Genomic DNA, 69921 nt, shown 5'->3' on the forward strand with positions numbered 1-69921 from the left:
GTAGTGAGACACTGGGTAGTCAGACACTGCTAGTGAGACACTGGGTGGTGAGACACTGGGTAGTGAGACACTGCTAGTGAGACACTGCTAGTGAGACACTGGGTAGTGAGACACTGGGTAGTGAGACACTGGGTAGTGAGACACTGCTAGTGAGACACTGGGTAGTGAGACACTGATAGTGAGACACTGGGTAGTGAGACACTGGGTGGTGAGACACTGGGTGGTGAGACACTGGGTAGTGAGACACTGGTAGTGAGACACTTGTAGTGAGACACTGGTAGCGAGACACTGGGTAGTGAGACACTGCTAGTGAGACACTGGTAGCGAGACACTGGGTAGTGAGACACTGGGTAGTGAGACACTGGGTAGTGAGACACTGCTAGTGAGACACTGGGTAGTGAGACACTGGGTAGTGAGACACTACTAGTGAGACACTGGGTAGTGAGACACTGGTGGTGAGACACTGGGTAGTGAGACGCTGGGTGGTGAGACACTGGGTAGTGAGACACTGGGTAGTGAGACACTGCTAGTGAGACACTGGGTAGTGAGACACTGGGTAGTGAGACACTGGGTAGTGAGACACTGCTAGTGAGACACTGGGTAGTGAGACACTGGGTAGCGAGACACTGGGTAGTGAGACACTGGTAGTGAGACACTGGGTAGTGAGACACTGCTAGTGAGACACTGGGTAGTGAGACACTGGGTAGTGAGACACTGGGTGGTGAGACACTGGGTAGTGAGACACTGGGTAGTGAGACACTGGGTAGTGAGACACTGCTAGTGAGACACTGGGTAGTCAGACACTGGTAGTGAGACACTGGGTAGTGAGACACTGGGTAGTGAGACACTGAGACACTGGGTAGTGAGACACTGGGTAGTGAGACACTGGGTAGTGAGACACTGAGACACTGGGTAGTGAGACACTGGGTAGTGAGACACTGCTAGTGAGACACTGGGTAGTGAGACACTGGGTAGTGAGACACTGGGTGGTGAGACACTGGGTAGTGAGACACTGGGTAGTGAGACACTGGGTAGTGAGACACTGGGTAGTGAGACACTGAGACACTGGGTAGTGAGACACTGGGTAGTGAGACACTGGTAGTGAGACACTGGGTAGTGAGACACTGGGTAGCGAGACACTGGGTAGTGAGACACTGGTAGTGAGACACTGGGTAGTGAGACACTGGGTAGTGAGACACTGCTAGTGAGACACTGGGTAGTGAGACACTGGGTAGCGAGACACTGGGTAGTGAGACACTTGGTAGTGAGACACTGGGTAGTGAGACAGTGGGTAGTGAGACACTGGGTAGTGAGACACTGGGTAGTGAGACACTGGGTAGTGAGACAGTGGGTAGTGAGACACTGCTAGTGAGACACTGGTAGTGAGACACTGGGTAGTGAGACACTGGGTAGCGAGACACTGGGTAGTGAGACACTTGGTAGTGAGACACTGGGTAGTGAGACACTGGGTAGTGAGACACTGGGTAGTGAGACACTGGGTAGTGAGACACTGGGTAGTGAGACAGTGGGTAGTGAGACACTGCTAGTGAGACACTGGTAGTGAGACACTGGGTAGTGAGACACTGGTAGTGAGACACTGGTAGTGAGACACTGGGTAGTGAGACACTGGTAGTGAGACACTGAGACACTGGGTAGTGAGACACTGGGTAGTGAGACACTGCTAGTGTGACACTGGGTAGTGAGACACTGGGTAGTGAGACACTGGGTAGTGAGACACTGGTAGTGAGACACTGGGTAGTGAGACACTGGGTAGTGAGACACTGGGTGGTGAGACACTGGGTAGTGAGACACTGGGTAGTGAGACATTGGGTAGTGAGACACTGGGTAGTGAGACACTGCTAGTGAGACACTGCTAGTGTGACACTGGGTAGTGAGACACTGGGTAGTGAGACACTGGGTAGTGAGACACTGGGTAGTGAGACACTGGGTAGCGAGACACTGGGTAGTGAGACACTTGGTAGTGAGACACTGGGGTAGTGAGACACAGGGTAGTGAGACACTGCTAGTGAGACACAGATAGTGAGACACTGGGTAGTGAGACACTGGGTAGTGAGACACTGGGTAGTGAGACACTGGGTTGTGAGACACTGGGTAGTGAGACACTGGGTAGTGAGACACTGGGTAGTGAGACACTGGGTAATGAGACACTGGGTAGTGAGACACTGGGTTGTGAGACACTGGGTAGTGAGACACTGGGTAGTGAGACACTGGTAGTGAGACACTGGTAGTGAGACACTGGGTAGTGAGACACTGCTAGTGAGACACTGGGTGGTGAGACACTGGTAGTGAGACACTGGTAGTGAGACACTGGGTAGTGAGACACTGGGTAGTGAGACACTGCTAGTGAGACACTGGGTAGTGAGACACTGGGTAGTGAGACACTGCTAGTGAGACACTGGGTAGTGAGACACTGGTAGTGAGACACTGGGTGGTGAGACACTGCTAAGTGAGACACTGGGTAGTGAGACACTGCTAGTGAGACACTGGGTAGTGAGACACTGATAGTGAGACACTGGGTAGTGAGACACTGGGTGGTGAGACACTGGGTGGTGAGACACTGGGTAGTGAGACACTGGTAGTGAGACACTTGTAGTGAGACACTGGTAGCGAGACACTGGGTAGTGAGACACTGCTAGTGAGACACTGGTAGCGAGACACTGGGTAGTGAGACACTGGGTAGTGAGACACTGGGTAATGAGACACTGCTAGTGAGACACTGGGTAGTGAGACACTGCTAGTGAGACACTGGGTAGTGAGACACTGGGTAGTGAGACACTGCTAGTGAGACACTGGGTAGTGAGACACTGGTGGTGAGACACTGGGTAGTGAGACGCTGGGTGGTGAGACACTGGGTAGTGAGACACTGGGTAGTGAGACACTGCTAGTGAGACACTGGGTAGTGAGACACTGGGTAGTGAGACACTGGGTAGTGAGACACTGGGTAGTGAGACACTGCTTGTGAGACACTGGGTAGTGAGACACTGGGTAGCGAGACACTGGGTAGTGAGACACTGGTAGTGAGACACTGGGTAGTGAGACACTGCTAGTGAGACACTGGGTAGTGAGACACTGGGTAGTGAGACACTGGGTGGTGAGACACTGGGTAGTGAGACACTGGGTAGTGAGACACTGGGTAGTGAGACACTGCTAGTGAGACACTGGGTAGTGAGACACTGCTAGTGAGACACTGGGTAGTGAGACACTGGCTAGTGAGACACTGGGTGGTGAGACACTGGGCAGTGTGACACTGGGTAGTGAGACACTGGGTAGTCAGACACTGCTAGTGAGACACTGGGTGGTGAGACACTGGGTAGTGAGACACTGCTAGTGAGACACTGCTAGTGAGACACTGGGTAGTGAGACACTGGGTAGTGAGACACTGCTAGTGAGACACTGGTAGTGAGACACTGGTAGTGAGACACTGCTAGTGAGACACTGGGTAGTGAGACACTGCTAGTGAGACACTGCTAGTGAGACACTGGGTAGTGAGACACTGGGTAGTGAGACACTGGGTAGTGAGACACTGGTGGTGAGACACTGGGTAGTGAGACACTAGTAGTGAGACACTGGGTAGCGAGACACTGGGTAGTGAGACACTGGTAGTGAGACACTGGGTAGTGAGACACTGGGTAGTGAGACACTGGTAGTGAGACACTGAGACACTGGGTGGTGAGACACTGGGTAGTGAGACAGTGGGCAGTGAGACACTGGGTGGTGAGACACTGGGTAGTGAGACACTGGGTAGTGTGACACTGGGTGGTGAGACACTGGGTAGTGAGACACTGGGTAGTGTGACACTGGGTAGTGAGACACTGGGTAGTGAGACACTGCTAGTGAGACACTGGGTAGTGAGAAACTGGGTAGTGAGACACTGGGTAGTGAGACACTGGGTAGTGAGACACTGGGTAGTGAGACACTGGTAGTGACACACTGGGTAGTGAGACACTGGGTAGTGAGACACTGCTAGTGAGACACGTGGTGAGACACTGGGTAGTGAGACACTGGGTAGTGAGACACTGGGTAGTGAGACACTGCTAGTGAGACACTGTGTAGTGAGACACTGGGTAGTGAGACACTGCTAGTGAGACACTGGGTAGTGAGACACTGGGTAGTGAGACACTGGTAGCGAGACACTGGGTAGTGAGACACTGGTAGTGAGACACTGGGTAGTGAGACACTGCTAGTGAGACACTGGTAGTGAGACACTGGGTAGTGAGACACTGGTGGTGAGACACTGGTGGTGAGACACTGCTAGTGAGACACTGCTAGTGAGACACTGCTAGTGAGACACTGGGTAGTGAGACACTGGGTAGTGAGACACTGCTAGTGAGACACTGGGTAGTGAGACACTGGGTAGTGAGACACTGGGTAGAGAGACACTGGTAGTGAGACACTGGGTAGTGAGACACTGCTAGTGAGACACTGGGTAGTGAGACACTGGGTAGTGAGACACTGAGTAGTGAGACACTGCTAGTGAGACACTGCTAGTGAGACACTGGGTAGTGAGACAATGGGTAGTGAGACACTGCTAGTGAGACACTGCTAGTGAGACACTGGGTAGTGAGACACTGGGTAGTGAGACACTGGTAGTGAGACACTGGGTAGTGAGACACTGGGTAGTGAGACACTGGGTAGTTAGACAGTGGGTAGTGAGACACTGGGTAGTGAGACACTGGGTAGAGAGACACTGGGTAGTGAGACACTGGGTAGTGAGACACTGCTAGTGAGACACTGCTAGTGAGACACTGCTAGTGAGACACTGGGTAGTGAGACACTGGGTAGTGAGACACTGGGTAGAGAGACACTGGGTAGTGAGACACTGGGTAGTGAGACACTGCTAGTGAGACACTGGGTAGTGAGACACTGGGTAGTGAGACACTGGGTAGTGAGACACTGCTAGTGAGACACTGCTAGTGAGACACTGGATAGTGAGACACTGGTAGTGAGACACTGCTAGTGAGACACTGGGTAGTGAGACACTGCTAGTGAGACACTGGATAGTGAGACACTGGGTAGTGAGACACTGGGTGGTGAGACACTGGTAGTGAGACACTGGGTAGTGAGACACTGGGTAGTGAGACACTGGTAGTGAGACACTGGGTAGTGAGACACTGGGTAGTGAGACACTGCTAGTGAGACACTGGGTAGTGAGACACTGGGTAGTGAGACACTGGGTAGCGAGACACTGGGTAGTGAGACACTGGTAGTGAGACACTGGGTAGTGAGACACTGCTAGTGAGACACTGGGTAGTGAGACACTGGGTAGTGAGACACTGGGTGGTGAGACACTGGGTAGTGAGACACTGGGTAGTGAGACACTGGGTAGTGAGACACTGCTAGTGAGACACTGGGTAGTGAGACACTGCTAGTGAGACACTGGGTAGTGAGACACTGGGTGGTGAGACACTGGGCAGTGTGACACTGGGTAGTGAGACACTGGGTAGTCAGACACTGCTAGTGAGACACTGGGTGGTGAGACACTGGGTAGTGAGACACTGCTAGTGAGACACTGCTAGTGAGACACTGGGTAGTGAGACACTGGGTAGTGAGACACTGCTAGTGAGACACTGGTAGTGAGACACTGGTAGTGAGACACTGCTAGTGAGACACTGGGTAGTGAGACACTGCTAGTGAGACACTGCTAGTGAGACACTGGGTAGTGAGACACTGGGTAGTGAGACACTGGGTAGTGAGACACTGGTGGTGAGACACTGGGTAGTGAGACACTAGTAGTGAGACACTGGGTAGCGAGACACTGGGTAGTGAGACACTGGTAGTGAGACACTGGGTAGTGAGACACTGGGTAGTGAGACACTGGTAGTGAGACACTGGGTAGTGAGACACTGAGACACTGGGTGGTGAGACACTGGGTAGTGAGACAGTGGGCAGTGAGACACTGGGTGGTGAGACACTGGGTAGTGAGACACTGGGTAGTGTGACACTGGGTGGTGAGACACTGGGTAGTGAGACACTGGGTAGTGAGACACTGCTAGTGAGACACTGGGTAGTGAGAAACTGGGTAGTGAGACACTGCTAGTGAGACACTGGGTAGTGAGACACTGGGTAGTGAGACACTGGTAGTGACACACTGGGTAGTGAGACACTGGGTAGTGAGACACTGCTAGTGAGACACGTGGTGAGACACTGGGTAGTGAGACACTGGGTAGTGAGACACTGGGTAGTGAGACACTGCTAGTGAGACACTGTGTAGTGAGACACTGGGTAGTGAGACACTGCTAGTGAGACACTGGGTAGTGAGACACTGGGTAGTGAGACACTGGTAGCGAGACACTGGGTAGTGATACACTGGTAGTGAGACACTGGGTAGTGAGACACTGCTAGTGAGACACTGGTAGTGAGACACTGGGTAGTGAGACACTGGTGGTGAGACACTGGTGGTGAGACACTGCTAGTGAGACACTGCTAGTGAGACACTGGGTAGTGAGACACTGAGTAGTGAGACACTGCTAGTGAGACACTGCTAGTGAGACACTGGGTAGTGAGACAATGGGTAGTGAGACACTGGGTAGTGAGACACTGGGTAGTGAGACACTGGGTAGTGAGACACTGGGTAGTTAGACAGTGGGTAGTGAGACACTGGGTAGTGAGACACTGGGTAGAGAGACACTGGGTAGTGAGACACTGGGTAGTGAGACACTGCTAGTGAGACACTGCTAGTGAGACACTGCTAGTGAGACACTGGATAGTGAGACACTGGGTAGTGAGACACTGGGTAGTGAGACACTGGGTAGAGAGACACTGGGTAGTGAGACACTGGGTAGTGAGACACTGCTAGTGAGACACTGGGTAGTGAGACACTGCTAGTGAGACACTGGGTAGTGAGACACTGGGTAGTGAGACACTGCTAGTGAGACACTGCTAGTGAGACACTGGATAGTGAGACACTGGTAGTGAGACACTGCTAGTGAGACACTGGGTAGTGAGACACTGCTAGTGAGACACTGGATAGTGAGACACTGGGTAGTGAGACACTGGGTGGTGAGACACTGGTAGTGAGACACTGGGTAGTGAGACACTGGGTAGTGAGACACTGGTAGTGAGACACTGGGTAGTGAGACACTGGGTAGTGAGACACTGCTAGTGAGACACTGGGTAGTGAGACACTGGGTAGTGAGACACTGGGTAGTGAGACACTGGTAGTGAGACACTGGTAGTGAGACACTGCTAGTGAGACACTGGGTAGTGAGACACTGCTAGTGAGACACTGGGTGGTGAGACACTGGGTAGTGAGACACTGGGTAGTGAGACACTGGGTAGTGAGACACTGAGACACTGCTAGTGAGACACTGGGTAGTGAGACACTGGTGGTGAGACACTGGTAGTGAGACACTGCTAGTGAGACACTGGGTAGTGAGACACTGGGTGGTGAGACACTGCTAGTGAGACACTGCTAGTGAGACACTGGTGGTGAGACACAGGGTAGTGAGACACTGGGTGGTGAGAAACTGGGTAGTGAGACACTGGTAGTGAGACACTGGGTAGTGAGACACTGGGTAGTGAGACACTGCTAGTGAGACACTGGGTAGTCAGACTGGTAGTGAGACACTGGGTAGTGAGACACTGGTAGTGAGACACTGGGTAGTGAGACACTGGTGGTGAGACACTGGGTAGTGAGACACTGCTAGTGAGACACTGGGCAGTGAGACACTGAGCAGTGAGACACTGGGTAGTGAGACACTGGGTAGTGAGACACTGGGTGGTGAGACACTGCTAGTGAGACACTGCTAGTGAGACACTGGGTAGTGAGACACTGGGTGGTGAGACACTGCTAGTGAGACACTGGGTAGTGAGACACTGCTAGTGAGACACTGGGTAGTGAGACACTGCTAGTGAGACACTGGGTAGTGAGACACTGGTAGTGAGACACTGGTTAGTGAGACACTGCTAGTGAGACACTGGGTAGTGAGACACTGGGTAGTGAGACACTGGTTAGTGAGACACTGCTAGTGAGACACTGCTAGTGAGACACTGGGTAGTGAGACACTGCTAGTGAGACACTGCTAGTGAGACACTGGGACATGAGACACTGGGTAGTGAGACACTGGGTAGTGAGACACTGCTAGTGAGACACTGCTAGTGAGACACTGAGACACTGGGTAGTGAGACACTGGGTAGTGAGACACTGGTGGTGAGACACTGAGACACTGGGTAGTGAGACACTGGGTAGTGAGACACTGGGTAGTGAGACACTGCTAGTGAGACACTGCTAGTGAGACACTGGTAGTGAGACACTGCTAGTGAGACACTGGGTAGTGAGACACTTCTAGTGAGACACTGGGTAGTGAGACACTGGGTAGTGAGATACTGGGTAGTGAGACACTGGGTAGTGAGACACTGCTAGTGAGACACTGGTAGTGAGACACTGCTAGTGAGACACTGGGTAGTGTGACACTGCTAGTGAGACACTGGGTAGCGAGACACTGGGTAGTGAGACACTGGGTAGTGAGACACTGGGTAGTGAGACACTGCTAGTGAGACACTGGGTAGTGTGACACTGGGTAGTGAGACACTGGTAGTGAGACACTGGGTAGTGAGACACTGGGTGGTGAGACACTGGGTGGTGAGACACTGCTAGTGAGACACTGGGTAGTGTGACACTGGGTAGTGAGGCACTGCTAGTGAGACACTGGGTAGTGAGACATTGCTAGTGAGACACTGGGTAGTGTGACACTGGGTAGAGAGACACTGGGTAGTGAGACACTGCTAGTGAGACACTGGGTAGTGTGACACTGGGTAGTGAGACATTGCTAGTGAGACACTGGGTAGTGTGACACTGGGTAGTGAGACACTGGGTAGTGAGACACTGGGTAGTGAGACATTGCTAGTGAGACACTGGGTAGTGTGACACTGGGTAGTGAGACACTGGGTAGTGAGACACTGGGTAGTGAGACACTGCTAGTGAGACACTGGGTAGTGAGACACTGGGTAGTGAGACACTGGGTGGTCAGACACTGGTAGTGAGACACTGGGTAGTGAGACACTGGTAGTGAGACACTGGGTAGTGAGACACTGGGTAGTGAGACACTGGGTAGTGAGACACTGGGTAGTGAGACATTGGTGGTGAGTCACTGGTGGTGAGACACTGATAGACACTGCTAGTGAGACACTGGGTAGTGAGACACTGGGTCGTCAGACACTGGGTAGTGAGACACTGCTAGTGTGACACTGGGTAGTGAGACACTGGGTAGTCAGACACTGGTAGTGAGACACTGGTAGTGAGACACTGCTAGTGAGACACTGGGTAGTGAGACACTGGGTAGTCAGACACTGGTAGTGAGACACTGGGTAGTGAGACACTGGGTAGTCAGACACTGGTAGTGAGACACTGGGTAGTGAGACACTGGTGGTGAGTCACTTGTGGTGAGACACTGATAGTCAGACACTGGTAGTGAGACACTGGGAAGTCAGACACTGGGTAGTGAGACACTGGGTAGTGAGACACTGCTAGTGAGACACTGGGTCGTCAGACACTGCTAGTGAGACACTGGGTAGTCAGACACTGGTAGTGAGACACTGCTAGTGAGACACTGATAGTGTGGACCAATCAGTTTCAAAGACAGTGCTTCATCGTCATCATAATAAGCTACCAGGATGGCACGGCGTTCTTTGTTGGAATGTTCACCACAGGCACCGCGTGTGTGGCTAATGCAGCAATTTGATTCCTGCTTGCGAAATTTTCCACTTTGGGGTTTTAACATCCTGACAAAAAACTCTTTTATACCTGCCAGAAAGGGATCATCATAAAAGATGGCAGCTCAACGATGTGGCTGATGTCACGTGGTGACCCACAGAGATACACAGAGACACGTAGAGATGCATAGAGACCCACACAGAGACCCATAGACACCCAGAGACCCACAGAGATACACAGAGACACCTAGAGATGCATAGAGACCCACACAGAGACCCACAGAGACACACAGAGATACACATACACAGAGACACCTAGAGATGCATAGAGACCCACAGAGACCCATAGAGACGCACAGAGACACACAGAGATACACAGAGACACCTAGAGATGCATAGAGACCCACAGAGACCCATAGACACCCAGAGACCCACAGAGACCTACAGAGATAAACAAATACATAGAGACACCTAGAGATGCATAGAGACCCACACAGAGACCCATAAACACCCAGATACCCACAGAGATACACAGAGACACCTAGAGATGCATAGAGACCCACAGAGACCCATAGACACCCAGAGACTCACAGAGATACACAGAGATACACAGAGATACATAGAGACACCTAGAGACCCACAGAGACCCATAGACATCCAGAGATCCGCAGAGACCCACAGAGATACACAGAGACACCTAGAGATACATAGAGACCCACAGAGACCCATAGACATCCAGAGACCTGCAGAGACCCACAGAGATACACAAAGATACACAGATACACCTAGAGATGCATAGAGACACAGAGACCCATAGACACACAGATACCCACAGAGATACACAGAGACACCTACAGATGCATAGAGACCCACAGAGACCCATTGAGACCCAGAGATCCACAGAGATGCACAGAGACACCTAGACATGCATAGAGACCCATTGAGACCCACAGAGATACCTAGAGACCCATAGATACACAGAGACCCACAGATACACCTTGAGATGCATAGAGATACACAGAGACCCATAAACACCCAGAGACCCACAGAGATACACAGAGACACCTCGAGATTCAAAAAGACCCACAGAGATACATAGAAACCCACAGAGATACATAGAGACCCACAAAGATACATAGAGACCCACAGAGACCCACAGAGATACATAGAGACCCACAGAGATACATAGAGACCCATAGACCCACACAGATATACATAGAGATACATAGAGATACATTGAGACCCACAGAGATACATAGAGACCCACAGAGATACATAGAGACCCACAGAGACACACAGAGATACATAGAGATACATAGAGACCCACAGAGATACATAGAGACCCACAGAGATACACAGAGACCCATAGAGATACATATAGACCCACAGAGATACATAGAGACCCACAGAGATACGTAGAGACCCACAGAGATACATAGAGACCCACAGAGATACATAGAGACCCACAGAGATACATAGAGACCCACAGAGACACACATACATAGAGATACATAGAGACCCACAGAGATACATAGAGACCCACAGAGACACACACATACATAGAGATACATAGAGACCCACAGAGATACATAGAGACCCACAGAGATACACAGAGATCCATAGAGACGCAGCTGGGCAGTTGGAGGCAGTCGCCCTCCAACAACAACGGAGGGCAGAGGAGCGACGCTCACAACAACGAGCGGAGCGCCGGGTGACTAAAACGCAGCGAGTTGGCACAGTAGGGGGCACAGGTGGTGCATCTACCGGTCATCTCTGTCAACCCATGGCACCTGCTGGGTCTGTCCCGTGACCTCCTCCTCGTGCACCTAGCCTGGCACAGCAGTACAACCCATGGCACCAGCTGGGTCTGTCACGTGACCTCCTCGTGCACCTAGCCTGGCACAGCAGTACAACCCATGGCACCAGCTGGGTCTGTCACGTGACCTCCTCCTGCACCTAGCCTGGCACAGGCGCCGTGCTGACGTCACCGTCACTGAGTGTCGTGCCTCCTACCGGACGTCTTTCGTGGTGAGCTTCACAGCTCAACGGAATCAACATTCTCATTCCGATTGTGAAATACACACTCCGAAGCTTATTCTTATCGAGTGTATAGAATACAACAGCGTTTTCCTATCGGTGCTACAATATACAAAACGATCTTCCGCATTCCAACATAGACTACAAAATCCAACGCCGATTCCTATCGAGTCTATGAAGTCAAATGATTGGGCCTATACGCTCTATGAAATCCAACGCCTATTATCTTGTTTATGAAATCAAACGCACATTCCTATCCGGTTTATGTTATTCGAATGTCTATTCTTATACAGTGTATGTATTTACAACGCTGTTGCCCATCCGGCTTATGAAATCTACCGGCTATCCCTATCCGGCCTATGAAATCACACGCTCGTTCTTAATAGATTTACGCAATTAAATGCCGCCTCACCCGCCCATACCTGTCCGCGATGGGAAATACAATGTGGGGGTTGTGCCCGCCGTCGCCGCGCATGCGCAGTTTGTAGATCCGCCTAGGCCGCCCTAATCGAGGCCTCTGAAACCGCGGGGTGAGTCGATAAGTCCTCGCTGAGGGGGGCCCCTCGCTCGCTTAGGGGGGCCCCTCGCTCGCTTAGGGGGGCCCCTCGCTCGCTTAGGGGGGCCCCTCGCTCGCTTAGGGGGGCCCCTCGCTCGCTTAGGGGGGCCCCTCGCTCGCTTAGGGGGGCCCCTCGCTCGCTTAGGGGGGCCCCTCGCTCGCTTAGGGGGGCCCCTCGCTCGCTTAGGGGGGCCCCTCGCTCGCTTAGGGGGGCCCCTCGCTCGCTTAGGGGGGCCCCTCGCTCGCTTAGGGGGGCCCCTCGCTCGCTTAGGGGGGCCCCTCGCTCGCTTAGGGGGGCCCCTCGCTCGCTTAGGGGGGCCCCTCGCTCGCTTAGGGGGGCCCCTCGCTCGCTTAGGGGGGCCCCTCGCTCGCTTAGGGGGGCCCCTCGCTCGCTTAGGGGGGCCCCTCGCTCGCTTGGGGGGGCCCCTCGCTCGCTTGGGGGGGCCCCTCGCTCGCTTGGGGGGGCCCCTCGCTCGCTTGGGGGGGCCCCTCGCTCGCTTGGGGGGGCCCCTCGCTCGCTTGGGGGGGCCCCTCGCTCGCTTGGGGGGGCCCCTCGCTCGCTTGGGGGGGCCCCTCGCTCGCTTGGGGGGGCCCCTCGCTCGCTTGGGGGGGCCCCTCGCTCGCTTGGGGGGGCCCCTCGCTCGCTTGGGGGGGCCCCTCGCTCGCTTGGGGGGGCCCCTCGCTCGCTTGGGGGGGCCCCTCGCTCGCTTGGGGGGGCCCCTCGCTCGCTTGGGGGGGCCCCTCGCTCGCTTGGGGGGGCCCCTCGCTCGCTTGGGGGGGCCCCTCGCTCGCTTGGGGGGGCCCCTCGCTCGCTTGGGGGGGGCCCTCGCTCGCTTGGGGGGGGCCCTCGCTCGCTTGGGGGGGGCCCTCGCTCGCTTGGGGGGGGCCCCTCGCTCGCTTGGGGGGGGCCCCTCGCTCGCTTGGGGGGGGCCCTCGCTCGCTTGGGGGGGGCCCCTCGCTCGCTTGGGGGGGGGCCCTCGCTCGCTTGGGGGGGGGGCCCTCGCTCGCTTGGGGGGGGCCCCTCGCTCGCTTGGGGGGGCCCCTCGCTCGCTTGGGGGGGGCCCTCGCTCGCTTGGGGGGGGCCCTCGCTCGCTTGGGGAGGCCCCTCGCTCGCTTGGGGGGGCCCCTCGCTCGCTTGGGGGGGGGCCCTCGCTCGCTTGGGGGGGGCCCCTCGCTCGCTTGGGGGGGGCCCCTCGCTCGCTTGGGGGGGGCCCCTCGCTCGCTTGGGGGGGGCCCCTCGCTCGCTTGGGGGGGGGCCCTCGCTCGCTTGGGGGGGGGCCCTCGCTCGCTTGGGGGGGGCCCCTCGCTCGCTTGGGGGGGGGGCCCTCGCTCGCTTGGGGGGGGGCCCTCGCTCGCTTGGGGGGGGCCCTCGCTCGCTTAGGGGGGGGCCCTCGCTCGCTTGGGGGGGCCCCCTCGCTCGCTGTTTACTCTCCCGTGTGTTTATTAATGTTGTAGTTGTTTACTCTCCCGTGTGTTTATTAATGTTGTTGTTTATTTGTTTGCCTGTGGGATGTCCGCGAGGCAGGCCCCCCCACCCCCCCCCCTCCGTCACCACCGCCGGCAACGCGCACCCGCCATGCTGATCACGGTGTTTTCCGTCGGAGCGGACCTAGGGGAGGCGACGTTCACGCTGGACGTTGGCGGCGACCTGCAGCTTGATGACTTCAAGGCGCTGTGCGAGGCCGAGAGCGGAATCCCCAGCAGTCGCATGCAGGTGTTGGCCGGAGGGGGGTGGGTCAGGGTCTATCCACTGCTGTGTGGGGGTCTCTGTGTGTGTGGTGGGACTCGTGTGGTGAGTCTGTGGGTCTCTGTGTGGTGGGTCTCTGTGTGTGTGAGTCTGTGGGTCTCTGTGTGGTGGGTCTCTGTGTGTGTGAGTCTGTGTGTCTCTGTGTGTGGTGAGTCTGTGTTGTGAGTCTGTGGAGCTCTGTGTGTGGTGAGTCTGTGGGTGTCTGTGTGGTGAGTCTGTGTGGTGAGTCTGTGTGGTGAGTCTGTGTGTCTCTGTGTGTGGTGAGTCTGTGTTGTGAGTCTGTGGATCTCTGTGTGTGGTGTGTCTGTGGGTGTCTGTGTGGTGAGTCTGTGGGTCTCTGTGTGGTGAGTCTGTGGGTCTCTGTGTGGTGAGTCTGTGGGTGTCTGTGTGGTGAGTCTGTGGGTGTCTGTGTGGTGAGTCTGTGTGTCTCTGTGTGGTGAGTCTGTGGGTGTCTGTGTGGTGAGTCTGTGGGTGTCTGTGTGAGTGAGTCTGTGGGTCTCTGTGTGGTGAGTCTGTGTGTCTCTGTGTGGTGAGTCTGTGGGTCGTCTCTGTGTGGTGAGTCTGTGGGTCTCTGAGTGGTGAGTCTGTGGGTCTCTGTGTGGTGAGTCTGTGGGTCTCTGTGTGGTGAGTCTGTGGGTCTCTGTGTGGTGAGTCTGTGGGTCTCTGTGTGGTGAGTCTGTGGGTCTCTGTGTGGTGAGTCTGTGGGTCTCTGTGTGTGGTGAGTCTGTGTGTCTCTGTGTGGTGAGTCTGTGGGTCTCTGTGTGGTGAGTCTGTGTGGTGAGTCTGTGGGTCTCTGTGTGGTGAGTCTGTGGGTCTCTGTGTGGTGAGTCTGTGGGTCTCTGTGTGGTGGGTCTGTGAGTCTCTGTGTGGTGAGTCTGTGTGGTGAGTCTGTGGGTGTCTGTGTGGTGAGTCTGTGGGTCTCTGTGTGGTGTCTGTGTGGTGAGTCTGTGTGGTGAGTCTGTGGGTCTCTGTGTGGTGAGTCTGTGAGTCTCTGTGTGGTGAGTCTGTGGGTCTCTGTGTGGTGAGTCTATGGGTCTCTGCGTGGTGATGAGTCTGTGGGTCTCTGTGTGGTGAGTTTGTGTGGTAAGTCTGTGTGGTGAGTCTGTGGGTCTCTGTGTGTGGTGAGTCTGTGGGTCTCTGTGTGGTGGGTCTGTGAGTCTCTGTGTGGTGAGTCTGTGTGGTGAGTCTGTGGGTGTCTGTGTGGTGAGTCTGTGGGTCTCTGTGTGGTGTCTGTGTGGTGAGTCTGTGTGGTGAGTCTGTGGGTCTCTGTGTGGTGAGTCTGTGAGTCTCTGTGTGGTGAGTCTGTGGGTCTCTGTGTGGTGAGTCTATGGGTCTCTGCGTGGTGATGAGTCTGTGGGTCTCTGTGTGGTGAGTTTGTGTGGTAAGTCTGTGTGGTGAGTCTGTGGGTCTCTGTGTGTGGTGAGTCTGTGGGTCTCTGTGTGGTGAGTCTGTGTGGTGAGTCTGTGGGTGTCTGTGTGGTGAGTCTGTGGGTCTCTGTGTGGTGTCTGTGTGGTGAGTCTGTGTGGTGAGTCTGTGGGTCTCTGTGTGGTGAGTCTGTGAGTCTCTGTGTGGTGAGTCTGTGGGTCTCTGTGTGGTGAGTCTGTGGGTGTCTGTGTGGTGAGTCTGTGGGTCTCTGTGTGGTGAGTCTGTGGGTCGTCTCTGTGTGGTGAGTCTGTGGGTCTCTGTGTGGTGAGTCTGTGGGTCTCTGTGTGGTGAGTCTGTGGGTGAATGTGTGGTGAGTCTGTGGGTCTCTGTGTGGTGAGTCTGTGGGTCTCTGTGTGGTGAGTCTGTGGGTCTCTGTGTAGTGAGTCTGTGGGTGTCTGTGTGGTGAGTCTGTGTGGTGAGTCTGTGGGTGTCTGTGTGGTGAGTCTATGGATCTCTGTGTGTGGTGAGTCTGTTTGTCTCTGTGTGTGGTGAGTCTGTGGGTGTCTGTGTGGTGAGTCTGTGGGTCTCTGTGTGTGGTGAGTCTGTGGGTCTCTGTGTGGTGCGTCTGTGGGTCTCTGTGTGGTGAGTCTGTGGGTCTCTGTGTGGTGAGTCTGTGGGTCTCTGTGTGTGGTGAATCTGTGTGTCTCTGTGTGGGGGTCTCTGTGTGTGGTGAGTCTGTGGGTCTCTGTGTGGTGAGTCTGTGGGTCTCTGTGTGGTGAGTCTGTGGGTCTCTATGTGGTGAGTCTGTGGGTCTCTGTGTGGTGAGTCTGTGGGTGAGTCTGTGGGTCTCTGTGTGGTGAGTCTGTGGGTCTCTATGTGGTGAGTCTGTGGGTCTCTGTGTGGTGGGTCTGTGGGTCTCTGTGTGTGTGGTGGGTCTGTGTGGTGAGTCTGTGGGTGTCTGTGTGGTGAGTCTGTGGGTGTCTGTGTGGTGAATCTGTGGGTCTCTGTGTGGTGAGTCTGTGGGTCTCTGTGTGGTGAGTCTGTGGGTCTCTGTGTGGTGAGTCTGTGGGTCTCTGTGTGGTGAGTCTGTGGGTCTCTGTGTGGTGAGTCTATGGGTCTCTGTGTGGTGAGTCTGTGTGGTGAGTCTGTGTGGTGAGTCTGTGTGGTGAGTCTGTGGGTCTCTGTGTGGTGAGTGTGTGGGTCTCTGTGTGGTGAGTCTGTGTGGTGAGTCTGTGGCTGTCTGTGTGGTGAGTCTGTGGCTGTCTGTGTGGTGAGTCTGTGGGTCTCTGTGTGGTGGGTCTCTGTGTGGTGAGTCTGTGGGTCTCTGTGGTGAGTCTGTGGGTCTCTGTGTGGTGAGTCTGTGGGTCTCTATGTGGTGAGTCTGTGGGTCTCTGTGTGGTGGGTCTCTGTGTGGTCAGTCTGTGGGTCTCTGTGTGGTGAGTCTGTGGGTCTCTATGTGGTGAGTCTGTGGGTCTCTGTGTGGTGGGTCTCTGTGTGGTCAGTCTGTGGGTCTCTGTGTGGTGAGTCTGTGGATCTCTGTGTGGTGAGTCTGTGGGTCTCTGTGTGGTGAGTCTGTGGGTCTCTGTGTGGTGAGTCTGTGGGTCTCTGTGTGGTGAGTCTGTGGGTCTCTGTGTGGTGAGTCTGTGGGTCTCTGTGTGGTGAGTCTATGGGTCTCTGTGTGGTGAGTCTGTGGGTCTCTGTGTGGTGAGTCTGTGGGTCTCTGTGTGGTGAGTCTGTGGGTGTCTGTGTGGTGGGTCTGTGGGTCTCTGCGTGGTGAGTCTGTGGGTCTCTGTGTGGTGAGTCTATGGGTCTCTGTGTGGTGAGTTTGTGGGTCTCTGTGTGGTGAGTCTGTGGGTCTCTGTGTGGTGAGTCTGTGGGTCTCTGTGTGGTGAGTCTATGGGTCTCTGTGTGGTGAGTCTGTGTGTCTCTGTGTGGTGAGTCTGTGGGTCTCTGTGTGGTGGGTCTCTGTGTGGTGAGTCTGTGGGTCTCTATGTGTGGTGAGTCTGTGGGTCTCTGTGTGTGGTGAGTCTGTGGGTCTCTGTGTCGTGAGTCTGTGGGTCTCTGTGTGTGGTGAGTCTGTGGGTCTCTGTGTGGTGAGTCTGTGGGTCTCTGTGTGGTGAGTCTGTGGGTCTCTATGTGGTGAGTCTGTGGGTGTCTGTGCGGTGAGTCTGTGGGTCTCTGTGTGGTGAGTCTGTGGGTCTCCGTGTGGTGAGTCTGTGGGTCTCCGTGTGGTGGGTCTCTGTGTGGTGAGTCTGTGGGTCTCTGTGTGGTGAGTCTGTGGGTCTCTGTGTGGTGAGTCTGTGGGTGTCTGTGTGGTGAGTCTGTGGCTGTCTGTGTGGTGAGTCTGTGGGTCTCTGTGTGGTGAGTCTGTGGGTCTCTGTGTGGTGAGTCTGTGGGTCTCTGTGTGGTGAGTCTGTGGGTGTCTGTGTGTGGTGAGTCTGTGGGTCTCTGTGTGTGATGAGTCTGTGGGTCTCTGTGATGAGTCTGTGTGTCTCTGTGTATGTGGTGAGTCTGTGTGTCTCTGTGCGTGTGATGAGTCTGTGTGTCTCTGTGTGTGTGTCTGTGTGTTGTGGGGAGCGATAGTGTAGCGGTTAGCGCTACGCTGTCGCTATGAACCCGGCGACCCGGGTTCGATTCCCGCTCACGGCCAACACCAGTCACGATTACCTGCACCGGTCCCGGGCCTCCCCTAGGTCGACTCGGCCTCAAATGAGTACCTGGTGCGGTGTGTAAGTAAACGTCGTCACTGGGGAGACAAAGGCGGCCGGGCGTGGTGGTGCTGGCCACCCACCCCCTCTGTGTGTGCCACAGTGCCGGTAGCCTTCACAGGGTGCCGCTCGCTAGCAGCACTTGCCCCTACGGTCTGTTACAGGCTGTACGGGGGGATCTTTGTCTTTGTCTTTGTCTAGTATATAACCAAATATGCTTGTGCCCGGCCCCCCCTATCCTCTCATTTCTCTTCCTCCCCCCACTCCCCCCCCCCCACTTTCCCCCCCCACTCCCCCCCCCCACTTCCCCCCACTTCCCCCCACCCTCCACCCCCCACCACTCCCACCCCCCAGGTGCTGCTGGGTGAGAGGGACCTCTCCACCGCCCCTGACGCTGGCTCCACCACCCTCGGCGTCTGCGGCCTCCGTGACGGTGACATCATCGTGCTGAGGGAGGGGGCCGGGGCGGGGGCGGGGGCGGGGGCGGGGGCGGGGGCCCCCGCCCCCAAGGGCCCCTCCCCTCGCGCCGCAGGGGCGGCGCCGGCCGGCGCCTCCGGAAGCGGTAAGCAGCAGCGGCGGGGCCGTGCCAGGCTGGGTACACGCTGTCTGCCCGTGTCTCTCCACCCCTCCCCCTCTCTCCCCCTCTCTCCCCGTCTCTCACCCCCCCCCCCCCCCACGTGTCTCCCCCCTCTCCCTCCCCCTCTCCACCCCCTCCTCCTTCCCCCCTCCCCTCTCTCCCCCCCCCCGTGTCTCACCCCTCCCCTCTCCTCCACCCCCCCTCTCCCCCTCTCCCCCCCCTCCTCCTCCCCCCCCCTCCCCCCCGTGTCTCACCCCACCCCCTCACCCCCTCCACCCTCACCCCCTCCACCCCCCCTCTCCCCCCTCCACACCCTCCTCCTCTACCCCCTCCTCCCCCCCCCCATGTCTCACCCCTCCCTCCCCCCTCCCCCCCTCCCCCCCCTCCACCCCTCCCCCTCCCCCCCCATGTCTCACCCCACACCCTCACCCCCTCCACCCTCACCCCCTCCACCCCCTCCTCCTCCACCCCCTCCCCCCCCACACCGCATCTCACCCCTCCCCTTTCTCCCCCCCCCCCCCGTGTCTCCTCCCACCCCCTCCTCCCCCTCCTCTCCCCCCCACACCGCATCTGACCCCTCCCCCCTCTCTCCCTCTCCCCCCGCCCCCGTATCTCACCCCTCCCCCCCCCCCCCTCTCCCCCCCACAGGCCTCCCTCTCATCGACTTTGGCAGCATTGTGATCCCCTCCCACGGTGCCCCCCACCCCCACCCCCACCCCCACCCCCACCCCACCACCGTCACCGCACCCCCCACCGCCGCCGCCGCCTCGTCCGGCTCCTCGCCGGCGTCCACCTCGTCGCGACGTCGTCCCCACTCGTCCACCAACCCCGCCGCCGCCTCCTCCTCATCCTCCTCCTCCTCCTCCTCATCCTCCTCCTCCTCCTCGCCACCGCACCGTTCGTCCGGCCCCGCGCAGCCGGCGGCGGGCGGCGGAGGCGGTGGAGGCGGCGGAGGCGGTGGAGGCGGTGGAGGCGGAGGCGGTGGAGGCGGAGGCGGTGGAGGCGGAGGCGGTGGTGGAGGCGGAGGCGGTGGTTCGGTGCATCCGCTGGAGAGTGACCCACGGGCTCTGCGGGAGATGCTCCTGAGCAGCCCCCACGACCTAGCGCTGCTCAAGGAGAGGAATCCGCCACTAGCGGACGCCCTGCTCAGCGGGGAGCTGGGTGAGTGGGTGGGTGGGTGGGTCGGTGGGTGGGTGGGTGGGTGGGTGAGTGGGTGTGTGGGTGAGTGGGTGGGTGAGTGGATGGGTGAGTGGGTGGGTCGGTGGGTGGGTGAGTGGGTGGGTGGGTGGGTGAGTGAGTGGGTGAGTGAGTGTGGAGTTAGTGGGTGAGTGGGTGAGTGGGTGGGTGGGTGGGTGAGTGGGTGAGTGGGTGGGTGGGTGAGTGGGTGGGTGGGTGGGTGAGTGTGGAGTTAGTGGGTGAGTGGGTGAGTGGGTGGGTGGGTGGGTGAGTGGGTGAGTGGGTGGGTGGGTGGGTGAGTGAGTGGGTGGGTGAGTGGGTGAGTGGATGGGTGAGTGAGTGGTTGAGTGAGTGAATGAGCGAGTGAGTGTGCGAGTGAGCGGGTGTGACGTGTTGGTGAGTGGGTGTGACGTGTTGGTGAGCGAGTGTGACGTGTTGGTGAGCGAGTGTGACGTGTTGGTGAGCGGGTGTGACGTGTTGGTGAGCGAGTGTGACGTGTTGGTGAGCGAGTGTGACGTGTTGGTGAGCGAGTGTGACGTGTTGGTGAGCGAGTGTGACGTGTTGGTGAGCGAGTGTGACGTGTTGGTGAGCGAGTGTGACGTGTTGGTGAGCGGGTGTGACGTGTTGGTGAGCGAGTGTGACGTGTTGGTGAGCGAGTGTGACGTGTTGGTGAGCGAGTGTGACGTGTTGGTGAGCGAGTGTGACGTGTTGGTGAGCGAGTGTGACGTGTTGGTGAGCGGGTGTGACGTGTTGGTGAGCGAGTGTGACGTGTTGGTGAGCGGGTGTGACGTGTTGGTGAGCGAGTGTGACGTGTTGGTGAGCGAGTGTGACGTGTTGGTGAGCGAGTGTGACGTGTTGGTGAGCGAGTGTGACGTGTTGGTGAGCGAGTGTGACGTGTTGGTGAGCGAGTGTGACGTGTTGGTGAGCGAGTGTGACGTGTTGGTGAGCGAGTGTGACGTGTTGGTGAGCGAGTGTGACGTGTTGGTGAGCGAGTGTGACGTGTTGGTGAGCGGGTGTGACGTGTTGGTGAGCGAGTGTGACGTGTTGGTGAGCGGGTGTGACGTGTTGGTGAGCGAGTGTGACGTGTTGGTGAGCGAGTGTGACGTGTTGGTGAGCGAGTGTGACGTGTTGGTGAGCGAGTGTGACGTGTTGGTGAGCGAGTGTGACGTGTTGGTGAGCGAGTGTGACGTGTTGGTGAGCGAGTGTGACGTGTTGGTGAGCGAGTGTGACGTGGTGGTGGCCATCATCGGCGCGGCTGCCCCGGGGACCCCCTCGGTGCCATCTCGCGCCGGGCGACCCACGGCTCGGGGACGACCGCTCGCCGGTCTCGGCGTGCACCCAGCCTGGCGCGGGCGGCGTCGTCGGCGTCGGCGTCGGCGTCGTCGGCGTTGACGCGGCGGTGACGCCGGCGGTTGTGGCGGTGTTTGTGCCGGTGGCAGAGCGGTTTGCCGCCGTGCTGCGGGAGCAGCGTGAGGAGCGCGGCCGCAGGGAGAGGGAGCGGATCCTGCTGCTCAACTCGGACCCCTTCGACATCGACGCCCAGGCTCGCATCGCCGAGGACATCCGGTGCGACGCGCCGCACGACGCACGCCGCACACTGTACACCACACACTGTACACTGTACACCACACGCTGCACACTGTACGCTGTACACTGCGCGATGCACACTGTACATTGTACACTGTACACTACATGCTGCACACTGCACTATGCACACTGTACGCTGAACACTGTACACTACACACTGCACACTACACACTGAACACTACACACTACACACTGTACACTACACACTGAACACTACACACTGAACACTACACACTACACACTGTACACTACACACTGAACACTACACACTGTACACTACACACTGAACACTGTACACTACACACTGTACACCACACACTGTACACTGTACACTACACACTGAACACTACACACTGAACACTACACACTGTACACTACACACTGAACACTACACACTGTACACTACACACTGTACACTACACACTGAACACTACACACTGAACACTACACACTGTACACTACACACTGTACACTACACACTGAACACTACACACTACACACTGCACACTACACACTGTACATTACACACTGAACACTACACACTGTACACTACACACTGCACACTACACACTGAACACTACACACTGCACACTACACACTGAACACTACACACTGTACACCACACACTGAACACTACACACTGTACACTACACACCGTACACTACACACCGAACACTACACACTGTACACTACACACTGAACACTACACACTGTACACTACACACTGAACACTACACACTGTACACTACACACTACACACTGAACACTACACACTGTACACTACACACTGAACACTACACACTGTACACTGAACACTACACACTGAACACTACACACTGAACACTACACACTGTACACTGTACACTACACACTGAACACTACACACTACACACTGAACACTACACACTGAACACGAAACACTGTACACTGAACACTACACACTGAACACTACACACTACACACTGAACACTACACACTGAACACGAAACACTGTACACTGAACACTACACACTGAACACTACACACTGTACACTACACACTGTACACTACACACTGAACACTACACACTGTACACTACACACTGTACACTACACACTGAACACTACACACTGTACACTACACACTGAACACTACACACTGTACACTACACACTACACACTGAACACTACACACTGAACACTACACACTGTACACTACACACTGAACACTACACACTGTACACTACACACTGTACACTACACACTGAACACTACACACTACACACTGAACACTACACACTGAACACTACACACTGTACACTACACACTGAACACTACACACTGAACACTACACACTGAACACTACACACTACACACTGTACACTACACACTGTACACTACACACTGAACACTACACACTACACACTGTACACTACACACTGAACACTACACACTGTACACTACACACTGAACACTACACACTGTACACTACACACTGTACACTACACACTGAACACTACACACTGAACACTACACACTGTACACTACACACTGAACACTACACACTGCACACTACACACTGAACACTGCACACTACACACTGCACACTACACACTGCACACTGTACACTACACAACACTACACACTGCACACTACACAACACTACACACTGCACACTACACAACACTACACACTGCACAACACTACACACTACACAACACTACACACTGAACACTACACACTGTACGCTGCACACTGCACACTGCACGATGCATATGCCTCGCATACTGTACGCACACCGCACTGTACACACCTCGCCACCCACTGTACACCGCCCATTGCTCACCGTGCATGCCGCATCCACACTGTACACCGCCAACTGTACACGCCGTGTACTGTGCGCACACTGTACACACCGCACCCACACTGTACACAACACACATACGGCACACACTGTACACACCGTACCCACACTGTACACAGCGCACGGCGCACACTGTACACCGTGCACTGCACACCATGCACTGTACACAACACTGCACACTGCACACGCCACGTATACTGTACTGCATACAGTGCACAAACGTACAGTATACGGTGTACAGTGTACTATCTACATCACCAAGGGCATCCGGTAACCTCCCGCTGTGCACACTGTACATGCCGGGCACACTGTACATGCCGGACACACTATACCACGTACAGCAGCTACAGCTACAATGGTGCTGACGGTGGTGATGATGATGGTGGTGATCGTGGTGATGGTGATGGTGACGGTGGTCATGGTGGTGGTGATAATGGTGGTGGTGACGGTGGTGATGGTGGTCGTGGTGGTGATGGTGATGACAGTGGTGGTGGTGACGGTGGTCGTGGTGGTGGTGATGATGGTGGTGGTGACGGTGGTGATGGTGGTCGTGGTGGTGATCGTGATGATAGTGGTAGTGGTGACGGTGGTTGTGGTGGTGGTGATAATGGTGGTGGTGATGGTGGTCGTGGTGGTGATGGTGATGATAGTGGTGGTGGTGGTGACGGTGGTCGTGGTGGTGGTGATAATGGTGGTGGTGATGGTGGTCGTGGTAGTGATGGTGATGACAGTGGTGGTGGTGACGGTGGTCGTGGTGGTGGTGATAATGGTGGTGGTGACGGTGGTGATGGTGGTCGTGGTGGTGATGATGGTGGTGGTGGTGGTGATGGTGATGGTGGTGATGGTGGTGGTGATGGTAGTGGTGATGGTGATGGTGGTGGTGATGGTGTGGTGATGGTGGTGATGGTTGTTGTTGACGATGGTGATTGTTGTTGATGGTGGTGGTGGTTGTTGTTGATGGTGGTGGTGGTGGTGGTGATGATGGTGGTGGTTGTTGTTGTTGACGATGGTGGTGGTTGTTGTTGATGACGACGGTGGTGGTGGTGGTTGTTGTTGACGATGGTGGTGATGATGGTAGTGGTTGTTGTTGTTGATGACGACGGTGGTGGTGGTTGTTGTTGTTGACGATGGTGGTGGTTGTTGTTGTTGTTGATGACGATGGTGGTGGTGGTTGTTGTTGACGGTGATGGTGGTGGTTGTTGTTGATGATGGTGGTGGTGGTTGTTGTTGATGATGGTGGTGGTGGTTGTTGTTGACGATGGTGGTGATGATGGTAGTGGTGGTTGTTGTTGTTGTTGTTGATGACGACGATGGTGGTGGTGGTTGTTGTTGACGGTGATGGTGGTGGTTGTTGTTGATGATGGTGGTGGTGGTTGTTGTTGTTGACAGTGGTGGTTGTTGTTGTTGTTGATGACGATGGTGGTGGTGGTTGCAGGCAGCAGAACGTGGAGGAGAACATGTCCATCGCCATGGAGGAGTCCCCGGAGAGCTTTGGCCAGGTGGTGATGCTCTACATCAACTGCATCGTCAACGGGCACCCCGTCAAGGCCTTCGTTGACTCGGGCAGGTGGCACAGCGGGCACAGAGGGCGTAGCGGCGGGCACAGAGGGCACCTACCAGACTAAACTATTTTTATTTCACCAGCTAATGCCCCATTGAAGCTACCGTGTGTCTCTTTGTCACAAGCGGCCTGGCCAACACAAACTAAACTATTAAACTATAAAACTATTTTTATTTCACCAGCTAATGCCCCATTGAAGCTACTGTGTATCTCTTTGTCACAAGCGGCCTGGCCAACACAAACTAAACTATTAAACTATAAAACTATTTTTATTTCACCAGCTAATGCCCCATTGAAGCTACTGTGTGTCTCTTAGTCACAAGCGGCCTGGTCATCACAAACTAAACTATTAAACTATAAACTATTTTTATTTCACCAGCTACTGTGTCTCTTAGTCACAAGCGGCCTGGTCATCACAAACTAAACTATTAAACTATAAAACTATTTTTATTTCACCAGCTACTGTGTGTCTCTTAGTCACAAGCGGCCTGGCCATCACAAAATAAACTATTAAACTATAAAACTATTTTTATTTCACCAGCTACTGTGTGTCTCTTAGTCACAAGCGGCCTGGCCAACACAAACTAAACTATTAAACTATAAAACTATTTTTATTTCACCAGCTAATGCCCCATTGAAGCTACTGTGTGTCTCTTAGTCACAAGCGGCCTGACCATCACAAACTAAACTATTAAACTATAAAACTATTTTTATTTCACCAGCTACTGTGTATCTGTCACAAGCGGCCTGGCCATCACAACTATCGTTGTCGTCGTCATGATCATGATAATCTCCGTCGTCATCATCGTCATCATCGTCGTCGTCATCGTCGTAATCATCGTAATCTTCATTGTCATCATCATCGTCGTCGTCGTCGTCATTAGCGTCATCGTCAACATCATTAGCGTCATCATTAGCATCATCATCGTAATCAACGTCATCATCGTCGTCGTCATCATCGTCGTCATCATTAGCGTGATCGTCGTCATCATTAGCGTCATCATCATTAGCGTCATCATCATCGTAATCATCGTCATCATCGTCGTCGTCATTAGCGTCATCGTAATCATCGTCGTCGTCATTATCGTCGTCATCGTCGTCATCATTAGCGTCATCATCATCGTCATCGTCGTCTTCATCATCGTAATCATCGTCATCGTCGTCATCATTAGCGTGATCGTCATCATTAGCGTCATCATCATCGTAATCATCGTCATCATCATTAGCGTCATCGTCATCATCATCGTCATCATCGTCATCATCATCGTCGTCATCATCGTCGTCATCGTCGTCACTGTGTGTGTTTAGACGTCAGCGTGGTGCTTAGCGCTACGCTGCGCTCCGAACCTGGCCACCCGGGTTCGATTCCCGCCCACGGCCACCACCGTCCAGTGACGATTACCTGAAGCGCTATCTGGGCGCGCTGCATAGCGAAGGTCGCCACCGGGGGAGACAAAGGCGGCCGGGCGTGGTGCTGCTGGCAACCCACCCCCCCCCCCTCGTGTGTCACAGCGCCGGCCTTGGTAGGGTGCTGCTACTCGCTAACAGCACTTGCCCCTAGGCTACACGGGAGACCTTTGTCTTTGTGTCTGGTGTGTGTGTGTGTGTGTCTGTGTGTGTGTCTATGTGAGTCTGTGTATGTGTGTGTGTGTCTGTGTGTGTCTGTGTGTGTCTGTGTGTGTGTCTGTGTATGTGTGCTGTGTGTCTGTGTCTGTGTGTGTGTGTTTGTGTGTCTGTGTGTGTGTGTCTGTGTGTATGTGTCTGTGTGTGTGTGTGTGGGGAGCGGTAGTGTAGCGGTTAGCGCTACGCTGCGCTATGAACCTGGCGACCCGGGTTCGATTCCCGCTCACGGCCAACACCGGTGACGATTATCTGAACCGGTCCCGGGCCTCCCCTAGGTCGACTCAGCCTCAAATGAGTACCTGGTGCGGTGTGTAAACATCGCCACTAGGGAGACAAAGGCGGTCGGGCGTGATGCTGGCCACCCACCCCCTCGTGTACCGTTACCGGCCTTCATAGGTGCTCGCTAACAGCACTTGCCCCTACAGTCTGTTTAGGCTATATGGGGGATCTTTATCTTTTGTGTCTGTGTGTGTGTGTCTGTGTGTGTGAGAGTGTGTGTGTGTGTGTCTGGTGCATGTGTCTGTGTGTGTATCTGTGTGTGTGTGTGTGTATCTGTGTGTGTGTGTGTCTGTGTGTGTGTCTGTGTGTGTGTGTATGTGTGTGTCTATCTGTGTGTGTGTGTCTATCTGTGTGTGTGTGTGTCTGTGTGTGTGTCTGTGTGTGTGTGTATGTGTGTGTCTATCTGTGTGTGTGTGTGTCTATCTGTGTGTGTGTGTCTGGTGTGTGTGTCTGTGTGTGTGTGTGTGTATCTGTGTCTGTGTGTGTGTGTGTGTCTGTGTGTCTGTGTGTGTGTGTGTGTCTGGTGTGTGTGTGTGTGTCACTGTGTGTGTCTGGTGTGTGTGTGTGTGTCACTGTGTGTGTGTCTGGTGTGTGTGTGTGTGTATCTGTGTCTGTGTGTATATCTGCGTATGTGTGTCTGTGTGTGTGTGTCTGTGTGTGTGTCTGTGTGTGTGTGTATATCTGTGTATGTGTGTCTGTGTGTGTGTGTATATGTATATCTGTGTGTGTGTGTATCTGTGTGTGTGTGTATATCTGTGTGTGTGTGTGTCTGTGTGTGTGTGTGTATATCTGTGTGTGTGTGTATCTGTGTCTGCGTGTGTGTCTGTGTGTGTGTGTATATCTGTGTGTGTGTGTATATCTGTGTGTGTGTATACTGTGTGTCTGTGTGTGTGTGTATGTGTGTGTCTGTGTCTGTGTGTTACATATTTCAGTTTAATTCGTAGTTTCGTGGTAATTAATTGAAGGTGGAGGGGTTACCAGCCCCTCGCACCCGTCCATGGACTACATAGTGACGGACCAGCGAATGCGAGCCCATGTCCTTGACACCAGGACCTACCGTGGAGCTGATCTGCCCTCTGACCATCGACTAGTCATCTGTAAGATGCGCCTGCCATTCTTCCACTCTGGTGGTGGGTGTACACCCAGGACCCCATTCCAACCTAAAGTGGCCTGGTCTCAGTTATCTGATGAAAGTTGCAAGCGAGAATTTCATCATCGCTTGCGGCTGGGATTGGCATCGTCCCCGACTCCTCCTGATGTCGAGGGTAAATGGGCGAGGTTTAGGACTGTGACTCATGCAGCTGCAATGGCTGCTTTGGGTACGCGGTCCAGACCTCCCCAGACACCCTGGATGACAGAGGAGTTGTTCAGGATGGTTGAGAAAAAGCGACAGGCCCACTGTCATCGGCTACAGAATCCCACGTCAGAGAATGAGGAGGCTTACCGCAGCCTTCGCTCGGAGGTTCGGAGAGCCGTGAGGCGCTGCAAGGATGGGTGGTGGTCGCGGGTTGCTGAGGAGATGGAGTCTGCCTCAGTGGCCCGTGATCACAAATCTCTATTTAACTCCATCAAAAAAGTAACCTGCAGCGCCACACCTATTACCATCATTAGGGGAAAAAACGGTGATCCAATTTCCGACCCCCAGGAACAGGTTCGCAGATTTGCTGAGCATTTCTGTGAGGTCCTGGGGGAGGGAAAATCCCTCAGCCAGGAAAACATCGTGGCACAAAGTGAGGATGACCCTGCTGAGGCTGCGGTGCCTCAAATATTGGATGAAGTCACCCCCTGTGAGTGGCTGGCTGAGGTGCCAGCTGCTGATGAAGTATTGAAGGCGATCCGGAGTCTGAGACCAGGAAAGACAGCGGGCAGAGATGATCTCCCAAGCGAAATGCTGAGGGAGGGTGGCGTTTGTGCACAGACTGCCCTATATGACATCATAACAACAGTCTGGACCACTGGACGGGTTCCGCAGGATTGGAAGGATGCCCTGGTGGTCCCCCTTTTTAAGAAGGGGGACCGCACAGACTGTAACAACTACAGGGGCATCTCACTCCTCAGTGTGCCGGGAAAGGTCCTGGCAAGGATTATTCAGCATCGCCTTGCCAGGCACGCTGAGGAGAGGCTTGCGGAGCCCCAATGCGGTTTCAGGAAAGGGCGGTCCTGCACAGATGCCATATTTTCTGTCCGTCTGCTACAGCAGAGGTGTAGGGAATTCCAACAAGACCTACATCTCTGCTTTATTGACCTGGTCAAGGCCTATGATACCATCAGTAGGCCTGGGCTCTGGGTCGTTCTTCGTGCTTTTGGAGTACCTGACCCTCTGCTCACGATCATTAAGGACCTTCATGATGGTGAGCGGGCCCGGGTAAAACTACGTGGCCGGGAGTCAGAGCCATTCCCTGTACACCTTGGGGTGCGACAGGGATGTCCTCTGGCTCCCACATTATTTAACATCTATTTTGACCACGTAGTTCGTGAAGCCTTCAATAGCTGTACCGGGGGAATCTCCATATGGTACAGATATAATGGGAGGCTAATCGATGCCCGGGTGCGGTCAAGGGATGGCTCCCTATTGCTCAACCACGTTATGTATGCTGATGGCTTGGTAATAGCTGCTCAGTCAGAGGAGGAGTTGGAGACGCTGCTGCTGAGACTGGAGCGTGCCACTAAGAGGTGGGGCCTTACCATCAGCCCCACCAAAACTAAGCACCTGCCTGGGTATTTTGTACCATCGGACACTCCACCCCCACAACTCCCAATCGGTGATGGGGCAGTTGTGGAGAGAGTGGAGAGTTTCCCATACCTGGGCAGTGTGCTTATGACTGGCTCCAGTTTAACAGCAGAGGTCTCACTCCGAATCAGTCGAGCGGCAATATCTTTTCATCGGTTGCGTAACGCTGTGTGGAAGCTACCTGGTCTGTCGCTCCGCACTAAGCTTCAGGTCTTCTCGGCCACGGTCATTCCCTCCCTTCTCTACGCTTGCGAAACGTGGACCCCCCTAATGGAACATCTTCGCCGGTTAGAAACATTTAGGCTGGCCTGCCTACGATCCATCCTGGGTTTAACCAGACTGGATTGTGTGAGGAGCTCACAAATCCTTGAAAGATCTGGGCAGGGTCCCATCGGTGAGCTCCTCCGGCAGGCAAGGCTGCGATGGCTGGGTCATGTAGCCCGCATGCCCAGCCACCGCATGCCGAAACAGCTTTTGTTTGGCCGGATTGAGGGGGCTAAGCGGGCGCGGCACGGGCTAGAGAAGAGATGGAGTGATGTGGTACAGGAGGACGTGGAGCTGAGTGGACTTGCCGATGACTGGTACCAGCGGTGTCAAGATCGGCCTCTGTGGAGGAGGCTCGTGAAGGACGCTACTGGGCAGTTGGAGGCAGTCGCCCTCCAACAACAACGGAGGGCGGAGGAGCGACGCTCACAACAGTGAGCGGAGCGCCGGGTGGCTAAAGCACAGCAGGTTGGCACAGTAGGGGGCACAGGTGGTGCATCAGCCAGTCATCTCAGTCAGTCGACCCGTGGCACCTGGGTCTGCCCCGTGACCTCCTGCCAGCGGGCGTTCGACACTTCACGGGGCCTCAGGGTGCACATAGCCTGGCACAAGCGTCGTGGTGACGTCACCGCCACTTAGTGGCGAATGGCGGTTGTTGTTGTTGTGTCTGTGTGTGTGTCTGTGTGTCTGTATGTGTGTGTGTGTGTAGGGGCACAGATGACCATCATGAGCCAGGCGGCTGCTGAGCGGTGTAACATCATGCGTCTGGTCGACCGGCGCTGGGCAGGTGTCGCCAAGGGGGTCGGCACGCAACGAATCATTGGCAGAGTGCACCTAGGTGAGAGTGGTGGTGGTGGTGGTGATGGTGGTGGTGGTGGTGATGGTGGTGGTGGTGGTGATGGTGGTGGTGGTGGTGAGGGTGGTGGTGGTGGTGATGGTGGTGGTGATGGTGGTGGTGATGGTAGTGGTGGTGGTGATGGTGGTGGTGATGGTGGTGGCGGTGGTGATGGTGGTGGTGATGGTAGTGGTGGTGGTGATGGTGGTGGTGATGGTGGTGATGATGGTGATGGTGTGGTGATGATGGTGATGGTGGTGATGATGGTGTGATGATGGTGGTGATGGTGGTGATGATGGTGGTGATGGTGGTGTGGTGATGGTGGTGATGGTGTTGGTGATGGTCGTGAGCAGGTCAGATCCAGATCGAGAAAGATTTTTTGCCGTCATCTTTCTCCATCCTGGAGGAGCAGCCGATGGACATGCTGCTGGGCCTGGACATGCTGAAGAGACATCAGGTTCACTACACGCACACTGCACTCACTCTGTACACACACACACATCCTACACACACACACACTCACCCCTACACACACACCCTACACACACCCTACACACACACACACACCCCTACACACACACCCCTACACACACAACAACAACCGCCATTCGCCACTAAGTGGCGGTGATGTCACCACACACACACACCCCTACACACACCCTACACACACACCCTACACACACACACACCCTACACACACACACCCTGCACACACACACACCGCTACAACAACAACAACCGCCATTCGCCACTAAGTGGCGGTGACGTCACCACGACGCTTGTGCCAGGCCATGTGCACCCTGAGGCCACGTGAAGTGTCGAACGCCCGCTGGCAGGAGGTCACTGGGCAGACCCAGGTGCCACGGGTCGACTGACTGAGATGACTGGCTGATGCACCACCTGTGCCCCCTACTGTGCCAACCTGCTGTGCTTTAGCCACCCGGCGCTCCGCTCGTTGTTGTGAGCGTCGCTCCTCCGCCCTCCGTTGTTGTTGGAGGGCGACTTCCTCCAACTGCCCAGTAGCGTCCTTCACGAGCCTCCTCCACAGAGGCCGATCTTGACACCGCTGGTACCAGTCATCGGCAAGTCCACTCAGCTCCACGTCCTCCTGTACCACGTCACTCCATCTCTTCTCTAGCCCGTGCCGCGCCCGTTTAGCCCCCTCGATCCGGTCGAACAAAAGCTGTTTCGGCATGCGGTGGCTGGGCATGCGGGCTACATGACCCAGTCAACGCAGTCTTGCCTACCGGAGGAGATCACCGATGGGACCTTGCCCAGATCTTTTAAGAATTTGTGAGCTCTTCACACAATCCAGTCTGGTTAAACCCAGGATGGCACGTAGGCAGGCCAGCCTAAATGTTTCTAACCGGCGAAGATGTTCCATTAGGGGGTCCACGTTTCGCAAGCGTAGAGAAGGGAGGGAATGACCGTGGCCGAGAAGACCTGAAGCTTTGTGCGGAGCGACAGACCAGGTAGCTTCCACACAGCGTTACGCAACCGATGAAAAGATATTGCCGCTCGACTGATTCGGAGTGAGACCTCTGCTGTTAAACTGGAGCCGGTCATTAGCACACTGCCCAGGTATGGAAAACTCTCCACTCTCTCCACAACTGCCCCATCACCGATTGGGAGTTGTGGGGGTGGAGTTTCCGATGGTACAAAATACCCAGGCAGGTGCTTAGTTTTGGTGTGGCTGATAGTAAGGCCCCATCTCTTAGTGGCACGCTCCAGTCCCAGCAGCAGCGTCTCCAACCTCCTCTGAATGAGCAGCTATTACCAAATCATCGGCATACATAATGTGATTGAGCGATAGGGAGCCATCCTTTGACCGCACCCGGGCATCGATCAGCTTCCCTTTATATCTGTACCATATGGAGATTCCCCCGGTACAGCTATTGAAGGCTTCACGAACTACGTGGTCAAAATAGATGTTAAATAATGTGGGAGCCAGAGGACATCCCTGTCGCACCCGAAGGTGTACAGGGAATGGCTCTGACTCCCGGCCACGTAGTTTTACCCGGGCCCGCTCACCATCATGAAGGTCCTTAATGATCGTGAGCAGAGGGTCATGTACTCCAAAAGCACGAAGAACAACCCAGAGCCCAGGTCTACTGATGGTATCATAGGCCTTGACCAGGTCAATAAAGCAGAGATGTAGGTCTTGTTGGAATTCCCTACACCTCTGCTGTAGCAGACGGACAGAAAATATGGCATCTGTGCAGGACCGCCCTTTCCTGAAACCGCATTGGGGCTCCGCAAGCCTCTCCTCAGCGTGCCTGGCAAGGCGATGTTGAATAATCCTTGCCAGAACCTTTCCCGGCACACTGAGGAGTGAGATGCCCCTGTAGTTGTTACAGTCTGTGCGGTCCCCCTTCTTAAAGAGGGGGACCACCAGGGCATCCTTCCAATCCTGCGGAACCCATCCAGTGGTCCAGATTGTTGTTATGATGTCATATAGGGCAGTCTGTGCACAAACGCCACCCTCCCTCAGCATTTCGTTTGGAAGATCATCTCTGCCCGCTGCCTTTCCTGGTCTCAGACTCCGGATCGCCTTCAGTACTTCCTCAACAGATGGCACCTCAGCCAGCCACTCACAGGGGGTGACTTCTTCCAATATTTGAGGCACCGCAGCCTCAGCAGGGTCATCCCCACTTTGTGCCACGATGTTTTCCTGGCTGAGGGATTTCCCCTCCCCCAGGACCTCACAGAAATGCTCAACAAATCTGCAAACCTGTTCCTGGGGGTCGGAGATTGGATCACCGTTTTTTCCCATAATGATGGTAAAAGGTGTGAGGCTGCAGGTTACTTTTTTGATGGAGTTAAATAGGGATTTGTGATCGTGGGCCATTGAGGCAGACTCCATTTCTTCAGCAACCCGCGACCACCACCCATCCTTGTAGCGCCTCACGGCTCTCCGAACCTCCGAGCGAAGGCTGCGGTAAGCCTCCTCATTCTCTGACGTGGGATTCTGTAGCCGATGACAGTGGGCCTGTCGCTTTTTCTCAACCATCCTGAACACCTCCCCTGTCAGCCAGGGTCTCTGGGGAGGTCTGGACCGCATACCCAAAGCAGCCATTGGAGCTGCATGAGTCACAGTCCTAAACCTCACCCATTTACCCTCGACATCAGGAGGAGTGGGGGACGATGCCAACCCCAGCCGCAAGCGATGATGAAATTCTCGCTTGCAACTTTCATCAGATAACTGAGACCAGGCCACTTTAGGTTGGAATGGGGTCCTGGGTGTACACCCACCACCGGAGTGGAAGAATGGCATGCGCATCTTACAGATGACTAGTCGATGGTCAGAGGGCAGATCAGCTCCACGGTAGGTCCTGGTGTCAAGGACATGGGCTCGCATCCGCTGGTCCGTCACTATGTAGTCCGGCAGATGTTCTCGCTTGGACCTGGCATGCATCCATGATGTTGTGTGGATGCGCCGATGCCGGAACAGCGTGTTGGTAATTACAAGCCCATGGGCTTCACAAAAATCTAGCAGCCTGCTACCGTTGTTATTGAGCTGATCTGGCCCATGCCCTCCAATCACTCCAGACCAGGTGCCAGCATCATTACCAACTCGGGCATTGAAGTCACCCAACAAGATGACTCTATCCCGAGGGGCCACTTTAGCCAGCACCTGTGACAGGAGGTCATAGAAGGCATCTGACTCATCGGCTTTGCCTGCATCCCTCCATGGATGTTCGTCTTCGGTGGAGGCATAAGTAACCACGACCACCACTCCTCACCTCCGGTTGATGGGAAGGCGAGCCCAAAGTAGCCTGGGGCTTACAGCTTCCCACAGCTCACCGACACGCTCCCACGCCCCCTTCAATTTTTTGTTCAAAAGAAGAGCCACACCCTGTTGTTTGGCAGTCTGCTGCCCCGAGTAGAGGACTGTCCACCCCTCATGGTGGCAGGAACCAGAACCGGTCCACCGGACCTCCTGAATGCCACAGAGATCCAGGCGGTACCGGTCCAGTTCCCGACAGAGGAGTGGCAGCATCTCCTCCGCAGTGAGCGTGTGAACATTCCACGTGGCCACACGAAGTGGCTTTTCGTTGTCTCTGGAGGAGCCCCGAGGTTAGAGATTCAATCTCCTGGCTCCGCCAATTGGGGTTTGGCCAGGAGACGTCATAGACGCCTGTCCCCCCGGGGCCTCCGGCACAAGCTTATTAGTTACATATTTCATTCGTAGTTTCGTGGTAATTTATTGAAGGTGGAGGGGTTACCAGCCCCGTTCAGAGCCCCCGTTTAGCCACTGTGGTGGACACAGATGCCATGAGGGGAGGAGCCAATCGGAATTGGACCTCCCCCCACAGCACTGTCCACGACAGAGTTGCCCGTCCGACACCACAAGGAGGTAGGGGGTTGTTTTGCCAGACACCCTACACACACACACCCCTACACACACACACACACCCCTACACACACACACACACACCCCTACACACACACACACACACTACACACACACACCCTACACACACACACACTGCACACACACACGGCACACACACAAACACCCTACACACACACACTGCGCACACACACACTGCACACACACACACACACAGACCCTGCACACACACACACCCTGCACACACACACACCCCTACACACACCCTACACACACACACCCTACACACACACACGCTAATGATGATGGTGCTGATCATGGTGCTGATGATGATGATGGTGCTGATGTCGGTGCTGATGATGCTGGTGATGATGATAATGATGGTGCTGATGATGATAATGATGGTGCTGATGATGATAATGATGGTGCTGATGATGATGATGCTGATGACGGTGCTGGTGGTGATGATGATGGTGCTGATGATGCTGCTGATGACGGTGACGATGATGATGATGATAATGATGGTGCTGATGATGATAGTGCTGATGACGGTGCTGGTGGTGATGATGATGATGGTGCCGATGATGCTGCTGATGACGGTGCCGATGATGATGATGATGATAATGATGGTGCTGATGATGATGGTGCTGATGTCGGTGCTGATGATGCTGGTGCTGATGATGATAATGATGGTGCTGATGATGATGGTGCTAATGACGGTGCTGGTGATGATGATGGTGCTGATGATGCTGCTGATGACGGTGATGATGATGATGATAATGATGGTGCTGATGATGATGGTGCAGATGTCGGTGCTGATGATGCTGGTGATGATGATGATAATGATGGTGCTGATGATGCTAATGATGGTGCTTATGATGATGGTGCTGATGACGGTGCTGGTGGTGATGATGGTGCTGATGATGGTGGTGGTGGTGATGATGATGATGACGGTGCCGATGATGCTGCCGATGACGGTGCCGACAATGATAACGATGGTGCCGATGATGACGGTGCCGATGACGGTGCCGCCGATGCCGGTGATGATGACGGTGCTGATGATGCTGATGATGCTGGTGATGATGACGGTGCCGCCGATGCCGGTGATGATGATGATGCTGCTGATGATGATGCTGCTGCTGATGATGACGGTGCCGACGATGACACACTGCCACCGCCCCGCAGTGCGTCATCGACCTGAAGCGGGGCGTGCTCGTTCTGGGCTCGTCCGGCACCGAGACTCGGTTCCTCACCGAGTCGGAGCTGCCCGCCTGCGCCCGCCTCAACGGCGCCGATGACGACTTTGACGACTTCGGCGGCGGCTCCGGCGGCGGCTCCGGCGGCTCCGGCGGCCCAGGGCCCTCCTCGCTGGCCCCCACCACCAGCGGAGGAGGAGGAGGAGGAGGGAGCGCGGCCTCGCGCCAAGCATCCGCCTCCACGTCGCTCGCCCAGCGGCGCCTCCACGGGGAGATCACGCCGGAGGTGGGGCGCAAGGGGCCCCCGCCCTAGGGCCTTGGCTAGGCCTGGCTAGAGGCCTTCGCTAGGCCTGGCTAGAGCCCTTCGCTAGGCCTGGATGGGTCGCGCTAGGCCTGGCTAGAGCCCGTCGCTAGGCCTGGCTAGAGCCCTTCGCTAGGCCTGGCTAGAGCCCTTCGCTAGGCCTGGCTAGAGGCCTTCGCTAGGCCTGGCTAGAGCCCTTCGCTAGGCCTGGCTAGAGCCCTTCGCTAGGCCTGGCTGGAGCCCTTCGCTAGGCCTGGCTAGAGCCCTTCGCTAGGCCTGGCTAGAGCCCTTCGCTAGGCCTGGCTAGAGCCCTTCGCTAGGCCTGGCTAGAGCCCTTCGCTAGGCCTGGCTAGAGCCCTTTGCTAGGCCTGGCTAGAGCCCTTCGCTAGGCCTGGCTAGAGCGCTTCGCTAGGCCTGGCTAGAGCGCTTCGCTAGGCCTGGCTAGAGCCCTTCGCTAGGCCTGGCTAGAGCCCTTCGCTAGGCCTGGCTAGAGCCCTTCGCTAGGCCTGGCTGGAGCCCTTCGCTAGGCCTGGCTAGAGCCCTTCGCTAGGCCTGGCTAGAGCCCTTCGCTAGGCCTGGCTAGAGCCCTTCGCTAGGCCTGGCTAGAGCCCTTCGCTAGGCCTGGCTGGAGCCCTTCGCTAGGCCTGGCTAGAGCCCTTCGCTAGGCCTGGCTAGAGCCCTTCGCTAGGCCTGGCTAGAGCCCTTCGCTAGGCCTGGCTAGAGCCATTCGCTAGGCCTGGCTGGGTCTGGCTTGGCCTGGCTGGGTCTGGCTAGGCCTGGCTAGGTCTCACTAGGCCTGGCTAGGCCTGGCTGGGTCTGGCTAGGCCTGGCTAGGTCTCACTAGGCCTGGCTGGGTCTGGCTCGGCCTCTCTGGGTCTGGCTCGGCCTGGCTAGGTCTCACTAGGCCTGACTCGGCCTGACTCGGCCTGGCTAGGCCTGACTAGGCCTGACTAGGCCTGACTAGGCCTGGCTAGGCCTGACTAGGCCTGGCTAGGTCACACTAGACCTGACTAGACCTGGCTAGGCCTGGCTAGGGCTCACTAGGCCTCGCTAGGTCTCACTTGACCTGCTTGGGCCTGACTAGGCCTGGCTAGGCCTGGCTAGGTCTCACTAGACCTGACTAGGCCTGGCTAGGCCTGGCTAGGTCTGGCTAGGCCTGGCTAGGCCTGGCTAGGCCTGGCAAGGTCTCACTAGGCCTGGCTAGGCCTGACTAGACCTGACCTGACTCGGCCTGGCTAGGCCTGACTAGACCTGACTAGGCCTGGCTAGGTCTCACTAGGTCTGACTAGGCCTGGCTAGGGCTCACTAGGCCTGGCTAGGTCTCAATAGGCCTGACTAGGCCTGGCTAGGTCTCACTAGACCTGACTAGGCCTGGCTAGGCCTGGCTAGGTCTGGCTAGGCCTGACTAGACCTGACTCAGCCTGGCTAGGCCTGGCTTGGCCTGGCTAGGCCTGGCGTGGCCTGGCTAGGCCTGGCTAGGCCTGGCTTGGCCTGGCTAGGCCTGGCTAGGCCTGGCTAGGCCTGGCTAGGTCTCACTAGGCCTGGCTAGGCCTGGCTAGGTCTCACTAGACCTGACTAGGCCTGACTAGGCCTGGCTAGGTCTCACTAGGCCTAGCTAGGCCTGGCTAGGTCTCACTAGGCCTGGCTAGGTCTCACTAGGCCTGGCTGGGTCTGGCTCGGCCTCTCTGGGTCTGGCTCGGCCTGGCTAGGTCTCACTAGGCCTGACTAGGCCTGACTCGGCCTGACTCGGCCTGGCTAGGCCTGACTAGGCCTGACTAGGCCTGACTAGGCCTGGCTAGGCCTGACTAGGCCTGGCTAGGTCACACTAGACCTGACTAGACCTGGCTAGGCCTGGCTAGGGCTCACTAGGCCTCGCTAGGTCTCACTTGACCTGCTTGGGCCTGACTAGGCCTGGCTAGGCCTGGCTAGGTCTCACTAGACCTGACTAGGCCTGGCTAGGCCTGGCTAGGTCTGGCTAGGCCTGGCTTGGCCTGGCTAGGTCTCACTAGGCCTGGCTAGGTCTCACTAGGCCTGGCTAGGCCTGACTAGACCTGACCTGACTCGGCCTGGCTAGGCCTGACTAGACCTGACTAGGCCTGGCTAGGTCTCACTAGGTCTGACTAGGCCTGGCTAGGTCTCACTAGGCCTGGCTAGGTCTCAATAGGCCTGACTAGGCCTGGCTAGGTCTCACTAGACCTGACTAGGCCTGGCTAGGCCTGGCTAGGTCTGGCTAGGCCTGACTAGACCTGACTCAGCCTGGCTAGGCCTGGCTTGGCCTGGCTTGGCCTGGCTAGGCCTGGCTTGGCCTGGCTAGGCCTGGCTAGGCCTGGCTAGGCCTGGCTAGGTCTCACTAGGCCTGGCTAGGCCTGGCTAGGTCTCATTAGACCTGACTAGGCCTGACTAGGCCTGGCTAGGTCTCACTAGGCCTAGCTAGGCCTGGCTAGGTCTCACTAGACCTGACTAGGCCTGGCTAGGTCTCACTAGGCCTGACTAGACCTGACTCAGCCTGGCTAGGTCTCACTAGACCTGACTCAGCCTGGCTAGGTCTCACTAGGCCTGACTAGGCCTGGCTAGGTCTCACTAGACCTGGCTAGGCCTGGCTAGGTCTCACTAGGTCTGACTAGGCCTGGCTAGGTCTCAGTAGGCCTGACTAGGCCTGGCTAGGCCTGGCTAGGTCTCACTAGACCTGACTAGGCCTGGCTAGGCCTGGCTAGGTCTCACTAGGCCTGGCTAGGCCTGGCTAGGTCTCAATAGGCCTGACTAGGCCTGGCTAGGTCTCACTAGACCTGACTAGGCCTGGCTAGGCCTGGCTAGGTCTGGCTAGGCCTGACTAGACCTGACTCGGCCTGGCTAGGCCTGGCTTGGCCTGGCTAGGCCTGGCTTGGCCTGGCTAGGCCTGGCTAGGTCTCACTAGGCCTGGCTAGGCCTGGCTAGGTCTCACTAGACCTGACTAGGCCTGACTATGCCTGGCTAGGTCTCACTAGGCCTAGCTAGGCCTGGCTAGGTCTCACTAGACCTGACTAGGCCTGGCTAGGTCTCACTAGGCCTGACTAGACCTGACTCAGCCTGGCTAGGTCTTACTAGACCTGACTCAGCCTGGCTAGGTCTCACTAGGCCTGACTAGGCCTGGCTAGGTCTCACTAGACCTGGCTAGGCCTGGCTAGGTCTCACTAGGTCTGACTAGGCCTGGCTAGGTCTCAGTAGGCCTGACTAGGCCTGGCTAGGTCTCACTAGACCTGACTAGGCCTGGCTAGGCCTGGCTAGGTCTCACTAGGCCTGGCTAGGCCTGGCTAGGTCTTACTAGGCCTGGCTAGGTCTCACTAGGCCTGGCTAGGTCTCAGTAGGCCTGACTAGGCCTGGCTAGGCCTGGCTAGGGTTCACTAGACCCGACTCCACGTGCCTAGGCCTGGCTAGGTCTCACTAGGCCTGGCTAGGTCTCAGTAGGCCTGGCTAGGCCTGGCTAGGTCTCACTAGGCCTGGCTAGGTCTCAGTAGGTCTGGCTAGGCCTGGCTAGGTCTCACTAGGCCTGGCTAGGTCTCAGTAGGCCTGGCTAGGCCTGGCTAGGGCTCACTAGACCCGACTCCGCGTGGCTAGGCCTGGCTAGGTCTCACTAGGCCTGGCTAGGTCTCAGTAGGCCTGGCTAAATCTGGCTAGGCCTGGCTAGGCCTGGCTAGGTCTCCACTCTGGAATGTGATTCGTTTGTAGCAAGCACTTTGTGTGTAACGAGTGCGACCTTACCAAAAACAGCGACCTGGCCATCGCAAATGATGTCCCGACGATTGTGGCTCATGTGATCATCATCATCATCATCACTGCGGGGACTTTCATAGCGGCAGCCAAATACTGTGTGTAGCAAGCATCAGGCTGGTACGGTGTGTGTGTGCCCCGTCGTGCAGGAGCTGGCTGACCGGGAACTTGCAGAGGCCTTGCAGCGGTCGGCCAACGAAGCCGGTGACTCTCCCTCACTCATTCACTCACTCATTCACTCAGTCACCCGCTCATGCATCCACCCACTCAGTTACTCACGCAGTCACTCATTCACTCACTAAATTAATCACTCACTCATTCACTCAGTCACTCAGTTACTCACGTAGTTACTCACTCACGCAGTCACTCACTCATTCACTCACTCATTCACTCAGTCACCCGCTCATGCATCCACTCACTCAGTCACTCACTCAGTTACTCACTCAGTTACTCACTCACGCAGTCACTCACTCATTCACTCACTAAATTAATCACTCACTCATTCACTCAGTCACTCACTCAGTTACTCACTTAGTTACTCACGCAGTCACTCACTCATTCACTCACTCATTTACTCAGTTACTCAGTCACGCAGTCACCCGCTCATGCATCCACTCACTCAGTCACTCAGTCACTCACTCAGTCACTCACTCAGTCACTCACTCAGTCACTCACTCAGTCACTCACTCATTCACTCAGTCACTCAGTCACTCACTCAGTTACTCACTCATTCACTCAGTCACTCACTCAGTTACTCACTCATTCACTCAGTCACTCAGTCACTCACTCAGTTACTCATTCACTCAGTCACTCACTCACTCAATGAATCACTCAGTCACTCACTCAGTCACTCACTCACTTGATCACATGTGCATGCTCTCTCTCACTCATTCACTTACTCATTCACTCGCTCTCTCACTCACCCTCATTCGTTCACTCATTTTATATCATTCACTCCCTCATTCATTCAATTTTGTTCACTCATTCACTCTTTTACTCACTCATTCACTCGCTCTCTCACTCACTCATTCACTCGCTCTCTCACTCACTCATTCACTCGCTCTCTCCCTCACTCATTCACTCGCTCTCTCACTCACTCATTCACTCGCTCTCTCACTCATTCACTCACTCATCCACCCACTCATCCACTCACTCACTCATCCACCCACTCACTCATCCACCCACTCACTCACTCATCCACTCACTCACTCACTCACCCACTCACTCACTCATCCACTCACTCATCCACTCACTCATCCACTCACCCACTCATCCACTCACCCACTCAATCACTCTCTCACTCACTCATTCACTCGCTCTCTCACTCACTCATTCACTCGCTCTCCCGCTCATTCACTCCCTCATTCACTCACTCACTCTTTCACTCACTTTTTCACTCAATCATCCACTCGCTCACCCTCTCACACGTGCACGCTCTCTCACTCACTCTCTCACTCATTCCCATCACTCATTCCCTCGCTCATTCATTTGTTGGTCGTCAATCCACCGTCGTTCCTGAGTGAATTGCCTTCTGTATAGCTTCGTTAATTTCGTTCCCTGTAACCGACATTGCTTGAGTGAATTGCATTGTGGGTAGCTTGAGTGAATTGCATTGTGGGTAGCTTGAGTGCATTGCATGCAGGGTAATGTGCCATTAAATTGCATTCTTGAGTGAGGTGCACTGTGGATAACGGAATGAAGCGCATTCTGGGTAACCGGCATTGCTTGAGTGAATTGCATTGTGGGTAGCTTGAGTGCATTGCATTGTGGGTAACCTGCGCCTGGTGTGGAGTGATTAACACGGCTACCCCGGCCCTCCCCCTCCCTTCACCTGCCCCTCCCTCACCCCACCCCCTTACCATCCCCCGCCCCTCCCCCACTGCCCCCCCTCTCCTGCCGCCCCCCCCCCCACCAAGCCCCTCCCCCACCCATCACCCACCCTCACCTGGCCCCTCCCTCGCTCCTCCCCTCCCCCCACCCTCCCCTGCCCCCACCTGGCCCCTGCCTCGCTCCTCCCCCCACCCTCCCCCACCCCTCCCCCACCCATCACCTGGCCCCTCCCTCGCTCCTCCCCCCCCCCCACCAAGTCCCTCCCCCACCCCTCACCCACCCCCACCTGGCCCCTCCCTCGCTCCTCCCCCCACCCTTCCCCACCCCTCACCCACCCCCACCTGGCCCCTCCCTCGCTCCTCCCACGCCTCCCCCCCCCCGTTTGCCGTGACCCCTCCCCCCGCTCGCTTGCAGAGAACCAAAGACGATGACGAACAGCACTAGCTGAGGGTGAGTGGGTGGGTGGAGTGGGGGGGTGGGTGGATGAGTGGGGGGGGTGGGTGGATGAGTGGGGGGGTGGGTGGATGAGTGGGGGGGTGGGTGGATGAGTGGGGAGTGGGTGGATGAGTGGGGAGTGGGTGGATGAGTGGGGAGTGGGTGGAGTGGGGGGGTGGGTGGATGAGTGGGGAGTGGGTGGATGAGTGAGGAGTGGGTGGATGAATGGGGAGTGAGTGGGTGGAGTGGGGAGTGGGTGGGTGAGTGGGTGGATGAGTGGGGGGTGGGTGAGTGGGGAGTGGGTGGGTGAGTGGGGAGTGGGTGGGTGAGTGGGTGGATGAGTGGGGAGTGGGTGGGTGAGTGGGTGGGTGAGTGGGGAGTGGGTGGGTGAGTGGGGAGTGGGTGGATGAGTGGGGAGTGGGTGGGTGAGTGGGTGGATGAGTGGGGGGTGGGTGAGTGGGGAGTGGGTGGGTGAGTGGGGGGTGGGTGAGTGGGGAGTGGGTGGATGAGTGGGTGGATGAGTGGGGGGTGGGTGAGTGGGGAGTGGGTGGGTGAGTGGGGGGTGAGTGGGGAGTGGGTGGGTGAGTGGGGAGTGGGTGGGTGAGTGGGGAGTGGGTGGGTGAGTGGGGAGTGGGTGGATGAGTGGGGAGTGGGTGGATGAGTGGGGAGTGGGTGGGTGGGTGAGTGGGGAGTGGGTGGGTGAGTGGGTGGATGAGTGGGTGGGTGAGTGGGGAGTGGGTGGGTGAGTGGGAAGTGGGTGGATGAGTGGGGAGTGAGTGGGGAGTGGGTGGATGAGTGGGTAGTGAGTGGATGAGTGGGGAGTGGGTGGATGAGTGGGGAGTGGGTGGATGAGTGGGGAGTGGGTGGGTGAGTGGGGAGTGGGTGGGTGAGTGGGGAGTGGGTGGGTGGGTGAGTGGGGAGTGGGTGGGTGAGTGGGGAGTGGGTGGGTGAGTGGGGAGTGGGTGGGTGAGTGGGGAGTGAGTGGGGAGTGGGTGGATGAGTGGGGAGTGGGGAGTGGGTGGGTGGGTGAGTGGGGAGTGGGTGGGTGAGTGGGTGGATGAGTGGGTGGGTGAGTGGGGAGTGGGTGGGTGAGTGGGGAGTGGGTGGATGAGTGGGGGGTGAGTGGGGAGTGGGTGGATGAGTGGGGAGTGAGTGGGGAGTGGGTGGATGAGTGGGGAGTGGGTGGATGAGTGGGGAGTGGGTGGGTGAGTGGGGAGTGGGTGGGTGAGTGGGGAGTGGGTGGGTTAGTGGGGAGTGGGTGGGTGAGTGGGGAGTGGGTGGGTGAGTGGGGAGTGGGTGGATGAGTGGGGAGTGAGTGGGGAGTGGGTGGATGAGTGGGGAGTGGGTGGATGAGTGGGGAGTGGGTGGATGAGTAGGGAGTGGGTGGATGAGTGGGGAGTGGGTGGGTGAGTGGGGAGTGGGTGGATGAGTGGGGAGTGGGTGGATGAGTGGGGAGTGGGTGGGTGAGTGGGGAGTGGGTGGATGAGTGGGGAGTGGGTGGATGAGTGGGGAGTGGGTGGGTGGAGTTGGGAGTGGGTGGGTGAGCGGGTGAGCGAGCGAGCGACTGAGCGAGTGAGCGAGTGAGTGTGTATTGAGGGTAAGTGTGGGCGAGTGTGTAACAATTCCATTAACCCGTGAACCTTATTCTAAGCCTAACCATAACCTAACCATACTCTTGGGTAAAGTCGCGTCGGCAGAAAAAACTAACAGTTCGCGACGTTTCGATCGCAACGCCAAGCAAATCGTCATCACGCGGGACAAATCGTAGCAAGTAAACACTGCTGAAGTAGGGGTCTGTGGTTTGTCCCACCTGATGACGATTGCTTTGTTAGTTTTCTACCCGCGTGATGACTTCACCGAGAGAACCAAACAGGATGGATTCCTGCAGTCACGAAAGCTTCAAATCAAGACGCAACCTCGCCCTAACACTAACCCCTACCCCAACTAAACACTAACCCCAACCTCACCCTAACACTACCCTAGTTAAACCCCTACCCTGACTAAACACTAACCCCTACCCTGACTAAACACTAACCCCTACCCTGACTAAACACTAACCCCAACCTCACCCTAACACTAACCTAGCTTAACCCCTACCCTGACTAAACACTAACCCCAACCTCACCCTAACACTAACCTAGCTTAACCCCTACCCTAACTAAACACTAACCCCAACCTCACCCTAACACTAACCTAGCTTAACCCCTACCCTAACTAAACACTAACCCCAACCTCACCCTAACACTAACCTAGCTTAACCCCTACCCTAACTAAACACTAACCCCAACCTCACCCTAACACTAACCTAGCTTAACCCCTACCCTGACTAAACACTAACCCTAACCTCACCCTAACACTACCCTAGCTTAACCCCTACCCTGACTAAACACTAACCCCAACCTCACCCTAACACTAACCTAGCTTAACCCCTACCCTGACTAAACACTAACCCCTACCCTGACTAAACACTAACCCCAACCTCACCCTAACACTAACCTAGCTTAACCCCTACCCTGACTAAACACTAACCCCACTCTAACCCTAACCCCACTCTAACTCTAACCCCACGCTCACCCCACGCTCACCCCAAGCTCACCCCACGCTCACCCTTCTCTCCGCGCCCCCCTTCCCACCCCCCTCTCCAGGAGTGGAGCCTTCCGACTCTCGTTACACCAATTCTCCCAGTGGTGAAGAGCGTGGCAGGGGAGCCACGGCATGGAGAGCCGGGGGAGAGTTGGGTCACCAGGAGGCAGAGTTGAGTCACCGGGGGTCAGAGTTGAGTCATCAGGAGGCAGAGTTGAGTCACCGGGGGTCAGAGTTGAGTCATCAGGAGACAGAGTTGAGTCACCGGGGGGTAGAGTTGGGTCACCGGGGGGTAGAGTTGGGTCATCAGGGGGTAGAGTTGAGTCACCAGGAGGCAGAGTTTGGTCACCAGAGGGCAGAGTTGGGTCATCAGGGGGTAGAGTTGAGTCACCAGAGGGCAGAGTTGGGTCACCAGGGGGTAGAGTTGGGTCACCGGGGGACAGAGTTGAGTCACCAGGGGGTAGAGTTGAGTCACCGGGAGACAGAGTTGGGTCACCAGGGGACAGAGTTGAGTCACCAGGGGACAGAGTTGGGTCACCAGGGGACAGAGTTGGGTCACCAGGGGACAGAGTTGAGTCACCGGGGGACAGAGTTGAGTCACCGGGGGGTAGAGTTGGGTCACCAGGGGACAGAGTTGGGTCACCAGGGGACAGAGTTGGGTCACCAGGGGACAGAGTTGAGTCACCAGGGGACAGAGTTGAGTCACCAGGGGACAGAGCTGGGTCACCAGGGGACAGAGTTGAGTCACCAGGGGACAGAGTTGGGTCACCAGGGGACAGAGTTGGGTCACCAGGGGACAGAGTTGGGTCACCAGGGGACAGAGTTGGGTCACCGGGGCACAGAGTTGGGTCACCAGGGGGTAGAGTTGGGTCACCGGGGGACAGAGTTGGGTCACCAGGGGACAGAGTTGGGTCACCAGGGGGTAGAGTTGGGTCACCAGGGGGTAGAGTTGGGTCACCAGAGGGCAGAGTTGGGTCACCAGGGGACAGAGTTGAGTCACCAGGGGACAGAGTTGAGTCACCAGGGGACAGAGTTGAGTCACCAGGGGGTAGAGTTGGGTCACCAGGGGGTAGAGTTGGGTCATCAGAGGGCAGAGTTGGGTCACCAGAGGGCAGAGTTGAGTCACCAGGGGGTAGAGTTGGGTCACCAGGAGGCAGAGTTGGGTCATCAGAGGGCAGAGTTGGGTCACCAGAGGGCAGAGTTGAGTCACCGGGGGGTAGAGTTGGGTCACCAGGAGGCAGAGTTGGGTCATCAGAGGGCAGAGTTGGGTCACCAGGGGACAGAGTTGAGTCACCGGGGGGTAGAGTTGGGTCACCGGGGGACAGAGTTGGGTCACCAGGGGGTAGAGTTGGGTCACCAGGGGACAGAGTTGGGTCACCAGGGGACAGAGTTGGGTCACCAGGGGACAGAGTTGGGTCACCGGGGGGTAGAGTTGGGTCACCAGGGGACAGAGTTGAGTCACCAGGAGGCAGAGTTGGGTCACCAGGAGGCAGAGTTGAGTCACCGGGGGACAGAGTTGGGTCACCAGGAGGCAGAGTTGGGTCACCAGGGGACAGAGTTGGGTCACCAGGAGGCAGAGTTGGGTCACCGGGGGGTAGAGTTGGATCACCGGGGGACAGAGTTGGGTCATCAGGGGACAGAGTTGGGTCACCAGGGGGTAGAGTTGGGTCACCGGGGGGTAGAGTTGGGTCATCAGAGGGCAGAGTTGAGTCATCAGGAGACAGAGTTGGGTCACCAGGGCACAGAGTTGAGTCATCAGGAGACAGAGTTGGGTCACCAGGGGACAGAGTTGAGTCATCAGGAGACAGAGTTGGGTCACCAGGGGACAGAGTTGGGTCACCAGGGGACAGAGTTGGGTCACCGGGGGACAGAGTTGGGTCACCAGGGGGTAGAGTTGGGTCACCAGAGGACAGAGCTGGGTCACCAGGGGGTAGAGTTGGGTCACCAGGGGACAGAGTTGGGTCACCGGGGGACAGAGTTGAGTCACCGGGGGACAGAGTTGAGTCACCAGGGGACAGAGTTGAGTCACCGGGGGACAGAGTTGGGTCACCAGGGGGTAGAGTTTGGTCACCGGGGGGTAGAGTTGGGTCACCGGGGGACAGAGTTGGGTCACCAGAGGGCAGAGCTGGGTCACCAGGAAGTAGAACCCGGAACGGGGGATGATGTCATCGTCGTTGTTGTTGAAGAGTCTCACGCGGGAGAGTCTCACGCGGGAGAGTCTCACACGGGAGAGTCTCACGCGGGAGAGTCTCACGCAGGAGAGTCTCACGAGGGAGAGTCTCACACGGGAGAGTCTCACACGGGAGAGCTTCACGCTGGAGAGACTCACACGGGAGAGTGTCACGCGGGAGAGCTTCACGAGGGAGAGTCTCACACAGGAGAGTCTCACACGGGAGAGCTTCACACGGGAGAGTCTCACACGGGAGAGTCTCACGTGGGAGAGTCTCACACGGGAGAGTCTCACGAGGGAGAGTCTCACACGGGAGAGTCTCACACGGGAGAGTCTCACACGGGAGAGGCTCAGACGGGAGAGTCTCACACGGGAGAGTCTCACGCGGGAGAGTCTCACGCGGGAGAGTCTCACACGGGAGAGTCTCCTGCGGGAGAGTCTCACACGGGAGAGTCTCACACGGGAGAGTCTCACACGGGAGAGTCTCACACGGGAGAGCCTCACACGGGAGAGAAACCCGGTTCCGGCTCCAGCTCGGGCTCCGTTCCCAGACCCGGCTCTGGATTCGCTCCGGGATCCGTCTCCGGATTCGCTCCGGGATCCGGCTCCGGCTTCTCTGGATCCGGCTCCGGCTCCGGTCCCTCGGGGCTCTCCCCGAAGCGTCCGTACGGCGAGATCTCGGAGTCCCCGGAGCAGGAGCGCTCCGGCTGCCGCTTTTGCTGCCGCCGCCGTTCCGGTAGTGGGGAAGAGGAAGCGGAGGAGGAGGAAGCTTCCGGTGATGGCACCGGTGCCGGCCACCGAGAGACGGACACCACAACCACCGCCGCAACCACCGCCACCGCGGCGGCGGCGGCGGCGACGACGACGAGGAGGATGGGGAGGAGGAGGAGGAGGAGGAAGGGGGGGAGGAGCGGGGGGAGGGGCACCACGACGACCTCGACGACGTTGGCCCCTGGCCCGGAAGGACGGAGGGGGGCGGCGGCGGTGGAGGCGGTGGAGGCGGTGGAGGCGGTGGTAGAGGCGGCGGAAGAGGCGGTAGAGGCGGCGGTGGAGCCGCGACGGAATTTGACGGCCGGCGGAAACGGAAGCTCCGGTGCGGGCGACGTTGCCACGGAACGACGGGAGGTAGGAGAGGCGGCGGTAGGACAGGCGGCGGTAGGACAGGCGGCGGTAGGACAGGCGGCGGAAGGACAGGCGGAAGGACAGGCGGTGGTAGGAGATGCGGCGGTAGGACAGGCGGAGGTAGGAGAGGCGGCGGTAGGACAGGCGGCAGAAGGACAGGCGGCGGTAGGACAGGCGGCGGAAGGACAGGCGGCGGTAGGACAGGCGGAAGGACAGGCGGTGGTAGGACAGGCGGAAGGACAGGCGGTGGTAGGACAGGTGGTGGTAGGACAGGCGGAAGGACAGGCGGTGGTAGGACAGGCGGCGATGGGACAGGCGGCGATGGGACAGGCGGCGGTGGGACAGGCGGCGGTGGGACAGGCGGCGGTAGGACAGGCGGAACAGCAACTCGTGGAGGCGGAGGAGGAGGCGGAGGAGGAGGCGGAGGCCCTGGTGAGGTTCCTCGTGTTGCTGGCTGGCAGTGTCCGTGTGCCTGGCTCCACCCCACCACGCCACCCACCCCACTGACCTCTCCGTGACCTTTCGCTCCGTGACCTTTCGCTCTGTGACTTCTCCCCCCCCCCGTGACCTCCCCTCCGTGGAAGTTTCTCCAGTCGCACGGGGAAGTTTCTGCGTTGGCCTTGGGGAAGTTTCTGCGTTGACCCGGGGAAGTTTCTCCGTTGGCCCGGGGAAGTTTCTGCGTTGACCCGGGGAAGTTTCTCCGTTGACCCGGGGAAGTTTCTCCGTTGGCCCGGGGAAGTTTCTGCGTTGACCCGGGGAAGTTTCTGCGTTGACCCGGGGAAGTTTCTCCGTTGACCCGGGGAAGTTTCTCCGTTGGCCCGGGGAAGTTTCTGCGTTGACCCGGGGAAGTTTCTCCGTTGACCCGGGGAAGTTTCTGCGTTGACCCGGGGAAGTTTCTCCGTTGACCCGGGGAAGTTTCTCCGTTGGCCCGGGGAAGTTTCTGCGTTGACCCGGGGAAGTTTCTCCGTTGACCCGGGGAAGTTTCTCCGTTGGTTTGGCGAAGTTTCTCCGTTGACCCGGGGAAGTTTCTGCGTTGACCCGGGGAAGTTTCTGCGTTGGCCCGGGGAAGTTTCTCCGTTGGCTTTGGCAAAGTTTCTGCGTTGACCTTTTCTGCGTTGACCCGGGGAAGTTTCTGCGTTGGCCTTGGCGAAGTTTCTCCGTTGGCCTGGGAAAGTTTCTCCGTTGACCCGGGGAAGTTTCTCCGTTGGTTTGGGCACGTTCCTCCTGCAGCCGATGGATTTTTTTTTTTTGCCTGCCATGAATTTTGCTTTTGATGGGCGGGGGGGGGGGCGGGCGGGGGGGGGGGGGGCGCGGTTGTTTTTGGAGCCGGTGGGGAATCCACAATCTGCGGCGCTTTCGCTAAAGCCACGTGGGTGGAAATGAAACCGCGATAAACCGCCACGTTTCGAACTCAACCCGAGCGCGCCCTCCGTCTGCAGGTGAAACCCCGCGGGCGGCTGCGGCTGCAACCCTTCATGCCTTCCGTTTTGCTTCACTTCTACCCACGTGACCTTACCGAAAGAACGACGCTGAGTGTGGGATTCCTGCAGCCGGGGAAAGCTTCGAGTACGAGGTGGATGGTGAATCTGGCCGCGAAGTCCGACTGACCCCCCTCCCTCCCCTCCCCCCGTGGTGTTTTGATTTCGTTTGCTCTGGCCGGGGGTGAGGGGTGGGGGTTTTGTTGTTGTTGTTGTTGTCTGTTGCCACTGAGCCTGGGGGCCTGGTTCACTTCTCGTCCGAAGCCTTCTCGGTCGAGAGGTCCCCCGTCGATTCGGGGAGTGCGTGGAATCAATAAAAGCAAGGGGAGTGTGTTGATCGATTGGAGAATCTGAGATCCGGTTACTGGCCCCGAGTGAGTGTGTTCAGAACCCATACGGAACCCCATTATCATCCCATACGGAACCCCAGTATGATCCCATACAGAACCCCAGTATCATCCCATACAGAACCCTCATCCTATACAGAACCCCAGTATCATCCCATACAGAACCCTCATCCCATACAGAACCCTCGACTCGTCCCATAAAGAACCCCAGTATCCCATACAGAACCCCAGTATCATCCCATACAGAACCCTCATCCCATACAGAACCCCAGTATCATCCCATACAGAACCCCAGTATCATCCCATACAGAACCACCGTCTCATCCCATACAGAACCCTCATCCTATACAGAACCCTCATCCCATACAGAACCTCAGTATCATCCCATACAGAACCCTCATCCCATACAGAACCACCGTCTCATCCCATACAGAACCCCAGTATCATCCCATACAGAACCCCAGTATCATCCCATACAGAACCCCAGTATCATCCCATACAAAATCCCAGTATCCCATACAAAACCACCGTCTCATCCCATACAGAACCACCGTCTCATCCCATACAGAACCTCAGTATCATCCCATACAGAACATCCGTCTCATCCCATACAGAACCACCGTCTCATCCCATACAGAACCTCAGTATCATCCCATACAGAACATCCGTCTCATCCCATACAGAACCACCGTCTCATCCCATACAGAACCCTCATGCCACACAGGAACCTTAACTCATCCTACACGGGGTAGTGAGTGTGAGATACTGGTGAGTGTGAGCTGGTGGTGAGTGTGAGCTACTGGTGAGTGTGAGCTGGTGGTGAGTGTGAGCTGCTGGTGAGTGTGAGCTGCTGGTGAGTGTGAGCTGGTGGTGAGTGTGAGCTGGTGGTGAGTGTGAGCTGCTGGTGAGTGTGAGCTGGTTAGTGAGTGTGAGCTGGTGGTGAGTGTGAGCTTGTGGTGAGTGTGGTGCTGCTGGTGAGTGTGGTGCTGCTGGTAGTGAGTGTGAGCTGGTGGTGAGTGAGCTGGTGGTGGGTGTGGTGCTGCTGGTGAGTGTGGTGCTGCTGGTAGTGAGTGTGAGCTGGTGGTGAGTGTGAGCTGGTGAGTGTGAGCTACTGGTGAGTGTGAGCTGGTGGTGAGTGTGAGCTGGTGAGTGTGAGCTGGTGGTGAGTGTGAGCTGGTGGTGAGAGTGAGATACTGGTGAGTGTGAGCTGGTGGTGAGTGTGAGCTGGTGGTGAGTGTGAGCTGGTGGTGAGTGTGGTGCTGTTGGTGATGGTGAGTGTGAGCTGGTGGTGAGTGTGAGCTGGTGAGTGAGCTGGTGGTGAGTGTGGTGCTGCTGGTGAGTGTGAGCTGGTGGGTGAGTGTGGTGACTGAGCTGGTGAGTGAGTGTGAGCTGTTGAGTGTGAGCTGGTGGTGAGTGTGAGCTGGTGAGTGAGTTGGTGAGTGAGTTGGTGAGTGAGTGTGAGCTGGTGAGTGTGGTGAGCTGGTGAGTGTGGTGAGTGTGAGCTGGTGAGTGTGGTGAGTGTGAGCTGGTGAGTGTGAGCTGCTGGTGAGTGTGAGCTGGTGGTGATTGTGAGCTGCTGGTGAATGTGAGCTGGTGGTGAGTGTGGTGCTGGTGGTGAGTGAGTGTGGTGAGTGTGGTGAGTGTGAATGCTGTGTGTGCTGGTGAGTGTGAGCTGGTGAGTGTGGTGTGTGAGCTGGTGAGTGTGGTGAGTGTGGTGAGTGTGAGCTGGTGAGTGAGTGTGGTGAGTGAGTGTGGTGAGTGTGAGCTGGTGAGTGAGTTGGTGAGTGAGTGTGGTGAGTGAGTGTGAGCTGGTGAGTGAGTTGGTGAGTGAGTGTGGTGAGTGAGTGTGAGCTGGTGAGTGTGGTGAGTGAGCTGGTGAGTGTGGTGAGTGTGAGCTGGTGAGTGAGTGTGAGCTGGTGAGTGTGAGCTGGTGAGTGTAAGCTGGTAAGTGAGGTGAGTAAGTGTGGTGAGTGTGGTGAGTGTGGTGAGTGAATGTGAGCTGGTGTGTGTGGTGAGTGAGTGTGGTGAGCTGGTAAGTGAGCTGGTGTGTGAGTGTGGTGAGTGAGTGTGGTGAGTGAGCTGGTGAGCTGGTGAATGAGCTGGTGAGTGAGGGTGAGCTGGTGGTGAGTGTGAGCTGGTGGTGAGTGTGAGCTGGTGGTGAGTGTGAGCTGGTGGTGAGTGTGAGCTGGTGAGTGTGAGCTGGTGATGAGTGTGAGCTGCTGGTGAGTGTGAGCTGGTGGTGAGTGTGAGCTGGTGAGTGAGTGTGAGCTGGTGGTGAGTGTGAGCTGGTGAGTGAGTGTGAGCTGGTGGTGAGTGTGAGCTGGTGAGTGAGTGTGAGCTGCTGGTGAGTGCGAGCTGGTGGTGAGTGTTAGCTGGTGAGTGTGAGCTGGTGGTGAGTGTGAGCTGGTGAGTGAGTGTGAGCTGGTGGTGAGTGTGAGCTGGTGGTGAGTGTGAGCTGGTGAGTGTGAGCTGGTGGTGAGTGTGAGCTGGTGAGTGAGTGTGAGCTGGTGGTGAGAGTGAGCTGGTGGTGAGCTGGTGGTGAGTGTGAGCTGGTGGTGAGTGTGAGCTGGTGGTGAGTGTAAGCTGGTGAGTGTGAGCTGGTGGTGAGTGTGAGCTGCTGGTGAGTGTGAGCTGGTGAGTGAGTGTGAGCTGCTGGTGAGTGTGAGCTGGTGGTGAGTGTGAGCTGGTGGTGAGTGTGAGCTGGTGAGTGTGAGCTGGTTAGTGAGTGTGAGCTGGTGGTGAGCTGGTGGTGAGTGTGAGCTGGTGGTGAGTGTGAGCTGCTGGTGAGTGTGAGCTGGTGGTGAGTGTGAGCTGGTGGTGAGCTGGTGGTGAGTGTGAGCTGGTGGTGAGCTGGTGGTGAGTGTGAGCTGGTGGTGAGTGTGAGCTGCTGGTGAGTGTGAGCTGGTGGTGAGTGTGAGCTGGTGGTGAGTGTGAGCTGGTGGTGAGTGTGAGCTGGTGAGTGAGTGTGAGCTGGTGGTGAGTGTGAGCTGCTGGTGAGTGTGAGCTGGTGAGTGTGAGCTGGTTAGTGAGTGTGAGCTGGTGGTGAGCTGGTGGTGAGTGTTAGCTGGTGGTGAGTGTGAGCTGCTGGTGAGTGTGAGCTGGTGGTGAGTGTGAGCTGGTGGTGAGTGTGAGCTGGTGGTGAGTGTGAGCTGGTGAGTGAGTGTGAGCTGGTGGTGAGTGTGAGCTGGTGGTGAGTGTGAGCTGCTGGTGAGTGTGAGCTGGTGGTGAGTGTGAGCTGGTGGTGAGCTGGTGGTGAGTGTGAGCTGGTGGTGAGTGTGAGCTGGTGGTGAGTGTGAGCTGCTGGTGAGTGTGGTGCTGCTGGTGAGAGAGTGTGAGCTGGTGGTGAGTGTGAGCTGGTGAGTGAGCTGGTGGTGAGTGTGAGCTGGTGGTGAGTGTGAGCTGGTAGTGAGTGTGAGCTGGTGGTGAGTTAGTGTTGTGAGTGTGAATACTGTGTGTGCTGGTGAGTGTGAGCTGGTGAGTGTGGTGAGTGTGAGCTGGTGAGTGTGGTGAGTGTGAGCTGGTGAGTGTGATGAGTGTGAGCTGGTCAGTGAGTGTGGTGAGTGTGGTGAGTGTGAGCTGGTGAGTGAGTGTGGTGAGTGAGTGTGGTGAGTGTGAGCTGGTGAGTGAGTTGGTGAGTGAGTGTGGTGAGTGAGTGTGAGCTGGTGAGTGTGGTGAGTGAGCTGGTGAGTGTGGTGAGTGTGAGCTGGTGGTGAGTGTGAGCTGGTGGTGAGTGTGAGCTACTGGTGAGTGTGAGCTGTTGGTGAGTGTGAGCTGTTGGTGAGTATGAGCTGGAGGTGAGTGTGAGCTGGTGGTGCGTGTGAGCTGGTGGTGAGCTGGTGGTGAGCTGGTGGTGAGTGTGAGCTGGTGGTGAGCTGGTGGTGAGCTGGTGGTGAGTGTGAGCTGGTGGTGAGGGTGAGCTGGTGGTGAGTGTGAGCTGCTGGTGAGTGTGAGCTGGTAAGTGAGGTGAGTAAGTGTGGTGAGTGTAAGCTGGTGATGAGTGTGAGCTGGTGGTGAGAGTGAGCTGGTATTGAGTGTGAGCTGATGGTGAGTGTGAGCTGGTGAGTGAGTGTGGTGCTGGTGGTGAGTGAGTGTGGTGAGCGTGGTGAGTGTGAATGCTGTGTGTGCTGGTGAGTGTGAGCTGGTGAGTGTGGTGAGTGTGAGCTGGTGAGTGAGTGTGGTGAGTGTGGTGAGTGTGAGCTGGTGAGTGAGTGTGGTGAGTGAGTGTGGTGAGTGTGAGCTGGTGAGTGAGTTGGTGAGTGAGTGTGGTGAGTGAGTGTGAGCTGGTGAGTGAGTTGGTGAGTGAGTGTGAGCTGGTGAGTGTGGTGAGTGAGCTGGTGAGTGTGGTGAGTGTGAGCTGGTGAGTGAGTGTGAGCTGGTGAGTGTGAGCTGGTGAGTGAGTGTGGTGAGTGAGTGTGGAGAGTGTGAGCTGGTGAGTGAGTGTGAGCTGGTGAGTGTAAGCTGGTAAGTGAGGTGAGTAAGTGTGGTGAGTGAATGTGGTGAGTGTGGTGAGTGAATGTGAGCTGGTGTGTGTGGTGAGTGAGTGTGGTGAGTGAGTGTGGTGAGCTGGTAAGTGAGCTGGTGTGTGAGTGTGGTGAGTGAGTGTGGTGAGTGAGCTGGTGAGCTGGTGAGCTGGTGGTGAGTGTGAGCTGGTGGTGAGTGTGAGCTGGTGGTTAGTGTGAGCTGGTGGTGAGTGTGAGCTGGTGGTGAGTGTGAGCTGGTGGTGAGTGAGTGTGAGCTGGTGAGTGTGAGCTGGTGGTGAGTGTGAGCTGGTGGTGAGTGTGAGCTGGTGGTGAGTGTGAGCTGGTGGTGAGGGTGAGCTGGTGGTGAACTGGTGGTGAGTGTGAGCTGGTGGTGAGGGTGAGCTGGTGGTGAGTGTGAGCTGATGGTGAGCTGGTGGTGAGTGTGAGCTGGTGGTGAGAGTGAGCTGGTGAGTGAGTGTGAGCTGGTGGTGCGTGTGAGCTGGTGAGTGAGTGTGAGCTGGTGGTGCGTGTGAGCTGGTGGTGAGTGTGAGCTGGTGGTGAGTGTGAGCTGGTGGTGAGTGAGTGTGAGCTGGTGGTGAGTGTGAGCTGGTGGTGCGTGTGAGCTGGTGGTGAGTGTGAGCTGGTGGTGAGTGTGAGCTGGTGAGTGAGTGTGGTGCTGGTGGTGAGTGAGTGTTGTGAGTGTGAATACTGTGTGTGCTGGTGAGTGTGAGCTGGTTAGTGTGGTGAGTGTGAGCTGGTGAGTGAGTGTGGTGAGTGAGTGTGGTGAGTGTGAGCTGGTGAGTGAGTTGGTGAGTGAGTGTGGTGAGTGAGTGTGAGCTGGTGAGTGTGGTGAGTGTGAGCTGGTGAGTGAGTGTGAGCTGGTGAGTGTGAGCTGGTGAGTGTAAGCTGGTAAGTGAGGTGAGTAAGTGTGGTGAGTGAATGTGGTGAGTGTGGTGAGTGTGGTGAGTGAATGTGAGCTGGTGTGTGTGGTGAGTGAGTGTGGTGAGCTGGTAAGTGAGCTGGTGTGTGAGTGTGGTGAGTGAGTGTGGTGAGTGAGCTGGTGAGCTGGTGAATGAGCTGGTGAGTGACGGTGAGCTGGTGGTGAGTGTGAGCTGGTGGTGAGTGTGAGCTACTGGTGAGTGTGAGCTGGTGGTGAGTGTGAGCTGGTGGTGAGTGTGAGCTGGTGGTGAGTGTGAGCTACTGGTGAGTGTGAGCTGGTGGTGAGTGTGAGCTACTGGTGAGTGTGAGCTGGTGGTGAGTGTGAGCTGGTGGTGAGTGTCAGCTGGTGGTGAGAGTGAGCTGGTGGTGAGTGTGAGCTGGTGGTGAGTGTGAGCTGGTGGTGAGTGTGAGCTGGTGGTGAGTGTGAGCTGGTGGTGAGTGTGAGCTGGTGGTGAGCTGGTGGTGAGTGTGAGCTGGTGGTGAGTGTGAGCTACTGGTGGTGAGTGTGAGCTGGTGGTGAGTGTGAGCTGGTGGTGAGCTGGTGGTGAGTGTGAGCTGGTGGTGAGTTTGAGCTGCTGGTGGTGAGTGTGAGCTGGTGGTGAGTTTGAGCTGCTGGTGGTGAGTGTGAGCTGGTGGTGAGTATGAGCTGGTGAGTGAGTGAGTGTGAGCCGGTGGTGAGTGTGAGCTGGTGAGTGTGAGCTGGTGGTGAGTGTGAGCTGGTGAGTGAGTGTGAGCTACTGGTGAGTGTGAGCTGGTGGTGAGTGTGAGCTGCTGGTGAGTGTGAGCTGGTGGTGAGAGTGAGCTGGTGGTGAGTGTGAGCTGGTGGTGAGAGTGAGCTGGTGGTGAGTGTGAGCTGGTGGTGAGAGTGAGCTGGTGGTGAGTGTGAGCTGGTGGTGAGTGTGACCTGGTGAGTGTGAGCTGGTGGTGAGTGTGAGCGGGTGGTGAGCTGGTGGTGAGTGTGAACTGGTGAGTGAGTGTGAGCTGGTGGTGGGTGTGAGCTGGTGAGTGAGCGTGAGCTGGTGGTGAGTGTGCGCTGGTGGTGAGCTGGTGGTGAGTGTGAGCTGGTGGTGAGTATGAGCTGCTGGTGAGTGTGAGCTGGTGGTGGGTGTGAGCTGGTGAGTGAGTGTGAGCTGGTGGTGAGTGGCGCTGCTGGTGAGTGTGAGCTGGTGGTGAGCTGGTGGTGAGTGTGAGCTGGTGGTGAGTGTGAGCTGGTGGTGCGTGTGAGCTGGTGAGTGTGAGCTGGTGGTGAGTGTGAGCTGGTGGTGAGTGTGAGCTGGTGAGTGAGTGTGAGCTGGTGGTGAGTGTGAGCTGGTGGTGAGTGTGAGCCGGTGGTGAGTGTGAGCTGGTGAGTGTGAGCTGGTGAGTGAGTGTGAGCCGGTGGTGAGTGTGAGCTGGTGAGTGTGAGCTGGTGAGTGAGTGTGAGCTACTGGTGAGTGTGAGCTGCTGGTGAGTTTGAGCGGGTGGTGAGCTGGTGGTGAGTGTGAGCTGGTGGTGGGTGTGAGCTGGTGAGTGGGTGTGAGCTGGTGGTGAGTGGCGCTGCTGGTGAGTGTGAGCTGGTAATGGTGTGAGCTGGTGGTGAGTGTGAGCTACTGGTGAGGGTGAGCTGGTGGTGAGTGTGAGCTGGTGGTGAGTGTGAGCTGGTGAGTGAGTGTGAGCTGGTGGTGAGTGTGACCTGGTGAGTGTGAGATGGTGGTGAGTGTGTGCTGGTGAGTGAGTGTGAGCTGCTGGTGAGTGTGAGCTGGTTGTGAGCTGGTGGTGAGTGTGAGCTGGTTGTGAGTGTGAGCTGGTGAGTGAATGTGAGCTGCTGGTGAGTGTGAGCTGGTGGTGAGTGTGAGCTACTGGTGAGTGTGAGCTGGTGGTGAGTGTGAGCTGGTGGTGAGTGTGAGCTGGTGGTGAGTGTGAGCTGGTGGTGGGTGTGAGCTGGTGGTGAGTGTGGTGCTGCTGGTGAGTGTGAGCTGCTGGTGAGTGTGAGCTGGTGAGTGTGAGCTGGTGGTGAGTGAGTGTTAGCTGGTGGTCAGTGTGAGCTGGTGGTGAGTGTGAGCTGCTGGTGAGTGTGAGCGGGTGGTGAGCTGGTGGTGAGTGTGGTGCTCCTGGTAGTGAGTGTGAGCTACTGGTAAGTGTGAGCTGGTGGTGAGTGTGAGCTGGTAGTGAGTGTGAGCTGATGGTGAATGTGAGCTGGTGAGTGAGTGTGGTGCTGGTGGTGAGTGAGTGTGGTGAGTGAGGTGAGTGTGAATGCTCTGTGTGCTGGTGAGTGTGAGCTGGTGAGTGTGGTGAGTGTGAGCTGGTGAGTGTGGTGAGTGTGAGCTGGTGAGTGAGTTGGTGAGTGAGTGTGATCTGGTGAGTGTGGTGAGCTGGTGAGTGTGGTGAGTGAGCTGGTGAGTGTGGTGAGTGTGAGCTGGTGAGTGAGTGTGAGCTGATGGTGAATGTGAGCTGGTGAGTGAGTGTGGTGCTGGTGGTGAGTGAGTGTGGTGAGTGAGGTGAGTGTGAATGCTCTGTGTGCTGGTGAGTGTGAGCTGGTGAGTGTGGTGAGTGTGAGCTGGTGAGTGAGTGTGGTGAGTGTGGTGAGTGTGAGCTGGTGAGTGTGGTGAGTGTGAGCTGGTGAGTGTGGTGAATGTGAGCTGGTGAGTGAGTGTGAGCTGATGGTGAATGTGAGCTGGTGAGTGAGTGTGGTGCTGGTGGTGAGTGAGTGTGGTGAGTGTGGTGAGTGTGGTGAGTGTGAATGCTGTGTGTGCTGGTGAGTGTGAGCTGGTGAGTGTGGTGAGTGTGAGCTGGTGAGTGAGTGTGGTGAGTGTGGTGAGTGTGAGCTGGTGAGTGAGTGCGGTGAGTGAGTGTGGTGAGTGTGAGCTGGTGAGTGAGTTGGTGAGTGAGTGTGGTGTGTGGTGAGTGAGTGTGAGCTGGTGAGTGTGGTGAGTGAGCTGGTGAGTGTGGTGAGTGTGAGCTGGTGAGCGAGTGTGAGCTGGTGAGTGTGAGCTGGTGAGTGTAAGCTGGTAAGTGAGGTGAGTAAGTGTGGTGAGTGAATGTGGTGAGTGTGGTGAGTGTGGTGAGTGAATGTGAGCTGGTGTGTGTGGTGAGTGAGTGTGGTGAGTGAGCTGGTGAGCTGGTGAATGAGCTGGTGAGTGAGTGTGAGCTGGTGGTGAGTGTGAGCTGGTGGTGAGTGTGAGCTGGTGAGTGTGAGCTGGTGAGTGTGAGCTGGTGAGTGAGTGTGGTGAGTGTGAGCTGCTGGTGAGTGTGAGCTGGTGAGTGTGAGCTGGTGAGTGAGTGTGGTGAGTGTGAGCTGGTGAGTGTGAACTGGTGAGTCTGGTGAGTGTTAGCTGGTGAGTGTGAGCTGGTGGTGAGTGAGTGTGAGCTGGTGAGTGTGAGCTGGTGAGTGTGAACTGGTGAGTCTGGTGAGTGTTAGCTGGTGAGTGTGAGCTAGTGAGTGTGGTGAGTGTGAGCTGGTGAGTGAGTGTGGTGAGTGTGGTGAGTGTGAGCTGGTGAGTGAGTGTGGTGAGTGAGTGTGGTGAGTGTGAGCTGGTGAGTGAGCTGGTGAGTGAGTGTGGTGAGTGAGTGTGAGCTGGTGAGTGAGCTGGTGAGTGAGTGTGAGCTGGTGAGTGAGTGTGGTGAGTGAGTGTGAGCTGGTGAGTGTGGTGAGCTGGTGAGTGTGGTGAGTGAGCTGGTGAGTGTGGTGAGTGAGTGTGAGCTGGCGAATGAGTGTGAGCTGGTGAGTGTGTGCTGGTGAGTGTGAGCTGGTGAGTGTGAGCTGGTGAGTGTGGTGAGTGTGAGCTGGTGAGTGAGCTGGTGAGTGAGTGAGCTGGTGAGTGAGCTGGTGAATGAGTTGGTGAGTGGGCTGGTGAGTGAATTGGTGAGTTGGTGAGTGAGCTGGTGAGTGAGTTGGTGAGCTGGTGAGTGAGCTGGTGAGTGAGCTGGTGAACTCGTGAGTGAGTTGGTAAGCTGGTGAGTGTGAGCTAGTGAGTGAGTGTGCTGTGTGTGGTGAGTGTGAGCTGGTGAGTGTGGTGAGTGAGTGTGAGCTGGTGAGTGTGGTGAGCTGGTGAATGTGGTGAGTGAGCTGGTGAGTGAGTTGGTGAACTGGTGAGTGAGCTGGTGAGTGAGCTGGTGAGCTGGTGAGTGAGCTGCTGAGTGAGTGTGGTGAGCTGGTGAGTGAGTTGGTGATCTGGTGAGTGAGCTGGTGAGCTGGTGAGTGAGTTGGTGAGCTGGTGAGGTGGTGAGTGAGCTGGTGAGTGAGCTGGTGAGTGAGCTGGTGAGTGAGTGAGCTGGTGAGTGAGTGAGCTGGTGAGTGAGTGAGCTGGTGAGTGAGGTGGTGAGTGAGCTGGTGAGTGAGTGAGCTGGTGAGTGAGCTGGTGAGTGAGCTGGTGAGCTGGTGAGTGAACTGGTGAGCTGGTGAGTGAGCTGGTGAGTGAACTGGTGAGTTGGTGAGTGAGCTGGTGAGTGAACTGGTGAGCTGGTGAGTGAGCTGGTGAGTGAACTGGTGAGTTGGTGAGTGAGCTGGTGAGTGAACTGGTGAGCTGGTGAGTGAGCTGGTGAGTGAACTGGTGAGTTGGTGAGTGAGCTGGTGAGTGAACTGGTGAGCTGATGAGTGAGCTGGTGAGCTGGTGAGTGTGGTGAGTGCTGTGTGTGCTCCTCACCACGCCATCTGTCTGCTGGCGTGGTGCGGCGTCTCCGTTATCTCCCCCACGCCATCGCGACGGAGATTAAAAACAAACATCACGACTGGAGACTATTACAGCGCGCGTCAGTGCGTGCGTGTGTACAGGTGTGTGTACAGGTGTGTGTACAGGTGTGTGTACAGGTGTGTGTACAGGTGTGTGTACAGGTGTGTGTACAGGTGTACACGGGTGTGTACAGGTGTGTGTACAGGTGTGTGTACAGGTGTGTGTACAGGTGTACACGGGTGTGTACAGGTGTGTGTACAGGTGTGTGTACAGGTGTGTGTGTAGGTGTGTGCAGGTGTGTACAGGTGTGTGTACAGCTGTGTGTACAGGTGTGTATACAGGTGTACACGTGTGTGTAGGTGTGTACAGGTGTGTACAGGTGTGTAGGTGTGTACAGGTGTGTACAGGTGTGTGTACAGGTGTGTATACAGGTGTGTGTACAGGTGTGTGTACAGGTGTGTGTACAGGTGTACAGGTGTGTGTACAGGTGTACACGTGTGTGTAGGTGTGTACAGGTGTGTATACAGGTGTGTGTACAGGTGTACAGGTGTGTGTAGGTGTGTGTACAGGTGTGTGTACAGGTGTACACGTGTGTGTAGGTGTACAGGTGTGTGTACAGGTGTGTGTACAGGTGTGTGTACAGGTGTGTATACAGGTGTGTGTACAGGTGTACAGGTGTGTGTAGGTGTGTGTACAGGTGTGTGTAGGTGTGTATACAGGTGTGTGTACACGTGTGTAGGTGTACAGGTGTGTGTACAGGTGTGTATACAGGTGTGTGTACAGGTGTACAGGTGTGTGTAGGTGTGTGTACAGGTGTGTGTAGGTGTGTGTACAGGTGTTTACAGGTGTGTAGGTGTGTAGGTGTACAGGTGTGTGTACAGGTGTGTGTACAGGTGTACACGTGTGTGTAGGTGTGTACAGGTGTGTACAGGTGTGTGTACAGGTGTGTTTAGGTGTATGTACAGGTGTGTAGGTGTGTACAGGTGTGTGTACAGGTGTGTGCACAGGTGTGTACAGGTGTACACGTGTGTGTAGGTGTGTGTACAGGTGTGTGTACAGGTGTACACGTGTGTGTAGGTGTGTACAGGTGTGTACAGGTGTGTAGGTGTGTAGGTGTACAGGTGTGTGTACAGGTGTGTGTACAGGTGTGTATACAGGTGTGTGTACAGGTATACAGGTGTGTGTAGGTGTGTGTACAGGTGTGTGTAGGTGTGTATACAGGTGTGTGTACAGGTGTGTAGGTGTACAGGTGTGTGTACAGGTGTGTATACAGGTGTGTACAAGTGTACAGGTGTGTGTAGGTGTGTGTACAGGTGTGTGTAGGTGTATGTACAGGTGTGTAGGTGTGTACAGGTGTGTACAGGTGTGTGCACAGGTGTGTATACAGGTGTGTGTACAGGTGTGTATAGAGGTGTGTAGGTGTATGTACAGGTGTGTAGGTGTGTGTACAGGTGTGTGTACAGGTGTACACGTGTGTAGGTATGCAGGTGTGTAGCTGTGTAGCTGTGTGTACAGGTGTGTGCAGGTGTATGTACAGGTGTGTAGGTGTGTACAGGTGTGTACAGGTGTGTGTACAGGTGTGTATACAGGTGTGTACAGGTGTGTAGGTGTACAGGTGTGTGTACAGGTGTGTATACAGGTGTGTACAGGTGTACAGGTGTGTGTAGGTGTGTGTAAAGGTGTGTGTAGGTGTATGTACAGGTGTGTAGGTGTGTACAGGTGTGTACAGGTGTGTGTACAGGTGTGTATACAGGTGTGTACAGGTGTGTGTACAGGGTGTAGGTGTATGTACAGGTGTGTAGGTGTGTAGGTGTGTGTACAGGTGTGTGTACAGGTTTACACGTGTGTAGGTATACAGGTGTGTAGGTGTGTAGCTGTGTGTACAGGTGTGTGCAGGTGTGTGTACAGGCGTGTAGGTGTACAGGTGTGTGTACAGGTGTGTGTAGGTGTGTATACAGGTGTGTGTAGATGTACAGGTGTACAGGTGTGTAGGTGTACAGGTGTGTGTAGGTGTACAGGTATGTACAGGTGTGCAGGTGTACACGTGTACAGGTGTGTGTACAGGTGTGTGTACAGGTGTACAGGTGTACACGTGTACAGGTGTGTGTACAGGTGTGTGTACAGGTGTGTGTAGGTGTACAGGTGTGTGTACAGGTGTGTGTAGGTGTACAGGTGTTCACGTGTGTAGGTGTGTACAGGTGTGTGTACAGGTGTGTAGGTGTACAGGTGTGTGTACAGGTGTACAGGTGTGCAGGTGTGTGTACAGGTGTGTGTAGGTGTACAGGTGTACACGTGTGTAGGTGTGTGTACAGGTGTGTGTACAGGTGTGTGTACAGGTGTGTAGGTGTACAGGTGTACAGGTGTGTGTACAGGTGTACAGGTGTGTGTACAGGTGTGTAGGTGTACAGGTGTGTAGGTGTACAGGTGTGTGTACAGGTGTGTGTACAGGTGTACAGGTGTGTAGGTGTACAGGTGTATAGGTGTGTAGGTGTACAGGTGTACAGGTGTGTAGGTGTACAGGTGTGTGTACAGGTGTGTGTAGGTGTGTATACAGGTGTGTGTACAGGGGTACACGTGTGTAGGTGTACAGGTGTGTGTACAGGTGTGTGTAGGTGTGTGTACAGGTGTACAGGTGTGTAGGTGTGTAGGTGTACAGGTGTACAGGTGTGTAGGTGTACAGGTTTGTAGGTGTACAGGTGTACAAGTGTGTAGGTGTGCAGGTGTGTGTACAGGTGTACAGGTGTGTGTACAGGTGTGTGTAAGTGTGTATACAGGTGTGTGTACAGGTGTCTAGGTGTACAGGTGTGTGTTTGCAGGTGTGTAGGTGTACAGGTGTGTAGGTGTACAGGTGTGCAGGTGTACAGGTGTGCGGGTGTGCCGGTGTGTGTAGGTGTGTGTACAGTTGTGTAGGTGTATAGGTGTGTAGGTGTACAGGTGTGTGTACAGGTGTGTATGTGTACAAGTGTGTAGGTGTACAGGTGTACAGGTGTGTAGGTGTACAGGTGTGTATACAGGTGTGTGTACAGGTGTGTAGGCGTACAGGTGTGTGCACAAGTGTGTGAACAGGTGTGTAGGTGTGTTGGTGTGTAGGTGTATAGGTATACAGGTGTGTAGGTGTACAGGTGTGTAGGTGTACAGGTGTGTGTACAGGTGTGTAGGTGTGTAGTTGTACAGGTGTGTAGTTGTACAGGTGTGTAGGTATACAGGTGTACAGGTGTGTGTACAGGTGTGTAGGTGTACAGGCGTGTGTACAGGTGTGTAGGTGTACAGGTGTGTAGTTGTACAGGTGTGTAGGTGTACAGGTGTGTGTACAGGTGTGTGTACAGGTGTACAGGTGTATAGGTGTGTAGGTGTGTAGGTTTGTAGGTGTACAGGTGTGTAGGTGTACAGTTGTGTGCACAGGTGTGTGTACAGGTGTGTAGGTGTATAGGTGTGTAGTTGTACAGGTGTGTAGGTGTACAGGTGTGTACAGGTGTACAGGTGTGTGTACAGGTGTGTAGGTGTACAGGTGTGTGTACAGGTGTGTTGGTGTACAGGTGTGTAGTTGTACAGGTTTGTAGGTGTACAGGTGTGTGTACAGGTGTGTGTACAGGTGTGTAGGTGTGTGTACAGGTGTGTGTACAGGTGTGTGTACAGGTGCGTAGGTGTGTGTACAGGTGTGTGTACAGGTGCGAACGTGTACAGGTGTGTAGGTGTACAGGTGTGTGTACAGGTGTGTGTACAGGTGTACAGGTGTGTGTACAGGTGTGTGTACAGGTGTACAGGTGCGTGTACTGGTGTGTGTACAGGTGTACAGGTGTGTGTACAGGTGTGTGTACAAGTGTGTGTACAGGTGTGTGCGTTTACAGGTGTACAGGTGTGTGTACAGGTGTGTGTACAGGTGTGTGTACAGGTGTGTGCAGGTATACAGGTGTGTGTACAGGTGTGTAGGTGTACAGGTGTGTGTACAGGTGTGGTGTACAGTTGTGTAGGTGTACAGGTGTGTAGGTGTATAGGTGTGTAGGTGTACAGGTGTGTGTACAGGTGTGTAGGTGTATAGGTGTGTAGGTGTTCAGGTGTGTGTACAGGTGTGTGCGTGTGTACACGTGTGTGGGTGTACAGGTGTGTAGGTGTACAGGTGTGTAGGTGTACAGATGTGTGTAGAGGTGTGTAGGTGTTCAGGTGTGTAGTTGTACAGGTGTGTAGGTGTACAGGTGTGTGCGTGTGTACAAGTATGTAGTTGTACAGCTGTATAGTTGTACAGGTGTGTAGGTGTACAGGTGTGTGTACAGGTGTGTAGGTGTACAGGTGTGTGTACAGGTGTGTAGTGGGGAGCGATAGTGTAGCGGTTAGTGCGCTGCGCTATGAACCCGGCAACACGGGTTCAATTCCCGCTCACGGCCAACACCAGTGACGATTTTCTGAACCGGTCCCGGGCCTCCCCTAGGTCGACTCAGCCTCAAATGAGTACCTGGTGCGGTGTGTAAACATTGCCACTAGGGAGACAACGGCGGTCGGGCGTGGTGCTGGCCACCCACCCCCTCGTGTACCGTTACCGGCCTTCATAGGTGCTCGCTAACAGCACTTGCCCCTACAGTCTGTTAAGGCTATATGGGGGATCTTTGTCTTTGTACAGGTGTACAGGTGTGTAGTTGTACAGGTGTGTAGTTGTACAGGTGTGTAGTTGTACAGGTGTGTAGGTGTACAAGTGTGTAGTTGTACAGGTGTGTAGGTGTACAAGTGGGTGTACAGGTGTGTAGGTGTACAGTGGCCATTCTGGATAGAATGATCTTGTTGGGTGACTTCAATGCCCGAGTTGGTCATGATGCTGGCACCTGGTCTGGAGTGATTGGAGGGCATGGGCCAGATCAGCTCAATAACAACGGTAGGAGGCTGCTAGATTTTTGTGCAGGCCATGGGCTTGTAATTACCAACACGCTGTTCCGGCATCGGCGCATCCACACCACATCATGGATGCATGCCGGGTCCAAGCAAGAACATCTGCTGGACTACATAGTGACGGACCAGCGGATGCGAGCCCATGTCCTTGACACCAGGATCTACCGTGGAGCTGATCTGCCCTCTGACCATCGACTAGTCATCTGTAAGATGCGCCTGCCATTCTTCCACTCCGGTGGTGGGTGTACAAGCAGGACCCCATTCCAACCTAAAGTGGCCTGGTCTTAGCTAGCTGATGAAAGTTGCAAGCGAGAATTTCATCATCGCTTGCGGCTGGGGTTGGCATCGTCCCCCATTCCTCCAGATGTCGAGGGTAAATGGGCGAGGTTTAGGACTGTGACTCATGCAGCTGCAATGGCTGCTTTGGGTACGCGGTCCAGACCTCCCCAGAGACCCTGGCTGACAGAGGAGGTGTTCAGGATGGTTGAGAAAAAGCGACAGGCTCACTGCGATCGGCTACAGAATCCCACGTCAGAGAATGAGGAGGCTTACCGCAGCCTTCGCTCGGAGGTTCGGAGAGTCGTGAGGCGCTTCAAGGATGGGTGGTGGTCGCGGGTTGCTGAGGAGATGGAGTCTGCCTCAGTGGCCCGCAATCACAAATCTCACAAATCTCTATTTAACTCCATCAAAAAGGTAACCTACAGCGCCAAACCTATTAGTATCATTAGGGGAATAAACGGTGATTAAATCTCCGACCCCCAGGAACAGGTTTGCAGATTTGCTGAGCATTTCTGTGAGTTCCTGGGGGAGGGAAAATCCCTCCGCCAGGAAAACATCGTGGCACAAAGTGAGGATGACCCTGCTGAGGCTGCGGTGCCTCAAATATTGGAAGTCACCCCCTGTGAGTGGCTGGCTGAGGTCCCATCTGTTGAGGAAGTACTGAAGGCGATCCGGAGTCTGAGACCAGGAAAGGCAGCGGGCAGAGATAATCTCCCAAGCGAAATGCTGAGGGAGGGTGGCGTTTGTGCACAGACTGCCCTATATGACATCATAACAACAGTCTGGACCACTGGACGGGTTCCGCAGGATTAGAAGGATGCCCTGGTGGCCCCCCTCTTTAAGAAGCGGGACCGCACAGACTGTAACAACTACAGGGGCATCTCAGTCCTCAGTGTGCCGGGAAAGGTCCTGGCAAGGATTATTCAGCATCGCCTTGCCAGGCACGCTGAGGAGAGGCTTGCGGAGCCCCAATGCTGTTTCAGGAAAGGCGGTCCTGCACAGATGCCATATTTTCTGTCCGTCTGCTACAGCAGAGATGTAGAAAATTTCAACAAGACCTACATCTCTGCTTTATTGGCCTGGTCAAGGCCTATGATACCATCAGTAGGCCTGGGCTCTGGGTTGTTCTTCGTGCTTTTGGAGTACCTGACCCTCTGCTCACGATCATTACGGACCTTCATGATGGTGAGCGGGCCCGGGAAAACTTCGTGGCCGGGAGTCAGAGCCATTCCCTGTACACCTTGGGGTGCGACAGGGATGTCCTCTGGCTCCCACATTATTTAACATCTATTTCGACCACGTAGATTGTGAAGCCTTAGATGGCTGTACCGGGAGAATTTCCATTTCTTACAGATACAATGGGAGGCTGATCGATGCCCGGGTGCGGTCAAGGGATGGCTCCCTATTGGTCAACCACGTTATGCATGCCGATGATCTGGTAATTGCTGCTCATTCAGAGGAGGAGTTGGAGACGCTGCTGCTGAGACTGGAGCGTGCCACTAAGAGGTGGGGCCTTACCATCAGCCCCACCAAAACTAAGCACCTGCCTGGGTATTTTGTACCATCGGACACTCCACCCCCACAACTCCCAATTGGTGATGGGGCAGTTGTGGAGAGAGTGGAGAGTTTCCCATACCTGGGCAGTGTGCTTATGACCGGCTCCAGTTTAACAGCAGAGGTCTCACTCCGAATCAGTAGAACGGAAATATATTTTCATCGGTTGCGTAACGCTGTGTGGAAGCTACCTGGTCTGTCGCTCAGCACTAAGCTTCAGGTCTTCTCGGCCACGGTCATTCTCTCCCTTCTCTACGCTTGTGAAACGTGGACCCCCCTAATGGAACATCTTCGCCGGTTAGAAACATTTACGTTGGCCTGCCTACGATCCATCCTGGGTTTAATCAGACTGGATTGTGAGAGGAGCTCACAAATCCTCGAAAGATCTGTGCAAGGTCCCATCGGTGAGCTCTTCCGGCAGGCAAGGCTGCGTTGGCTGGGTCATGTAGCCCGCATGCCCAGCCACCGCATGCCTTAACAGCTTTTGTTTGGCCGGATCGAGGGGGCTAAACAGGCGCGGCACGGGCTAGAGAAGAGATGGAGTGATGTGGTACAGGAGGACGTGGAGCTGAGTGGACTTGCCAATGACCGGTACCAGCGGTGTCAAGATCGGCCTCTGTGGAGGAGGCTCGTGAAGGACGCTACTGGGCAGTTGGAGGCAGTCGCCCTCCAACAACAACGGAGGGCGGAGGAGCGACGCTCACAACAACGAGCGGAACGCCGGGTGGCTAAAGCACAGCAAGTTGGCACAGTAGGGGGCACAGGTGGTGCATCAGCCAGTCATCTCGGTCATCTCAGTCAGTCGACACGTGGCACCTGCTGGGTCTGCCCCGTGACCTCCTGCCAGCGGGCGTTCGACACTTCTCGTGGCCTCAAGGTGCACCTAGCCTGGCACAAGCGTCGTGGTGACGTCACCGCCACTTAGCGGCGAATGGCGGTTGTTGTTGTGTACACGTGTGTGTGTGTGTGTACACGTGTGTAGGTGTGTGTGTGTACACGTGTGTATGTGTACACGGGTGTGTGTGTGTGTGCACGTGTGTGTGTGTGTGTGCACGTGTGTGTGTACACGTGTGTGTGTGTGTACACGTGTGTGTGTGTACACGTATGTGTGTGTACACGTGTGTGTATGTGTATAGGTGTAGGTGTGTGTGTGTAGTAATAGCAGCACTTGCCCCAACAGCCTGCTAGAGGCTACACGGGGGACCATTATCTTTTGTTCTGCCGCGTGTCTATTTAACCGAGACCCTGGCCAAGAGAACCCATTCACCACCACCACCACCACCCTCACCACCACCCTCACCACCCTCACCACCGCTACCCTTACCACCGCTACCCTTACCACCGATATCCTTACCACCGCTACCCTTACCACCACCACCACCACCTTCACCACCGCTACCCTTACCACCACCACCACCACCACCCTCACCACCACCACCACCACCCTCTCCACCGCTACCCTTACCACCCTCACCACCACCTTCACCACCGCTACCCTTACCACCACCACCACCCTCACCATCACCACCACCCTCACCACCGCTACCCTTACCACCCTCACCACCACCCTCACCACCACCCTCACCACCACCCTCACCCTCACCACCCTCACCACCACCCTCACCACCACCACCACCACCCTCACCTCCCTCACCACCACCACCCTCACCACCACCACCCTCACCACCACCACCCTCACCACCAATGGGTATTGCGGCAGTGAAGGCGGCGATGATCGCTGTGATGCTGGGGTTGGTGGCTCAGCCCGCGACGGGAGCTCGAAGAGAGGTGCAGGTGGTGGTGAGTAGGAGATGTTGACTACCTCGCCTAGTACACAGGAGGTCGTGGGTTCTATCACGACCCTGACGAGATGTTGACTACCTCGCCTGGTACCCAGGAGGTCGTGGGTTCTATCACGACTCTGATGAGATGTTAACTACCTCGCCTGGTACACAGGAGGTCGTGGGTTCTATCCCGACCCTGATGAGATGTTGACTACCTCGCCTGGTACGCAGGAGGTCGTGGGTTCTATCACGACTCTGACGAGATGTTGACTACCTCGCCTGGTACACAGGAGGTCGTGGGTTCTATCACGACCCTGATGAGATGTTGACTACCTCGCCTGGTACAGAGGAGGTCGTGGGTTCTATCACGACCCTGACGAGATGTTAACTACCTCGCCTGGTACGCAGGAGGTCGTGGGTTCTATCACGACCCTGATGAGATGTTGACTACCTCGCCTGGTACGCAGGAGGTCGTGGGTTCTATCACGACTCTAATGAGATGTTGACTACCTCGCCTGGTACGCAGGAGGTCGTGGGTTCTATCACGACCCTGATGAGATGTTGACTACCTCGCCTGGTACGCAGGAGGTCGTGGGTTCTATCACGACCCTGGTGAGATGTTGACTACATCGCCTGGTACACAGGAGGTCGTGGGTTCTATCACGACCCTGATGAGATGTTGACTACCTCGCCTGGTACACAGGAGGTCGTGGGTTCTATCACGACCCTGATGAGATGTTGACTACCTCGCCTGGTACACAGGAGGTCGTGGGTTCCATCCGTGACCCTGATGAGATGTTGACTACCTCGCCTGGTACACAGGAGGTCGTGGGTTCTATCACGACCCTGATGAGATGTTGACTACCTCGCCTGGTACACAGGAGGTCGTGGGTTCTATCACGACCCTGACGAGATGTTGACTACCTCGCCTGGTACGCAGGAGGTCGTGGGTTCTATCCGTGACCCTGACGAGATGTTAACTACCTCGCCTGGTACGCAGGAGGTCGTGGGTTCCATCCGTGACCCTGATGAGATGTTGACTACCTCGCCTGGTACACAGGAGGTCGTGGGTTCTATCACGACCCTGATGAGATGTTGACTACCTCGCCTGGTACACAGGAGGTCGTGGGTTCTATCACGACCCTGACGAGATGTTGACTACCTCGCCTGGTACGCAGGAGGTCGTGGGTTCTATCACGACTCTGATGAGATGTTGACTACCTCGCCTGGTACGCAGGAGGTCGTGGGTTCCATC

General features: G+C 56.0%; 2 protein-coding genes across 2 annotated transcripts; both read left to right on the forward strand.

The window, feature by feature from the left end:
* Positions 1-13776: 13776 nt before the first annotated feature.
* Positions 13777-45172, forward strand: LOC116958288 (protein DDI1 homolog 2-like). Its single transcript, XM_032980831.2, has 11 exons — positions 13777-13979; positions 18440-18647; positions 19311-19823; positions 21278-21404; positions 24703-24830; positions 30435-30563; positions 30914-31017; positions 36100-36396; positions 40308-40362; positions 42403-42438; positions 45069-45172. The coding sequence occupies exons 1-10, from the start codon at positions 13842-13844 to the stop codon at positions 42417-42419; spliced, it is 1716 nt and encodes a 571-aa protein (XP_032836722.2). The 5' UTR covers positions 13777-13841; the 3' UTR covers positions 42420-42438; positions 45069-45172.
* LOC142908157 (uncharacterized) lies at positions 44298-50117 on the forward strand. The gene is made up of 3 exons (XM_076058442.1): positions 44298-44310; positions 45015-45172; positions 45341-50117. The coding sequence occupies exons 1-3, from the start codon at positions 44298-44300 to the stop codon at positions 48803-48805; spliced, it is 3636 nt and encodes a 1211-aa protein (XP_075914557.1). The 3' UTR covers positions 48806-50117.
* Positions 50118-69921: the final 19804 nt, after the last annotated feature.

This window comes from Petromyzon marinus (assembly GCF_048934315.1).
Source record: "Petromyzon marinus isolate PM22_M1 ecotype Great Lakes invasive population chromosome 75 unlocalized genomic scaffold, UKy_Petmar_22M1.pri1.0 chr75_unloc.1, whole genome shotgun sequence".
Classification (NCBI taxonomy): Eukaryota; Metazoa; Chordata; class Hyperoartia; order Petromyzontiformes; family Petromyzontidae; genus Petromyzon; species Petromyzon marinus.

Excerpts from the sequence above, each read along its gene's own strand:
- LOC116958288 (XM_032980831.2), top strand. The coding sequence starts at position 13,842 with ATGCTGATCACGGTGTTTTCCGTCGGAGCGGACCTAGGGGAGGCGACG. Across the intron at positions 24,831-30,434 it reads CAAGGCCTTCGTTGACTCGG|GGGCACAGATGACCATCATG; the intron begins GCAGGTGGCACA and ends GTGTGTGTGTAG. Across the intron at positions 31,018-36,099 it reads ACATGCTGAAGAGACATCAG|TGCGTCATCGACCTGAAGCG; the intron begins GTTCACTACACG and ends ACCGCCCCGCAG.
- LOC142908157 (XM_076058442.1), top strand. Across the intron at positions 45,173-45,340 it reads GAGAGTTGGGTCACCAGGAG|GCAGAGTTTGGTCACCAGAG; the intron begins GCAGAGTTGAGT and ends AGTCACCAGGAG.